The sequence below is a fragment of the Oncorhynchus mykiss genome, chromosome 21 (assembly GCF_057628025.1).
Source record: "Oncorhynchus mykiss isolate SJ-2025 chromosome 21, ASM5762802v1, whole genome shotgun sequence".
NCBI classification, from domain to species: domain Eukaryota; kingdom Metazoa; phylum Chordata; class Actinopteri; order Salmoniformes; family Salmonidae; genus Oncorhynchus; species Oncorhynchus mykiss.
This window is the reverse complement of record NC_143042.1, coordinates 43,953,295-44,023,460: the sequence shown is the minus strand read 5'-3', so window position 1 is coordinate 44,023,460 and position 70,166 is coordinate 43,953,295. Positions and strand designations below refer to the sequence as shown.

Here is a 70,166-nt window from a genome sequence, read left to right as displayed (position 1 = left end):
GAAAAAGTCAAGGGGTGTGATACTTTCCGAAGGCACTGTACATGGAGAACAGCAGGGGACTCAGCACTGAGCCCTGAGGGACATAGTGAGGATACAGATCCTCACAAAAGGTCCTTGTTAGACGCCAAAGTAGGTTGGTGATTCTGTAAGCAACGGTTGATGTAGTGTTAACAAAGATTTTTTTTAAATACATTTATGGTTCAAGACAGTTGTTGGTAGAACTCCTACTGGTGATGTGCAATGCATTGACAGATACTTCAAGTGTAAACAAAAAACATGTACTTTGCATTAATGCAACATTAACATTCCCCTTTTACTATATATGATGCATCCTATATGATGAAGAAAGTATGAACTATACAAATCATACAAATCAACACAATACCAACCAGGAAATTAAAATTAAAGACAATATTGTTATAAAAAATAAAGTATTCAGTGTCCACTACCATTTACGAACAATCAAGGAAACTACAAATATGACAGACAATTGACAGCAGCTGTACTCACAATTAACATGAAAACAATTAGATACTAACATAAACAGTGTTCTGAGACTCCATTAACCTAATGAGTCCCACCGTAATGCTGGGGCGTTTTGGACTTCTAGACCCTTTTAAACATAGTGTGTTTGAGCTACAGACTTCTGGGTTTCACCATTGGATGAATCTATTTCTTCTGCATCCGTAGATCCCATTAGTCTGTGTGATTAACAGGGGCTGACTAGAGCTGTGTTGTGAGACAAGGGCGGATCCCGAAGGGGCTCGGACCGGTTCTTTTTGCAAAAATGAGTCCAAATGGTTTGAGCTATAAAAACGATTGAAAGCTGCCTATGAAAAGCCGAAACTCTTACGAACACGCACGTGTAAAATATTTTGCTCTGTGTTGCCCACATGCTACACAAGTCGTTAGAAGCTAAAGGGTTCTTCTACATAGAAGATCATAGGAAATACCAGGACATAGAGTCTATACTACTGTAACAAGCTCATAGTTGCTATCAAACTCCAAAGAGTTGTCACTGACGAGTTGGATATTCATTTCCCAACGAGCAAACTATTTCTGCACTTAACAGCGTTCATATGAATTTATTTTGATCAGCTTTTGCTTTGGCTTTGACTTTTTTTTGTTGGTTTTCGACAATTGTCAATAAAACTCATGAATGCAACTATTGATGTCAAATTGTTTTGTGTTCTACTTGTAGCCCTGATAACATAAGGCCTGCAACATGCAGATACATTTAAATCACATTTTTGCTGGGTTCTCGGGACAGATAGGGTTAATTAAGTCACACTAGGATCAGAAAACTCATAGTATCATACATTCAAATTATCAAAAGTAAATCGACTCAACAGTCATTAAAGCATGTACATAAAAACAAAATAAAACTTGAGTAGAAAAATAAAGTGGAATGTGTACAAAGAAATACACAGAGGTACAGTATATCAGTGCATATTTAGAAGTAGGAGGAGGATTTATGAACAATGTTACAACCAAGTGTACAACAGCAAATAAACATAAATACAACTATTTGCTATACCCTGAAATTAATGTTGATACAGTTCATTGTGACATTATGACATTTTTAGTCTTAGTCTGTGGTCATTGGTAAGGTTAAATCATTTGGCTTTAGGCAGTGTGGAGGTTTGAAAAAGCAACAAGCAAAAATGTTTTTAAAATGAACAAAGACTCTGTGTTGTTTGTCTAATTGATGGGAGATAAAGACACGGTTACCACTGTTGATGCAAAATAAGTCATGGTTGGTTGTTAAAGCCCTGTAGCTCGATACGTAATTAGCTATCTATCAACCGATTTTGTAAGGTACAGTATGTGAATAGTGCACACATTTGCACTTTTCTATTTATTTGTACTATATAATAAATCAAATATACACCATTTAGCAGACACCTAATCCAAAGCGACTATGTGTGCATACATTTTACTTATGGGTGTCCCGGGAATTGTACCCACTATCCTGGCATTGCAAGTGCCATGCTCTACCAACTGAACTACAGAAACAAACAGTGCAACTGAGTTGCGACGGCTAAGAAATTCAACTACTAACTTTGACAGTAAGATATTTGGGTAACGCTTTACTTGAACCCTGTCATAAGGCCTGCATAATACTGTCATAAGGCCTGCGTAACAGTCATAAGGCCTGCGTAACACGGTCATAAGGCTGACATTATAGATATTATTAGGCGTCATGCTAGTTTATGGCAAAATGATGCATGACAGACAGTCATGTTGCAAGCAAAGGTCTCCTTCATTGCCGGTCTCTACCATATATCTGTGGCATGGGCACAACGTTGGGTTTTAGAAGTGGGGGGGACATTATTATTATTATATATATATTTTTTTAATCAAGTCTGATAAACACTCCAAACAACCAACCCGACCGCTCGGAGGCATCGCACGGTCCTAAACCCACCGTTCCCTCATTTTGTATCACATTCCAATTATAAAATGGGGGGGGGGGGCAAAAATGCAACTTCAGAATGTGTCGGAGGGGTGTATGTTTTTTTTTTTTTATCTTGAAAACAACAGGCCACAGCCCACCAGACAACAGCAGAAACACTGTTGATTTATGACACATGAATGGACCATGAGTCCCAAGAAGGCAACACAAATTATAAATATTTTTTAATTGGCTGTCTATTAGCATTTAGTGTCGTTTGAAGGTCTACATGGACCTACAATCAACTTGTAGTTCTTATTGATTTCCCTTCTGTCAAAGTTCCCTTTAAAAATAAATTTCCCCTTAAAGTGGTTCCCTCAATGTGACAACAGAGCACAATGGAGCCCCTAGTAAGGGAGGGCATTAGGTTGCACTTGGTCAAATGTCTCTCGACTGTCGAGGAGTTTGTGACTCAGTTCAAGCACTTTCAATGTGATTCCTATTAGAAAAGACGAAAAGATATCCACTGGCCAACCAATACTACTAATCAGCTTAGATGGCACAAAACAGGGAGGTGAAGGCAGGTGGGGGGCGCTGAGTGTGCATAGTGTATTCTCTGTCGGAGATGGCAGCCTGCCGTCTGGACTGAAGTGGGACAGAGCTCCACTTATCTACACGTGACTGCGGAAGTGGTGGGGAAAGGTCAGTGGTTGCCTGCTCCTCAACGGGATGAACCACAGGATTTTCCAGGTAGTGCCAAACACCTCGGCCAGAGTCCGCTGCCAGGATTTCTTTGACCCACCACCAGACCGGACTCTGTGAAAGAGAAAATAATGTGCACAAGCGTGCGCACAGATCTCAAGTCTGAATGGGCCCAAAATGGAAAAACAGAGGTACCAACACTGAATCTTGTGGAACACCAAATTCAACTTAATGGTACTGCAATGACTTGTCAACTAGCTGGACAAATTGTGTCCAATCAGATAAGTAAAATCGGAACCTGAAGAGGCTGTCCACAGAGCCCGGCAAATTATTTTCTTGTCCCTTGTATCAAAGGCAGCACAAAGGAACAAACCCATGCTACTTACATTTCATTTGAGAAGTGAGACATTTTCTCAATGGTGGTGGTGTCCTGTTAGGCGGTAACACAAGAGGAACATAGTTTAAACATGGATAGATTTCACATCCTTGAGTAGGGTGGCTAAGAGCGTTGGGCCAGTGACCAAAAGGTTGCTGATTCAAATCCCAGAGCCGACTAGGTGAAAAATCTGCCAATGTGCCCTCGAACAAGGAACTTAACACTAATTGCTCCTGTAAGTCGCTCTGGATAAGAGTGTCCGCTAAATTACTGAAATGTAGTTTGCATGATCACAGACTGTCCTGGAATATATATTTGCATGTGTACTGATTAGCCAGGTAAATCTCCTCAAATGGACTCCTTGCACACAAAGCGCGACACCAAACAGATAACACCCCACATGCTAATTAGGAGACATTAATGCACCCGCCCACCCGTGCTGTGAGGCCCAGGTTTCCAAATTAAGTTGTTTTCTGAAAAGGACATTTCTACGTGTTTAATCAACAACAAAATAGCCTAACTAGCACATGACTATCCATAGTTATTGTCAATTGTTAACATGCTGTTATCATCTTAACATATTCCTGAAAGGTTGTTTTTCTCTGTGAACAACAAACAACTGATCAACATCCTGCAATTCCCTTCCTTACCCTAGGATTTGTTGTCTGAAAATAACCTGTGGCTTCTGGTGGCATGCACCCATACATTGAGACCTGGACGTGTAGGGATTTGGCCAATCACCAAATCTGTTACTAAGCTTGTTCATGGGTCTGTGCAACAAGACAAGTACGAAACTAACTAGGCCTTCCAGGCCCCAATCGCTTAATGTCATCAAGTAGAAAAAGTCTGTGTGGCTACGAGAAGGACCCACGTTTACCCAGAGGGACAGTAATAGAAATAAAGACTTAGCAGTCCAGATAAGACGGTTTTACGCAGCTGGGCTCACATGTAAGCTGTTAAGTCTATTACACCTTGGTGCTGGTGCATTACATCCTGTCAATCCATTCACAGAGGTTAAAGGTGAGGGCTCATCTGGTAAGGAGTCATGACAGTCAAGGACACTGTAAAGTTCACAAACACATCCTAATATTCCCACTACTCCAGTAACAATAGCTAAGAATCTGGATTGAGTAGCATACCCAGGGAATGGAATTGAGGCAGATTGGCATACATCGGAATTAGAAAAGAACTAGGTTGCATGAAATGGGCAGTGTAAACAGTGCATAACATGCTACTTTGATACATAACAAATACATTGATATTTACTTGACTACAATTTTCTGACCACAATCTCTAACAAGAGACAGTAGGAAGAGTAGCTGCTGCTTCTGCAAAAGCTAATGGAGATCCAAATAAACAGGAGAGAGATTTCACTCACTGTCAGGATGCCAGCCATCTGAGTATAGAAGAGGTTGCTCATGCCTCCGATCATCACCAGACCCATGATCGCAGACACTCGTATCAGGGCGAGCTCATGACGTGCCATGAATGCCTCCTGTGAGAGTACAACCAGAAGAAGCCAAAGTCAACTACACAGCACCATGTACATACTCCCGTATTCCTTTCACACATTCAGCGTACCGCCTATCTACACCTCCTACTCTGCATGTAAAGACATGGGCTTACAAACCTTGGAGTCTCATCTCTGCAGATTCTTTGCTCAGAAGCTAGCACAATCCCAGGAAAACAGCACATGGTTGTCTGAGACGAGGTCATTTCTGTTGCATATCTACCCGATCCAGTCAAACAGGACCTTCCCTACTCTCACTGACACATATTACTACAGCCCTATGCCTGCCCTACCTTGTGAGACTGCTCCATGCTGCTTAACTGTGAAAAAGGTTTTATGAAATCTGAAATACCAGTAACTTAAAAAATATCTGTTTTATTTATTTGCCTACGTAGGCCTGTGTATGCGGCAATTCAGCTTTTAGCTGCAAATGTGTACATGTACAGCTCTATTAAAATGTTCATCATCAAGGCATAGAAGGGAGAGTGGTTTTAGGGGTCTGGCAGGCAGTTATCTGTAAGAGCTTGATTACACACTTTCCAAGGAAATATGGAAAATCTTGAATTGAATTAGAAAGTCATCCAAATCGTTGATGACGAAATTCTTCCTTGTGATTGCTATTACAAAAAAAATGTACCATGAAACCAAGCTGTCCAGTAATGTTCATTCTAGTTTAGCGTTAAAGCGCTCACTTTTCATTCTTGACTTTACCTGGTCCAATGAGGTCAAGGGCTGGAAGTAATAGAACTGGCAGAAGTCTAGAGCCAGGGTGAACAAACTGAGGACCTGTGTGTAAAAACAGAGTTGCAAGAAGAGCCAGTGGTTGTCCTCCCCTACACAATTATTGATCCTGTCAGGAGACGAGGGAGAAAAATACATTTTACAGGACTGCTCAAATGCCTAGGTTACAAGCTAGGCAAATATCAAGCACGTTTTCCCAAGAAGATAAACAGATATGTAGGCCTAAACCATTCAATGAACTGTCTATCAATTTTAAAAATATGTGGCAATCCTGGCGGTGCTGCTGGAGAAGAGGTGCAGCGCTAACTACTGTGCAGTTGTCCCCCTCTCTTGGCCGGTTCAGTGAAAGACACCCTGACGATATCCCCGTCAGCTCTTTAAATGCAACAGAAAATTCTAAATGTCCCCCCCAGAACGAGCTGAATATCCTATGGGAGTGATATAAGTTTCTGAAGCCTTACCATGGACAGTGGTGGTCCATTCTACGTACACAATGGCCACAACGACTGCAGTGGTGGGACCTTTTTGGTCTCCTCGTGTTGCACTTGGTACACATTTCCCACTGCTCTCGCTCTGAAACAAAGTAACCATGTCAAAATCTATACTTTTGCCATGACCCAGGCAACAAACCTGATATCAGTGGACCTTTTCCCGAGTATACAAAACAGTAAGGACGCCTTCCTAATATTGAGTTTACACCCCCCGTTCCCAGATGTCCTTTGGGTGGTGGGCCATTCTTGATACACACAGGAAACCCAGCAGCTTTGCAGTCCTAAACATAAAGTTATTGCACCTACTACCATACCCCATTCAAAGACACAATAATTTGCCTTGCCAATTCACCCTTTCAATGGCACACACACAATCCATGTCTCAATTGCCTCAAGCCTTTAAAATCCTTCTTTAACCTGTCTCCTCCCCTTCATCTACACTGATTGAGGAGGACATCAATGAGGGATCATCGCTTTCACCTGGCCAGTCTGTGGCATGGACAGAGAAGGTGTTCTTAATGTTTTGTACACTCAGTTTATATTATATATCAGTATTTGTGACAGAGGCTGTGGAATGTCAAATTACCTGAGTGAGGGATTTGGGGGTCGGGTGGGAGTCGGCCAGGATCGGCTGTAGAAGCTCTAAAAAGTGCAGCCATACAGAGGGCTGATGCAAAGTAGTAACCTAGGAGGAGAGGTACAGGATGACTACAGCAGACAAAGTCATTGATGAAGCAGACCTAACTAAACACCTGTTCTGTGGGATTAATACTCACTGACAACCAAGGCCCAAGGGATATTCCCCTCATAGAAATGGGGCAGTAGCACCAACTTGGGGACGAAGAAGGAGTTGTAGAGCCAGATGGCGAAAACCATACTGATGCAGAACCAGCCCATGGGGTCCATCACAAAGTGCAGCCGAAGCTTCATGGCTCCTGTCACTTTGGGACACAGATGGGCAATGTGTCATAACCTCCCTGGAAAAAAAGATAGCCAAATTAGAGTTTATGATCAGAGTTAATCAATAGGTTAGGTTGCACCTGTTAAGGCTGTTCTCAATAACCATTGAGTTTACAGTCAATTATATCTCACTTTCTCATACACTTCTTCTGACTTTTATCTGAGGTGTGTACAGGAGTTATTATGATAGGGTACACCCCCCCACAACACGTCTCATTAGATACACACACCCACAACTACACAAGTTAAACATTCTGATTGTACCTTACATACTGACACTTTAGTAACTAGCTACATATTTTCTAAAAGTAGATAATGTCAAGCAGACAGGTAGATACTAGAATGTAGAAACATTAAACATGTTGGCCTATCTACTGTAGCTAGCTAGCTAGCAAGGTATTCTGACAGGTAGCTAACGCGTTAGCTAGCTAACTAGCTGGGCTTGGTCTTCCTATAAATTTAACTTGATTTGTAAATAACTAACGTCAGACCTGGTGATAACTAGTTAGCATAGCATAAACCGCTCAAAATGTAGATATCACATTACTTTAGTTACTCCACCTACCTATCAAGCTGGGGATGTGTATTGCTAAACTTCAGAGGGATACCCACTTAAAATCGCTCTTTATCCACGAGCACAACAGTTCAGTTATTTAGTGGCTACTTCCGTGGAGGTGCAGCAACACTGTGATGAATGACATGCCGTCAAAAATAGGAGTTCTGCTGCCACCTATTGGATTTGCGTTCGAACTTTTTTGGAGATGTATTTTTTGCCAGCCCAAAAACATTATTATGGCAGTGCTATTTCTATTCGTAAAAATTATGTTCAAACGTCAAAAGCAGAAAAAATATATAATTTCATAAGCTAAATGTAATTGACCCATCATGCAATCTGAGGTCAAGGTTCGTTTTGCATTGCTACTTCCGCCTTACTTGCCGGCCGCTTCTTGTTGTCAAGAAACGTCACTTATCAGCTCAGAAATTACATTGTGATATTGGGGATAAAATGGCAACACCTAACTCATATAAACTAAGCTGCTCTATACCTGGTCATGAAATGGATGTGAGAGGTCTTTCAGCTGCTTTTTTCCCTGACGGAGCCTTTGTGTCTGTTTCCCGAGACCGAACTGGACGAGTCTGGGTACCAAACTCAAGGTACCGCGAGCTAGCTTAGCTCAACAGACAATAATGTGGTTCTCACCATTTTAATGTCGTAAATATAATCAGTTAGGAACCCTAGCCACACACATCGATGCCCCTCTCAATTTAACATAAGCATTATGTAAAGGCAAACCAACAAGTCGCTGCTATTGCATCGACGCTAGCTAGCAAAATTAGCGTTGTCATTCTCTTAGCAAGTATTATGCAGTGTTTTTTCCACATCGGATAGTCCCCCATTCATAACACGCCAACTGTAGGTGACACAAGGTTTCTTAAACTTGAAGGACGAGATTTATCGCTAGACCTTATGGCTATTGTTAGCTAGCTAGTTAGCTAACGTTATTAACGTTTCCTTTATAGCTAGCAACGCTTTTTTCTATAGCTAGTTAATCATTAGAAATAGCCAGAGCCTGTTCAGAATTTGACACCGCCCTGTTCTGCATTGGAAATGTAATACCATTTAATTTCATATAACATGTTTTGTCTCTCTTCAGCCCAGACAGGGGGTTCACAGAAATGCATTGCATGACAGGTCATCAAAATTTTGTATCCTGTGTATGCATCATCGCTCCAAGTGACACATATCCTCGGGGACTCATAGCCACTGGTGGAAATGACCACAACATATGTGTTTTCACACTGGACCAACCACAACCATTATTCACCCTGAAGGGACACAAAAACACAGGTAGAGTTGATAAACAGTTAATGCATTATTGTGCAACACCTAATTGAACGTGATTACTTTACTTCAAATACCAACTTGGTCTGATGACACTTTTGTTGTGAATAGCTAGACATGATCCATGATATGTATGTCCACAGTGTGCACTCTGTCCTCTGGAAAGTTTGGAACCCTACTGAGTGGCTCATGGGACACCACAGCAAAAGTCTGGCTCAACGAGAAGTGCATGATGACCTTACAGGTAAAGTGTATGAGACATGTTCAGTAGAGCTCAATTTAGCAAAAACATTTTGCGACATAATATGAAAATCTGTGTTCTTAATGAATAAGTTTCGCAACATTTTCTCTGTACTGAACACAACCCAGGTGAGTGAATATGGCTAGATGTGCTCTTTTGTATTCCAGGGGCACACAGCAGCAGTGTGGGCAGTGGTCATATTACCTGAACAAGGCCTCATGCTGTCAGGATCAGCTGACAAGACCATCAAGCTGTGGAAGGCTGGGCATTGTGAGAAGACATTTACAGGTGAGATATTAATGCACCCACAAACCACCGTTCCCTCCATAAATATGGTGGCAGTACTGAGGCCAGACATCACTGAATGCATTCGTCTGTCCCAGGTCACGAGGACTGTGTCAGAGGGCTAGCGGTGGTCAGCGACCTGGAGTTCTTTTCCTGCAGCAATGACACCAGTATCAGGAGATGGCTGGTGACTGGGGAATGTGTGCAGGTATACTACAGCCATACCAACTACATCTACAGCCTGGCCGTCTTCCCCAATGGACAAGGTACAGTATGGACGACTGATCCCAGACAATCTACCTGTGCCCTGTTTTTAGAACCACTATGCCCTAGGAAAGTGTGACAGTCTGTTTGTAGAACCACTATGCCCGAGGAAAGTGTGACAGTCTGTTTGTAGAACCACTATGCCTGAGGAAAGTGTGAAAGTCTGCTTGTGCTTCAAATCACATTTTATTTGTCACATGCGGTGAATACAACCTTACAGTGAAATGCTTACTTACAAGCCCGTACCCAACAATGCAGTTTTAAGAAAAATAAGTGTATAGTAAAAAAATAGATAAGTTAAGTTGACAATTGTTAGGGCCTTCCTCTGACACCTCCGGGTATAGAGGTCTGGGAAGGCAGGAAGCTTGGCCCCAGTGATGTACTGGGCCATACGCACTACCCTCTGTAGTGCCTTGCTGTCATAGGTTGAGCAGTTGACGTACAAGGCAGTGATGAAGCCAATCAGAATGCTCTCTCTCGGGGCAGCTTTAGAACTTTTTTGAGGATCTGAGGACCCATTCCAAATCTTTTCAGTCTCCTGAGGGGGAATAGGCTTTGTCGTGCCCTCTTCACGACTGTCTTGGTGTGTTTGGACCATGATAGTTTGTTGGTGATGTGGACAACAAGGAACTTGAAGCTCTCAACCTGCTCCACTACAGCCTGTTGATGAGAATGGGGGCATGCTCGGTCCTTCTTTTCCTGTAGTCCACAATCATCTCCATTGTCTTGATCACGTTGATGGAGAGGTTGTTATCCTGGCACCACATGGCCAGGTCTCTGACCTCCTCCCTATAGACTGTCTCATCGTTGTCGGTGATCAGGCCTACCACTGTTGTGTCGTCGGCAAACTTGATGATGGTGTTGGAGTCATGCCTGGCCATGTAGTCATGGGTGAGCAAGGAGTACAGGAGGGCACTGAGCACGCACCCTTGAGGGGCCCCCGTATTGAGGATCAGCATGGCAGATGTTTTTTTTTTCCTTAAGGGGTGTGTTGTTACCTACCCTTACCACCTAGGGACGGCCCTTCAGAAAGTCCAGGATCCAGTTTCAGAGGGAGGTGTTGAGTCCCAGGGTCCTTAGCTTAGTGATGAGCTTTGAGGGCACTATTGTGTTGAACACTGAGCTGTAGTCAATGAACAGCATTTTCACGTATGTGTTCTTTTTGTCCAGGTGGGAAAGGGCAGTGTGGAGTGCAATAAAGATGGCATCATCTGTGGATCTGTTGTGGCGGTTTGGGATAATGGTGTTGTTTGGGATAATGGTGTTGTTGTGAGCCCTGACCAGCTTTTCAAAGCACTTCATGGCTGCAGACATGAGTGCTATGGTTTGGTAGTCATTCAGGCAGGTTATCTTAGTGTTCTTGGGCACAGGGACTATGGTGGTCTGCTTGAAACATGTTGGCATTACAGACTCAGTCAGGGACAGGTTGAAAATGTCAGTGAAGACACTTGCCAGTTGTTCAGCAGATGCTCGGAGTACACATCCTGGTAATCTGTCTGGTCCTGCAGCCTGGTGAATGTTGACCTGTTTTTAAAGGTCTTACTCACATCGGCTACGGAGAGCGTGATCACACAGTTGTCCGGAACAGCTGATGCTCTCATGCATGATTCAGTGTTGCTTGCCTCGAAGCGAGCATAGAAGTAATTTAGCTCGTCTGGTAGGCTCGTGTCACTGGGCAGCTCGCGGCTGGCTTCCCTTTGTAGTCTGATAGTTTGCAAGCCCTGCCACATCCGACGAGCATCTGAGCCGGTGTAGTACAATTCAATCTTAGTCTGTATTGATGCTTTGCCTGTTTGATGGTTCGTCTGAGGGCATAGTGGGATTTCTTATAAGCGTCCGGGTTAGAGTTCTGCTCCTTGAAAGCGGCAGCTCTACCCGTTAGCTCAGTATGGATGTTGCCTGAAATCCATCGCTTCTGATTGGGGTATGTACTTAAGGTCCCTGTGGGGACGACGTCATCGATGCACCTATTGATGAAGCCAGTGACTTATGTGGTGTACTGCCATCGGAAGAATCCCGGAACATATTCAGTCTGTGCCAGCAAAACAGTCCTGTAGCTTAGCATCTGTGCCATCTGACCACTTCTTTATTGACCGAGTCACTGGTCCGCCCTGTTTTAGTTTTTGCTTGTAAGCAGGAATCAGGAAGATAGAATTATGGTCAAATTTGCCAAATGGAGGGCTAGGGTGAGCTTTGTATGCATCTCTGTGTATGGAGTGAAGGTGGTCTAGAGTTTTTTTTTTCCTTCTGGTTGCACATTTTAATATGCTGGTAAAAATTTGGTCAAATGGATTTAAGTTTCCCTGCATTAAAGTCCCCGGCCACTAGGAGCGCCGCCTCTGGATGAGCGTTTTCCTGTTTGCTTATGGCCTTATACAGCTCATTGAGTGCAGATTTAGTGCCAGCACTCTTTTGGTAAATGGTGTGGTCTACAGCTTATCATGAGATACTCTACCTCAGACGAGCAAAACCTTGAGACTTCCTTCATTTTAGATTTCGTGCACCAGCTGTTGTTTACAAATACACACAGACCGCCACCCCTTGTCTTACCAGAGGCAGCTGTTCTATCTTGCCGATTTAGCATAATTTAGCTGTATTTTATCCATGTTATCGTTCAGCCACGACTTGGTGAGACATAAGATATTACAGTTTTTAATGTCCCGTTGGCAGGATATTGTACGTTGGCTAATAGGACTGATGGTAGAGGCAGATTACCCACTTGCCGTCAGATCCTTACAAGGCACCCCAACCTATGTTCCCGATATCTCTGTCTCTTTGTCATGTGAATGACAGGAATGTCATAAGACACGGTGGCAGAAACATTATGTACAAAATAAGTTACAAATAATGCGAAAAAACACGCACAATTGGTTGAGCGCCCGTAAAACGGCAGCCATCTCCCACGGCACCATTATGTTTTCATAGTAGAAAAGATAACTCCTGCACACACAATATTGCCTCTGCACATTTACTTTGTTGAAGTTTCCGTCAGACATTTTTCAAGACAATCTGTTGGTGCTCTCCTCCCCTCTCAGATTTTGTGAGCACAGGAGAGGACCGGACCTTGAGGATATGGAAGCAGGGCGAGTGCCAACAGACCATCCGTCTCCCAGCCCAGTCAGTGTGGTGCTGCTGTATCCTGCCCAACGGGGATATAGCTGTGGGAGCCAGGTAAACCCCACTGTCCAACCATTTCTATCTCACTGTCAAAGGACATGAGACATAGCAGTATAATACATGAAAACAACTGCATCACCTCTATCAGAGATAGATATACAGTAACAGTCAAAAGTTTGGACACACCTACTCATTCCAGGGTTTTTGTTTATTTTTTACTATTTTCTACTTTGTAGAACAGTAGTGAAGACATCAAAACTATGAAATAACACATGTGGAATCATGTAGCAACCAAAAAAGTGTTAAACAAATATTTATATTTGAGTTTCTGACAGCTTTGCACACGCTTGACAGCTTTGCACACGCTTGGCAATCTCTCAACCAGCTTCATGAGGTAGTCACCTGGAATGCATTTCAAATAACTGGTGTGCCTTGTTAAAAGTAAATTTGTGGAATTTGTTTCCTTAATGCGGTTGAGCCAATCAGTTGTGTTGTGACATGGTAGTGGTGGTATACAGAAGATTGCCCTATTTGCTAAAAGACCAAGTCTATATTATGGCAAGAACTGCTCATATAAGCAAAGAGAAATGACAGTCCATCATTACTTTAAGACATGAAGGTCAGTCAATATGGAAAATTCAAGTGCAGTCGCAAAAACCATCAAGCACTATGATGAAACTGGCTCATGAGGACCGCCACAGGAAAGGAAGACCCAGAGTTACCTCTGCGGCAGAGGATAAGTTAATTAGAGTTACCAGCTTCAGAAATTGCAGCAGGGTATAACTACTTCACAGAATTAAAGTAACAGACACATCTCAACATCAACTGTTCAGAGGAGGCTGTGTGAATCAGGCCTTCATGGTAGAATTGCTGCAAAGAAACCACTACTAAAGGACACCAATAATAAGAAGAGACTTGCTTGGGCCAAGAAACAAGAGCAATGGACATTAGACCAGTGGAAATCTGTCCTTTGGTACAATTTTTTTGTCTTTGTGAGACGCAGTGTAGGTGAACGAATTATCACAGCATGTGTAGTTCCCACTGTGAAGCATGGAAGAGGACGTGTGGAGGTGCTTGGCTGGTGACACTGATTTATTTAGAATTCAGGGCACACTTAGCCAGCATGGCTACCACAGCATTCTGCAGCAATACGCCATCCCATCTGGTTTGCGCTTAGTGGGACTATAATTTGTTTTTCAACAGGACAATGACCCAACACATCTCCAGGCTGTGTAAGGGCTATTTGACCAAGAAGGAGAGTGATGGAGTGCTGCATCAGATTACCTGGCCTCCGCAATCACCCGACCTCAACCCAACCCGTTACAGCCTTATTCTAAAATTGATTAAATAAAACATGTTCCTCATCAATCTACACACAATGCCCCATAATGACATGGCAAAAACAGGTTTATAGAAATACCTTATTTACATAAGTATTCAGACCCTTTGCTATGAGACTCAGAATTGAGCTCTGGTGCATCCTGTTTCCATTGATCATCCTTGAGATGTTTCGATATCTTGATTGGAGTCCACCTGTGGTAAATTCAATTGATTCGACATGATTTGGAAAGGCCTGTCTACACACCTGTCTATATAAGGTCCCACAGTTGACAATGCATGTCAGAGCAAAAACCGAGACATGAGGTCGAAGGAATTGTCCGTAGAGCTCTGAGACAGGATTGTGTAGAGGCACAGCTCTGGGAAAGGGTACCAAAATATTTCTGCAGCATTTAAGGTCACCACAGTGGCCTCATCCTTCTTAAATGGAAGAAGTTTGGAACCACCAAGACTCTTCCTAGAGCTGGCCGCCCAGCCAAACTGAGAAATCGGGGGAGAAGTGCCTTGGTCAGGGAGGTGATAAAGAACCCGATGGTCACTCTGACAGAGCTCCAGAGTTCCTCTGTGGAGATGGGAGAACCTTCCAGAAGGACAATCATCTCTGCAGTACTCCACCAATCAGGCCTTTATGGTAGAGTGGCCAGACGGAAGCTACTCCTCAGCGAAAGGCACATGACAGCCCGCTTGGAGTTTGCCAAAAGGCACCTAAAGGACTCTCAGACCATGAGAAACAAGATTATTTTGTCTGATGAAACCAAGATTGAACTCTTTTGCCTGGCATCATCCCTACGGTGAAGCATGGTGATGGCAGCATCATGCTGTGTGGATGTTTTCCAGTGGCAGGGACTGGAAGAGACTCGTCAGAATCGAACTAAAGATGAACTGAGCAAAGTACAGAGATCCTTGATGAAAACCTGCTCCGGGTTCACATCCCAGCAGGACAACAATCCTAAGCACACAGCCAAGATGTCGCATGATGTCAATGTCTCAATGTCCTTGAGTGGCCCAGCCAGAACAAGGACTTGAACCCAATCTAAAATCTCTGAAGAGACCTGAAAATAGCTGTGCAGCAACGCACCACAACCAACCTGACAGAGCTTGAGAGGATCTGCAGAAGAGAAGAATGGTAGAAACTCCCCAAATACAGGTGTGCCAAGCTTGTAGCGTCATACCCAAGAAGACTCGAGGCTGTAATCGCTGCCGAAGGTGTTTCAACAAAGTACTGAGTAAAGGATCTGAATACTTATGTCAATGTGATATTTCTGTTTTTTTATATATATATAAATTACCCAACATTTCTAAAAACTTGTTTTTGCTTTGTCATTATGGGGTATTGTTTGTAGATTGATGGGGGGGGACTGTTGAATCCATTTTAGAATAAGGCTGTAACGTTACAAAATGTGGAAAAAGTCAAGGGGTCTGAATACTTTCTGAACTCACTGTATATTATTATTAATTAGTTAGTGAGTAGTTCAAAGTAAATTAAGAGAAACAGTTAAATGGAAAGAGTGAGGAGAGAGCAATGTTGCTGCGGTTACCTTGCTTTTGTGTCACCGATTTGTGTTATTCGCCTCACAGTGACGGCCTCATCAGAGTGTTCACTGAGGTGGAAGACCGCATGGCCAGCCCTCAGGACCTCCAAGCTTTCGAGGATGAGCTCTCCAAGACCACCATCGACCCCAAGACTGGGGACCTGGGGGACATCAAGATGGAGGATCTTCCAGGCAGGGATCACCTTGATGAGCCTGGTAATTATATTATGTACATTTTCCATTATATTAATTTATTAATTAATAATGAATTTCATTACACTATATATGTATTGATATCTATATATTCAATTAACAGAAAACTATTAGGACATTACATGCCCAACATCACTGTTTGGCTGTTATTGTTTTTTTGCATCTACAGCCCCTGATCACTGACATCTTTCATGAATGATAAACGTATTTTTACCAATCACCAATCTTTAGTAGAACTGAAACTATAAACCACAGAAGCACATGAAAAGTGGAGTAATTCAGAAACCCCCCTTGTTGTATTGGAGTGTGTAAAGTATGCACACTCATTAAGATGTGTGTCTGTCTCCCAGGGAATCGGGAAGGACAGACGCGGCTGATCAAAGAGGGCCAGAAGGTGGAGGCGTACCAGTGGAGCGTGGCCGACAGCCGCTGGATGAAGATAGGAGATGTGGTGGGAGGGTCCAACCAGCAGACCTCCAAGAAAGTCAACTATGAGGGGAAGGTGCGGTCACGAAATTCTGTCAGCCGGGGATTGTCAAGCAAATAACTGTCGGTCTCACGGTAATTGATCGTTAATTAACATGAACACATATCCTGGCTTCCCCACTGATGCAGACCTTTGGAACATCTACATTTTAAAAAAGTGTAATAAATCCATTTAATATAGCTTACACCTTTACAATAAATTCATTCTTTATTTTAGACAGGCCTAAAGAAGTATGATATGAAGAAATTGTAGTCTTTCAGAAGAACAGAATAGCATACTGTGAGTTGTTCTTATGTCAGGTGATGATTCAAGATTCATGATCTGACCATGCCAAATGGCTGTGGGCTACGCAAGTTCATTTAGGAGACAATATTTGCATTCAATTCCATGGCATTTGTTTATATTATTTTATAGTATGAAGAATACAATTGAACCAAGTTGAATAAAATAGAAAGGATATTTTCTCCAAACGATTTGAGGGAGTGCAAACATGCAGCTATTCTGTGTTGAGTGGTTAACAAAGAAATAGGTACTCCTATATGCTTCATTTAGAGTTGTTCTACAAACGTTGGGCAGGATGCGACACTGATGATTTGAAAAAAGTTGTTTGAGAGGTATGGGTTCTTTGTTTTTTGTGCAGGCTGTACACACCATCAGTCTCTCATTCAGAATTTGACAAGCACTTGATAATGACTCAAATTTCACGGCGGCATCCCCTTTTGTGTGGCCGTAAAGCACCCTAAAAAAATCTGGAGTGCTGTGTTGTGCCCTTCTCCCTGAGTGCTGCGCGCTCCGAAGCACCTCGCACTCATATGGCTCTCCATCACATGATCAGGTCTTTCTCACAGGCTACAAGTGAAGACAGACACATCGGGGACGCAACTGCGCACGTCCTTATCCAATTCCGAGGTGCATATTGAAGATATTGGAAGAACTGTCCACTTTTACGTTTCGTCAGCCAACAAGATGAGTAGGGTTAGGCCTAACAAACAGCAAAAGCACTAGCCTATGTAAATGTACTGTCCCCCATAGTACAGTCGTGGCCAAAAGTTTTGAGAATGACATAAATATAAATTTTCACAGTCTGCTGCCTCAGTTTGTATGATGGCAATTTGCATATACTCCAGAATGTTATGAAGAGTGATCAGATGAATTGCAATTAATTGCCTTCTTTACCATGCAAATGAACTGAATCCCCCAAAAAACATTTCCACTGCATTTCAGCCCTGCCACAAAAGGAACAACTGACATCATGATTCTCTCGTTAACACAGGTGTGAGTGTTGACAAGGACAAGGCTGGAGATCACTCTGTCATGCTGATTGAGTTCGAATAACAGACTGGAAGCTTCAAAAGGAGGGTGGTGCTTGGAATCATTGTTCTTCCTCTGTCAACCATGGTTACCTGCAAGGAAACATGTGCCGTCATCATTGCTTTGCACAAAAAGGGCTTCACAGGCAAGGATATTGCTGCCAGTAAGATTGTACCTAAATTAACAATTTTATCAGATCATCAAAAACTTCAAGGAGAGTGGTTCAATTGTTGTGAAGAAGGCTTCAGGGCGCCTAAGAAAGTCCAGCAAGCGCCAGGACCGTCTCCTAAAGTTGATTCAGCTGCGGGATCAGGGCACCACCAGTAAAGAGCTTGCTCAGGAATGGCAGCAGGCAGGTGTGAGTGCATCTCCACGCACAGTGAGACGAAGACTTTTGGAGGATGGCCTGGTGTCACGAAGGGCAGCAAAGAAGCCACTTCTCTCCAGGAAAAACAACAGGTACAGGGATTGGACTGCTGAGGATTGGGGTAAAGTCATTTTCTCTAATGAATCCCCTTTCCGATTGTTTGGGGCATCTGGAAAAAAGCTTGTCTGGGGAAGATAAGGTGAGCAGCCATGAATAAAGAATGGTACCAACACATCCGCCGAGAGCAAATTCCCAACCATCCAGGAACAGTTTGGTGACAAACAATGCATTTTCCAGCATGATTGGAGCACCTTGCCATAAGGCAAAAGTGATAACTAAGTGGCTCGGGGAAAAAAACATCAATATTTTGGGTCCATGGTCAGGAAACTCCCCAGACCTTAATCCCATTGAGAACTTGTGGTCAATCCTCAAGAGGCAGGTGGGGTGGACAAACAAAAACCCACACATTCTGACAAACTTCAAGCATTGATTATGCAAGAATTGTCTGTCAGGATGTGGCCCAGAAGTTAATTGACAGCATGCCAGGGCGGATTGCAGAGGTCTTGAAAAAGAAGGGTCAACACTGCAAATATTGCATCAACTATGCATCAACTTCATGTAATTGTCAATAAAAGCCTTTGACACTTGTGAATTGCTTGTAATTATACTTCAGTATTCCATAGTAACATCTGACAAAAACACTGAAGCAGTAAACTTTGGAAAATAATATTTGTGTCATTCTCAAAACTTTTGGCCACGACTGTACATAAGTTGACATTCTATTCTGTGCAATAAATAAATATTCAGAACATAGTCTGAGACAGTTGTGAGATGTGATGGATCCCAAATTAATACAAGCACTAGCATCCCCAAAAATGTTTACGCAATGCGTCAAACGCAACAGATCAGAACGTTTAGCTTTAAATTTTGATAAACTATTAGGCTATTTGTTCACATTATAAGTACAGCAATGCGCATATGGCAGTAGGCTAAAAGTGTGAATGTTACATTCGCGAGAGAACACCATTATCAAAAGTTACCACAAATGTGATTATGCATGTAATGCTTTTATTATAAAGGTGCATTTTTATGGTGAAATTATTATTCGCCAAAAAAAAGGCATTGTTTCATGCCTTAAACTGGGCGTCATAAGTGATAATATATAATTCACAAGTGATAGGCTAATATTGTCACCCATCAGAGTATTCTTGATTTAATCTTGTCATTACATATACTAAATCAAATATTTGTTTTGATTTAGAATGTACCTTGATCATGCACCTGTCTCGAAACGGGCAGCAGGAAAAAATACGTCACCTATGCACTTAAATAGCGAATGGAGGACGCTTTTCCCATGGTTCATTTTCATGCCAGCCAGGTAGGCTATACTCCTGTTGTTAAGAGAAGCAATGTACTTAATATTAGGAAAGTTGAGAAATAAATATAGTAGGCCTAGTCTATAGAAAGCTGATGGGATCCTCCTCTTTTTAAGAGGCCATCACTCTGTTTTCTCACTCAATTGCGTGGCCTATGGAAATGTTGCATTACATGAGCATCTCATGAAGTGTTTGATAAGATTTTCAATTCCATTTGCATTGATGTCAGCGTTATTAGAGGGACAATAGAGTGCTGAGTACCAGGCAGTTAGCAAGTTTGATAGGCTACTAATGACCATCAGCAGCATTAGAGCTTGGAGAAGCCTAATTACTGTGACTAAACGGTCACTTGGAATTTGACTTCCTTCATGACTTGTGAACGCCATAATGGCGGTAATAAGGTCGCCGCAACAGCCATAGGTGCACTCCAACGTTAGGTCAATGATGATAACAATAGATAGACAGGTCGAGAGAAACTTTGCCTCAGAGGAAAATTGTGTGCTGACTACAAGACAACTCTGGTGAACAGAGTACAGACGCAAGGCAAATTATTCACAAGTGCATTTGATCTTCACTGAGGCGAGCTGTCAGACAGTGAATCACTCAATCCATCTTCCGAATGGTTTTCCAGGAGTACGACTTTGTCTTCACCATCGACATCAACGAGGGTGGCCCGTCCATGAAGCTGCCCTACAACGTGACGGACGACCCCTGGCTGACGGCTCACAACTTCCTGCAGAAGAACGAGCTCAGCCCCATGTTCCTGGACCAGGTGGCCAACTTCATCATCGAGAACACCAAAGGACACACCTTGGGAGCCGCCCCACCCAGCGCTGCCGACCCATTCACTGGTAAAGCCACTGGATCAACAAGCGCCATAGGCTACACTTAGGGCAATGTTTTCTTCTAAAGAAAACGTGCAGTGAACCAAGTTCACATAATGTTTAAAATAGACCAGCCTAGCCCAGTAGTATCAATCCATTCACTGGTGAAGCCATTGAGCCATCTTCACTCTATAGGCCACGCCTGGGGCAGCATATTTGTCTTTGATGGGCAATTCCACTGTAACAGAGTGACTCAGAATTTTCACTTTAAAATGTATGTCAAACAAAAACCAGTGATTGCAAAGTTAAACAAACCACAAAAGTCTTTGCACAAGGATGACTTTCTATAAAGGTTCACTGAAAATGTCACAAACGCATTGACTTGAAGAACAGTGCAGACGCAAAGTCCGGTAACAGAATGACGGCACCAGCAGCACAAACCGTCATTCCGTCAACTGCACTCTTCTTCAAGTAAATGTGTTTTTGTAAAATGTTCTTTGGAAATGGTTAAGTCATCCTTGTGCAAAGAGTTGTATGGTTTGTGTAAATTTGCAATCATTGTTTTTTTTTGTTTGACATACATTTTAATGTGAAAAATCTCAGCATCACTCTGTTACAGTGGAATTGCCTCTAACAAACATTGTGCAACGTTACTGTAAACAATTGGAAAAGATGGGATCACAGCAAGTAAATACAAAATGTGTTTGGAATACCAGACTTACTGTATATTTACCCTGCTTTTGTCATGTTCACCATCAGGCTCAGGGCGATACATCCCTGTAGCTGCCGACAATAGAGCAGGTTTTGGGGCTGACCCCTTCACAGGTAAATAAAAACAAATGTCCTTTCTTGTAGAGTTCAGTTTGTTGAGAACATGCTGTTCTAATGTATTATATGGCATTTTCATTATATGGCTATGCTAATACATTATTACGGCGCTTTCCCCAGGCACTGGGCGATACATCCCAGGATCGGGGACTCCCACAGGGGCGCCGGTGGGCGCGGCAGACCCCTTCACAGGTAAGTCACTATAGCAATGCCTCGGGTTCAATCAAAGGTTGCATTGACACACGGTCCTGTTTTTTTTATCTTCACTCATAATAAAAGACAACCCAATAACACTGCTAAAGCAGATGAAATCTAGTCTCTAGTATTTTGTTTGTTTGAGGTGTAACATTTGCCTGTCTTCTTTTCTTCCCAGGTGGGGGTGCCTACTCCTCAGCTGCCTCGAGGCAGACATCCACCAACATCTACTTCCCCAAAACGGACGGGGTGACCTTCGAGCAGGCCAACGCAACACAGATAATGGGTAAGTAAACACTGACCAAAACATGATCCCTTCGTATTTTATTCCATATTTTCCTACCAGCAGAAATAATCTCTATTTATTCAGCGTACAAAACTGCACTGTGGCTGAACTGAAACAATGTGCATAGCTATATGAAAACCTCACTACAGAAAATACATCCCGGATATTAGTGTCCTAACATACTCAATTGCCTCTCTCTATGTTAATGTTGCCCTTCCACCACCAGCCAAGCTGAGGGAGCTGAACGGTGGGGCCCCTGGTGAATACAGGCTGTCTGAGGAGGTGCTGGGGAGCCTGGAGAAGCTGCTGGTATCTGTATGTGACCCCTGTGCCTCAGAGCAGCCCACCACCGAGCAGATCAGCCTTCTCTGGAAGACCTCTCACTGGCCAGAAGGTAGGCTAACAATCATTATGGGTTTTGTATTTATTAAGGATCCCCATTTAGTTACTGCCAAGGCAGCAGCTACTCTTCAAATCAAAGTTTATTTGTCACGTGTGCCGAATACAAGTGTAGACCTTACAGTGAAATGCTTACTTACAAGCTCCTACCAATAGTGGAAAAAAGGTATTAGGTGAACAATGGGTAAGTAAAGAAATAAAACAACAGTAAAAAACAGGCTATAAACAGTAGCGAGGCTACATACAGACACCGGTTAGTCAGGCTGATTGAGGTAGTATGTACATGTAGATATGGTTAAAGTGACTATGCATATATGATGAACAGAGAGTAGCAATAGCGTAAAAGAGGGGTTGGTGGGTGGTGGGACACAATGCAGATAGCCCGGTTAGCCAATGTGCGGGAGCACTGGTTGGTCGACCCAATTGGGGTAGTTTGTACATGAATGTATAGTTAAAGTGACTATGCATATATGAAAAACAGAGAGTAGCATGAGTGTAAAAGAGGGGTTGGGGGGGGCACACAATGCAAATAGTCCAGGTAGCCATTTGATTACCTGTTCAGGAGTCTTATGGCTTGGGGGTAAAAACAGGGAAGCCTTTTTGTCCTAGACTTGGCACTCCGGTACCACTTGCCATGCGGTAGTAGAGAGAACAGTCTATGACTGGGGTGGCTGGGGTCTTTGACAATTTTTAGGGCCTTCCTCTGACACCGCCTGGTGTAGAGGTCCTGGATGGCAGGCAGCTTAGCCCCAGTGATGTACTGGGCCGTACGCACTACCCTCTGTAGTGCCTTGCGGTCGGAGGCCTAGCAATTGCCGTACCAGGCAGTGACGCAACCAGTCAGGATGCTCTCGATGTTGCAGCTGTAGAACCTTTTGAGGGTCTGAGGACCCATGCCAAGTATTTTTTGTTTCCTGGGGGGGAATAGGCTTTGTCGTGCCCTCTTCACGACTGTCTTGGTGTGTTTGGACCATTCTAGTTTGTTGTTGATGTGGACACCAAGGAACTTGAAGCTCTCAACCTGCTCCACTACAGCCCCGTCTATGAGAATGGGGGCGTGCTCGGTCCTCCTTTTCCTGTAGTCCACAATCATCTCCTTAGTCTTGGTTACGTTGAGGGATAGGTTGTTATTCTGGCACCACCCGGCCAGGTCTCTGACCACCTCCCTATAGGCTGTCTCGTTGTCGGTGATCAGGCCTACCACTGTTGTGTCGTCTGCAAACTTAATGATGGTGTAGGAGTCGTGCCTGGCAATGTAATGTAATGCCTGGGGTCCAGCAACATTAAGGCAGTTATATACAATTTAAAATATTACATGATATTACATTTCATAACCCTTTTCACAACACGTTGTGTTCTCTCAGGCCACTACTCTACTATCACATATCTACAATACAAAATCCACATGTGTGTAGAGTGCCTGTTCTACCTACAAGTACATATTACCTCAATTACCTCGACTAACTGGTGCCCCCACACATTGACTCTGTACCGGTGCCCCCTGTATATGGCCTTGCTATTGTTATTTTACTGCTGCTGTTTAATTATTTGTTACTTTTATTTTACATTTTTTACTTTTCAATTTTTTACTTAACACATTTTTCTTATTTTCTTAACTTCTTAAGGCATTGTTGGTTAAGTAAGCATTTCACTGTATTCGGCGCATGTGACAAATAACATTCGATTTGTTTTATCGTTTGTGTGTGTGTGTGTGTGTCTCTTCACAGTCCCCGCTGTTCCATAAGGTGTATTTTTATCTGTTATTTAAATCTGATTCTACTGTTTGCATCAGTTACCTGATGTGGGATAGAGTTCCATGTAGTCATGGCTCTATGTAGTACTGTGCACCTCCCATAGTCTGTTCTGGACTTGGGATTTGTAAAGAGACCTTTGGTGGCATGTCTTGTGTGGTATGCATGGGTGTCTGAGCTGTTTGCTAGTAGTTTAAACCGGCACCTCGGTGCATTCATGTCAAGAAGTGATGAAGTCAATCTCTCCTTCACTTTGAGCCATGAGAGAGTTCCATTCATGTTATTAATGTTAGCTCTCCGTGTACATTTAAGGGCCTGCCGTGCTGCCCTGTTCTGAGCCAATTGTAATTTTCAGAGGTGCCTCTTTGTGACACCTGACCACACAACTGAACAGTAGTCCAGGTGTGACAAACCTATGTTCTGAAAGACCAGCGCTTTATTATAGACAGACTACTCCCCATCTTAGCTACTGTTGTATCAACATGTTTTGACCATGACAGTTTACAATCCAGGGTTACTTCAAGCAGTTTAGTCACCTCAACTTGCTCAATTTCCACATAATTTATTATAAGATTTAGTTGAGGTTCAGGGTTTAGTGAATGATTGTGCCCCAAATACAATGCGTTTAGTTGTTGTAAGATTTAGGAATAACTTATTCCTTGTCACCCATTCTGAAACTAACTGCAGATCTTTGTTAACTGATGCAGTGACATCACTCTCTGTAGGAGCTGACGTGTATCGTGTTGAGTCATCCGCATACATAGACACTCTGGCTTTAGTCAGTCAGTGACATATCATTAGTAAAGATTGAAAAAATTTAGGGGCCTAGACAGCTGCCCTGGGAAATTCCTGATTCTATCTGGATTATGTTGTAGAAGCTTCCATTAAAGAACACATTCTGTGTTCTGTTAGACAGGTAACTCTTTGTCCACAATAAAGCAGGGGGTGTAAAGCCGTAACACATACGTTTTCCCATCAGCAGACTATGATCGATAAGGTCAAAAGCCACACTGAAGTCTAACAAAACAGCTCCCACAAACCTTTATCATCAATTTCTCTCAGCCAATCATCAGTCATTTGTGTAAGTGCTGTGCTTGTTGAATGTCCTTCCCTATAAGCGTGCTGAAAGTCTGTTGTCAATTTGTTTACAGTAAAATAGCATTGTATCTGGTCAAACACTATTTTTTTCAAACGTTTCCAAAGGGTTGGTAACAGGCTGATCAGCTATTTGAGCCTATAAAGGGGGCTCTACTATTGTTAGGGTAGCGGAATTACTTTTGCTTCTCCAAGCCTAAGGGCACAAATTGTTTTACTATAGCCTTGGGCAGGACTAAGGTTTATCTCACTAGACTGGAGTTCTGATAAGCATTTTATTGTTTGACTTCAGTTTCAGTGTTTTCAAAAATAAAAAGCCCCATCAGCCTTTTCAAGCATGTGAAACTATTGCACATTCCAGTATTTAAACATATGGTGATGTCCCTTGTGAGCCTACTATCACTTCATTGACCTGTAATCATCTCTTCTCTCTCCTGTCCTCCAGACATAGTCTTCCCCGTCCTGGACATCCTGAGGCTGGCGGTGCGCCACCCACAGGTCAACGAGAGCCTGTGCGGCGGCGACGCAGACGATGGCGTTGCGCTCTGCAACCACCTACTGAGCCTGATGAAGCCGCAGGCCCGGCCAGCCAATCAAATGCTGGCGCTGCGGACGCTCTGCAACTGCTTTAGTGGCTGGCGTGGCCGAGCCCTCCTATTGGCCCAACGGGAGGCTGTCCTGTCGCACGCTGCCGACCTGTGCTCCGTGTGCAACAAAAACATTCACATCGCCCTGGCCACTCTCGTCCTCAACTACGCCGGCTCTCTCCACGGCCAGCCTGACCTGGAAGCCAAGGCCCAGTGTCTGTCGGTGGCCAGTGCAGCGCTGGAGTCAGTGCAGGACAAGGAGGCGGTGTTTAGGCTCCTAGTGGCCCTGGGGACCACAGTGGCCTCCGACCAGACGGCCCAGGATCTGGCCAAGTCCCTGGGGGTCACGTCACAGATCGCCAAGTACACCTCTGTTACCGACCCGGCCAAGGTTGGCGAGTGCTGCCAGCTGGTTTTAAAAGAACTGCAGTGATCTGATCTCATTTTCTGTGTTTTAATCCACACCAGTATCCCCTTTCCCCTTACATTATTACTAGTCTCTGTTCAAGTGTTTTATTGATTTCTGACTGGTGGACTGTTGGATTGCATGTGCTGCAATAAAAAGATGTACAAATGGAATATTTCATTCAGCCTTTATTAATGATGGAGTTGGTGAGAAAGTAGGATTTAAATAGAAATGGCTGCGTTTACACATGCAGCCCAATCCTGATCTTTTGACCAATCAGATCAGCTCTGAAAAATATCTAATGTGAAAAGATCTGACTTGATTGGTCAATAGACCAATTAGTGGAAAACATCCGAATTGGGCTGGAATCAGGCTAGTTTATCACCCATCTGCTACATTACCTGAGTTAGACACGGTTGAATCATTAGATGAATACTAAAAGGTCAGTGATCTTAAAGGAATAGTTCACTGAAATTACAAAATTACATTTGGTTTTCTTACCCTGTCCGTAGACTGCTTACGGGGAAAGGAAAGCAATATGGAATTTGGGTGAACTATCCCTTTAAGTTTAGAAAGTCATGTAACATCAAGCAAAAGCACGTTTTCACCTGGCATCGTGATCCGAGACTCAGAAATGCATCAATCGCAGATCAGATCACAGGTGAAAGCATGCAATGAATGTCCACTCTGCAACAATGAAGTAAGTGGCATGTTGTCCCCAGTGCCACCCTCTTGGTGAACTATTTACGCAGCACCTCAGTTCCTCATGGTAAATACTGTAACTGTAAACAGTGGAATCTCAACTATGACGCTGCATGGGATAGCAGCTGTCTTATGGGCTCCTAACCAATTCTGGTATGTTTTTTTTGAGCTGGTCTTAACTTTTTTTTTGTGCATAATGTTTCCTCCATTTCCTATGACTGGAAACCGCTTCTGGACATCAGAACAGCGATCACTACCCTCTATTTGGACGAAAATGTCTACTAAAATGAGTTGGCAGCTCTGGACATTCTGCTTACTCTGGACCATGCCCTAATCCCCGGGAATCGAAAGAGGAAGTGGCGGAGAAAGAGGCAGGTGAGCCGGCCCCATGACAAGACTTCGTTGGTGAGTAAATAGACTGCCATTGCCCACTGTCCTACTAGCAAACGTGCAGTCACTGGAGAACAAACCATGACTATCCTATCAACGGGATGTTTTTCAGAGTTGTGGCTGAACGAGGACATGGATATAAAGTACCAGTCAAAAGTTTGGACACTTACTCATTCAAGGGTTTTTCTTTATTTTTACTATTTTCTACATTGTATAATAATAGTGAAGACATCCAGACTATGAAATAACACATATGTACTAACCAGAGTGGTAAACAAATCAAAATATATTTTATATTTTTCAAAGTAGCCACTCTTTGCCTTTGACAGTTTTGCACACTCTTGGAATTCTCTCAACCAGCTTCACCTGGAATCATTTTCCAACAGTCTTGAAGTTCCCACATATACTGATCCTTTGTTGGCTGCTTTTCCTTCACTCTGCGGTCCAACTCATCCCAAACCATCTCAATTGGGTTGAGGTCGGGTGAATTGTGGAGGCAAGGTCATCTGGTGCAGCACTCTCCTTTGTCAAATAGCCCTTACACAGCCTGGAGGTGTGTTGGGTCATTGTCCTGTTGAAAATCAAATGATAGTTCCACTAAGCGCTAACCAGATGGGATGGAGTATTGCTGCAGAATGCTGTGGTCACCATGCTGGTGTGCCTTGATTTCTAAATAAATCACAGACAGAACCCCCACACCATGCTTCACGGTGGGAACAACACATGCAGACATCATCCGTTCACCTACACTGCGTCTCACAAAGACACAACGTTGTCCATTGCTAATGTTTCTTGGCACAAACAAGTCTCTTCTGGTGTTCATTAGTATAAGGTTCTTTGCAGCAATTCCACCATTAAGGCCTGATTCAGGAAGTCTCCTTTGAACAGTTGATGTTGAGATATGTCTGTTACTTGAACTCTGTGAAGCATTTATTTGGGCTGCAATTTCTGAGGATGGTAACTCTAATGAACCTATCCTCTGCCACAGAGGTAACTGGGTCTTCCTTTCTTGTGGTGGTCCTCATGAGACCGTTTCATCATAGCGTTTGATGGTTTTTGTAAAGTAATTAAAGTAATTCTTAAAGTAATTATGGACTGTCGCTTATTTTGCTTATTTGAGCTGTTGGTCTTTTACCAAATTGGGCTATCTTCTGTATACCACCCCTACCTTGTCACTAAACAACTGATTGGCTCAAACGTATTAAGAAGGAAAGAAATTCTACAAATGAACTTTTAACAAAGCACACCTGTTAATTGAAATGCATTCCATGTGACTACCTCATGAAGCTGGTTGAGAGAATGCCAAGAGTGTGTAAAGCTGTCATCGAGGCAAAGGGTGGCTACTTTGAAGAATCTCCAATACATTTTGATTTGTTTAACAATTGTTTGGTTAGTACATGATTCCATATGTTATTTCATAGTTTTGATGTCTTCACTATTATTCTACAATGTAGAGAATAGTAAAAATAAAGAAAAACCCTTGAATGAGTTGTTGTGTCCAAACATTTGACTGATACTGTACATCTCACTGGTTTTTCTATGCATCGTCAAGACCGGACAGCAGATTCGGACGAAGGGAGGTGGGGTGTGTCTCTTTGTTAACAATAGCTGTGCACAATCTATAATGTTAAGGAAGTCTTGAGTTTTTGCTCGCCTGTGTTACCTTACCTAATGATAAGATGCAGACGATACAATTTACCAAAAGTTTTCATCTATATTTTTCATATCTGTCTATTTACCACCACAAACCAATTCTGGCACTAAGACCACACTCAACAAGCTGTATAGGGCCATAAGCATACAAGAAAAGGCTAATTAAGGCAGCGTTTCTCGTGGGCAGTGATTTTAACTGAAATCCGTTTTACCAAATATTTACCAGCATGTCACCTGTGCAACTAGAGGTAACAAAACACTAGCTCACCTTTACTCTACAAACAGAAATACATACAAGGCTCTCCCTGGCCCTCCCTTTGTCAAATCAGATCATAACTCTGTATCCTCCTGCTTCCTTCTTATAAGCAAAAACTCAAACTGGAGGTACCAGTGAAGCTCTCAATACGCAAGTGGTCCGATGAAGCGGATGCTAAACTACAGGACTGTTTTACTAGCACAGATTGGAATATGTTCCAGGATTCATCCAATAACATTGATTTTACCACATCAGTCACAGGCTTCATTAATAAGTGCATCGACAATGTCTTCCACACAATTACCGCACGTACCCCAACCAGAAGCCATGAATTACAGGCAACATGCACACTGAGCTAGAGGCTAGAGCTGCCGCTTTCAGGGAGCGGGACACTAATCCGGCCACTTATACGAAATCCCGCTATGACCTCCGAAGAGCCATCAAACAAGCAAAGCATCAAAACAGGACTAGGATCTAATCTTACTATGCCGGCTCTGATGCTCGACAGATGTGGCAGGGCTTGCGAACGATCACAGATTACAAAGGGAAGACCAGCCGCGAGCTGCCCAGCGATACAAGCCTACCAGACGAGCTAAATGCCTTCTATGCTCGCTTCGAGGCAAGCAACACTGAACCATGCATTGGACCACCAGCTTTTCCGGACGCCACGCTGACCATCCACATTTTGTTGCGTTACAGCCTTATTCTAAAATTGATTAAAAAAAAAAATTCCCCTCAATCTACACACAATACCCCATAATGACAAAGCAAAAATATTTTTTTAGAATTTTTTGCTAAAATACAGATATTACATTTACATAATTATTCAGACCCTTTACTCAGTGCTTTGTTGAGGCACCTTTGGCAGCGATTACAGCCTAGAGTCTTCTTGGGTATGACATGACAAGCTTGGCACACCTGTATTTGGGGAGTTTCTCACGTTCTTCTATGCAGTCTCTGCATTGCTATTTTCAGGTCTCTCCAGATATGTTTATCGGGTTCAAATCCGGGCTCTGGCTCGGCCACTAAAGGACATTCAGAGACTTGTCCCGAAGCCACTCCTGCGTTGTCTTGACTGTGTGTTTAGGGTCGTTGTTCTGTTGAAGGTGAACCTTCGCCCCAGTCTGAAGTCCTGAGCGCTCTGGAGCAGGTTGTCATCAAGGATCTCTCCGTACTTTGCTCAGTTCAACTTTCACTTGTTCCTCACTAGTCTGCCTGTCCCTGCCGCTGAAAAACAGCCCCACAGCATGATGCTGCCACCACCATGCTTTACCGTAGGGATGGTGCCAGGTTTCCTCCAAACGTGATGCTTGGCATTCAGGCCAAAGAGTTCAATCTTGGTTTCATCAGACCAGAGAATCTTGTTTCTGAGAGTCCTTTAGGTTCCTTTTGGCAAACTCCAAGCGTACTGTCATGTGCCTTTTACTAAGGAGTGGCTTCCGTCTGGCCACTCTACCAGAAAGACCTGATTGCTGCAGAGATGGTTGTCCTTTTGAAAGGTTCTCCCATCTCCACAGAGGAGCTCTGGAGCTCATGCCACTTACACAATCCTGTCTCCGAGCTCTACGGATAATTCCTTCGACCTCATGGCTTGGTGTTTGTGCGCTGACATGCACTGTCAACTGTGGGACCTTATATAGACAGGCGTTTGCCTTTACAAATCATGTCCAATCATTTACTACAGGTGGACTCCAATCAAGTTGTAGAAACAGGATGCACCTGAGCTCAATTTCGAGTCTCATAGGAAAGGGTCTGTATATTTATTTGTGTTTTTATTTGTAATACATTTGCAAAAATGTCTGAACCTTTTTTTGCTTTGTCATTATGGGGTATATTGATGCTTTCCAAATGCACTGTACAGGGAGAAGGTCAGAGACCTGGTAGTGTGGTGCCAGGACAGCAACCTCTCCTTCAACGTCAGCAAGACAAAGGAGCTGATCGTGGACTACATGAAACAGAGGGGGATGTAGTGGAGAGCTTCATGTTTCTCTGTGTCTACATCACTAAGGAATTAGCATGGTACACCCACACCCACACAGCTGTGAAGAGGGCACGACAACACCTTTTCCCCCTCAGGAGACTGAAAAGATTTGGCATGGGTCCCCAGATCCTTAAAAAGTTCTACAGCTGCACCATCGAGAGCACCCTGATCGGTTGCATCACCGCCTGGTATGGTAACTGCTTGGCATCTGACAGTAAGGCACTACAGAGTCTAGTGCATACAGCCCAGTACATCACTTGGGCCAAGCTTCCTGACATCCAGGACCTATATAATAGGTGGTGTCAGAGGAAGGGACAAAAAATTGTCAAAGACTCCAGTTACCCAAGTCATAGACTCTTCTCTCTACGACTGCAAGGCAAGCAGTACCGGAGCGCCAAGTCTAGGACCAAAAGGATCCTTCACAGCTTCTACCCTCAAGCCATGAGACTGCTAAACAATTAATCAAATGGCCACCCAGACTATTTACATTATCTATGCATAGTCACTTTACAAATTATCTCCACTAACCTGTACCCCCGCACTATTTTCTTAACTCTATTTCTTGAACTGCATTGTTGGTTAAGGGCTTGTAAGTAAGCATTTCACGGTAAGGTCTACCTGTTGTATTCAGCGCACGTGACAAATAACATTTTTAGATTTTGATTTACATCATCATTTGGTACAGCAATTGGAATGCACCCGACCGCAAGGCACGACAGAGTACGGCCCAGTACACAACTGGGGCCGAGCTCCCTGCAATCCCTGCCACACAGGATTTATTTGTGTTCCACCTGCTAGACGGGAATAACCGCTCCCCCTCAAAGCAAATCCACATATCTCTCCAGGACATGGATAAAGGTTTGTGGACAGACAGACTACCAAATGGCACTTGTTATGACATGAGTTCATTGTCAGTGCTATAGCCACAATTTTTCTGGAATCGTTTCCGTCTTCGTGAAGCCGGTGAAAACCAGCCGCGCCGAGCGTGTGGTTCTGACAACAGACGTCCTGCTGGTGACAGATGGTACAGACAAACCCAAGGAGCTGCTGTACATGGTCACGGTCCCACCCCGGCAACAGCCACATGGAGTACATCAAACACCCCGTGGTGGCCATCAGCACCTTCAGCCAGATGGACATCGCTGCCAACCTGGTGGGCTACGTCCACAACAACAGAGCCACTGCACCGCTGGAGACACCACAGTAATGGCAACACCACTTCCAATCTATACAATTACTCTCTTTGGGGTCAATTCTAAGTTGATTTATGCACACATAAATATCCTGTGCAATCACTTTTTGTATTATATTTACAGTGTTCATTCAGTGCCAAAAAATGGATATATCTGCTTTTCAAAATATACAACCAAAAAAATTATCAAATGCATTGAACAATGCAAGCTAGGTGCAATAATACCCTAGGTTCACACCCACAACCTTACCTAATATACAGGTATATTTAGTATCTATTGTTTATGAATGATAAGGTCTATTGCCTTACCCAGGTCTTTAACGGGTTTGTAGTCAGCAGCGGCAAGGCCACCCGTAACGGCACCCTGGAGATCTCTGTGGAGACCACCGGCCGCATCCTGCCCTTGCTGGCGTGTAACGGCGGCCTAAGTGTCCCCCAGGATTCCTCCATGGCAGTGACCCCCGACGCCCTTGCCCTGTCTGACTCCGACACCCCACCCAGTGACCTCCTGTTCTTCCTGGCACAGTCTGCTCCGGGGCGGCGTCCCGTTCACTGCCGGGAGTAACTTCACCCAGTGGGACCTGCTGGAGGTGACCTACAGGCATGGGGGTGGCCCCTCACAGATGGGCCGCTTTGCATTCACGATCTCAGACACTACCAACAGGGGCATCTTGCTGGAGGGGTGGGTTCAGACGGAGCCTGAGTACTTCACCATTCAGGTAGGACATACTCATCTACATACACACCTCTGCCCAGATATTTAGCTAGAGGGGTCGATTCATACAGGTATAAATCAGCACAGCAACTTCTTCGTTAGTAATGGAATCTAAATAATAAGTAGGTTTCGATGGTACCTATTGAACATGTTCCAGATGGATCCGTTGGGCAGCTCGGACCCTGAGGTAGTGCAGCCGCTGTCTCTGTGGAAAGCTGAAGTTCTGACGGTCTCTATGACGGTCGCTATGGGATCTACCTCTCGTCCCGGGAGCTGAGAGCGCAGGACGCCTGCACCGAGGATGAAGGACTCACCTTCCACAGACCACCATACTTCGGTTACCTGGACAGCACTATCACAGGTGTGCCCCCATATCCAGGGGCTTGAGGCCCCCTTCCCTCAGTTTAATATTTGATTTGACTTCACTCATAATTCATCTAAATGCATTGAATTTGGCCATCAGTGCCACTTCAAAGAAAGACAGTTACCATAGCCTGTAAACAGGTTAATTGTGTTTGCTGTTCAGTAAACTTTGCACTGTGCATTTGCAGGCAGCTTTGCCCAGGAACAAAGGAAGGGACCACAGCAAGAGGACTATTGTGTAGTTCAGCAATGGAAGCTCTGTCAGATAGCCTGGAGTTCAGAGTGTCTGATCCTCTAGGGAACACTGGACCCTCCCACATGTAAGATGCTGCTCCGTGCACCACACAAATGCTATTAATATTGTCAGTTAGGGGAGGAGAACCAATGGTCACATACATACCAAATGCCAATTTCTATGACAGTATATGAAGATTTGGTGTTGGTAAATGGTCCTCGACGATTGTATTAGTCTCTTTATGTGACATATGTACTGTGTTCTTGTAATGAAAGAAGATACCATCACACTGGACCAACTTGGAAAGACAATGCACAATCCTTGGTTGGTGTAAAACTATTTTTTGTCCCTCATGGCTCCCTGCTACAGACTAGAATTGAAGTGGTCTCGCGTGGGGCTGGCTGTGTCTGAGAACCAGGGCGCTGACTCACTGGACATCCTACGGAAAGGCAACTTGGCTGAGTCCTCATACATCACCCTCAAGGTTTCTGATCTGTCCCTTTTTAAAACAGTCTATGATTCTTATACCAAGTCCTGTCATCTAGGGAATCGAGTGATAGATGGCACATTAAATTAATTATAGTGAGATGAATGTCACTTTTGGAATCTCTTTTTCTTAATATCTTAGGTGAGAGAAGTCACAGCGATAGCTGGAGATGATTCCATTCTGAGTCCTTCCAGCCTAATCCAGTTTGATCCTGGTGTGTATGGCTTTGTAGTGGGATGTTGAACTACCATCAGATTAGATTGGAAACTAAAACCTCTGCTCTTTATGAAGGCGTGTCCAAAAGGAGCTGGCAGATGGAGACTACCCAAGACCAACTGGAGGAGGCGTAGGAGACATTTGAATTGACTGGTGTCCCCTGAGGAGGCCGTGCTGGGCAGCACCTCCAGGGCTCAGGAAAAGGTGAGCCTTTTGGGCAGTCATGCTGGAGTAACAATGTGTTTGTCTAAATTTGTCATCACATTTTCTTTTAATACATAATATGTATTTACATCAAGAAACATGATCTACCATGATAGATTCACTCCAACTACTCCCTTGAGCCTGCTTGTTGTGTTTGTATCCTACAGAAGTATTGACATTTCTTTTTTTTATTTAACTAGGCAAGTCAGTTAAGAAGAAATTCTTATTTACAATGACGGCCTACCCCAGCCAAACCCTCCCCTAACCCGGATGACGCTGGGCCAATTGGGCGCTGCCCTATGGGATTTCCAATCACAGCTGATTGTGATACAGACTGGGATCGAACCAGGGTCTGTAGTGACGCCTCTAGCATGGCGATGCAGTGCCTTAGATCGCTGCACCACTCGGGAGCCCAGAGGTCATGCCGGCTCCTATGCTGCAACGTGGTCTCCTGGAAGCCCTGGGCTTCCACTAATGAGGTAGTCAACCTGAGATGGATAGTGCCTGAAACAGAATAGCAAATAATGTACCCCCATTAGTGGAGGATGGAACAATATGAAACATATGGAAACCATATGACTACATTCCATTTACTGTACTCAATTTCAGCCGTTACAATGAGCCTGTCCTCCTATAGCCACTCCCACCAGCCTCCATTGACCCCTATAATTTACCCAATTATGTTGTGAATATCATACGTAGACTATTTCAGGGTTGAGTATGGGTTACCCGGAAATCATATCTCAACATTCTGGGCCAGTTTCCTGGACTAAGCTTGATATGTGTCAGGGAAACCGACCCTGTATGTCAGTTGTTTCATGTTTCAGTAACCTCATTGGTTGGCCATTCCTCCTCACCAACACAGATGGTCAGTGCGCAGACGTGTTATAAGGGCTGGACTTATCACAACGGTTACTGCCACTTCCATAGTCCGTAGCACCGAGCGCAAGGCGACATGGAGCGCTGTCGTCAGGGAATGCAGGGAGAGGTGAGAACAGGAGGGGAACATGTAACCTATTTTGATAGAATGTGCATTTCTGTTGTAGGAAACTAAAGTGTCTTATTTTTCCTGTGGTTCAGGTCACCAAGCCAATCTGGTGGGCATTTTCTCCAAGGCTGATATGGACTGGCTGTTGGACTTAAGTGGACGGAAACCATTCTGGATAGGTCAAATAAGTATCCTGTTCTATCTCCATTGGCTGAAAAGTGACTCAACATGCATGAGTGTGCGTGCGTCTACATTACCTCACTCACTGTCCTCTCCATATCTTAGGACTGACCAACAGTGAGAGTAGGGGACGCTGAGGGTGGGTGAGTGGAGAGCCCGTCACCTACACCAACTGGAGGGAGAGCCCGCCCAGAGGCAAGAGCAGGTGTGTTCTGGTGTTGAGGGCCAATCGGCAGATCAGAGACTGTAAAACGGGCAGGGGACATCGCTACGTGTCTTACGTCAAGACGTGAGCCAAGAGGGATCTCTGTTGGATTGATGATATGAAACAGAACTATGTTTCTTTCCACTGCCGTTGCAACAGGAATGGAGCTGACCGTCAAGACAAGCTACATTCATACAGCTAATCAAACGATTACCTAAAGGTACCAAAATAACAGTTAATATGGTACTACAGCAATAGATTAATGAAGAGTTAAAGTAGTAGTGCGTTGCAAACTCAAGTCAGCAAACATGTCACAGATGCACCGCTGAAGCTCTATCATATACACTATGTGGCCAGTTTATTAGGTACACCCATCTAGTACTGGGTTCGACCCCCGTAGACATGAAGGGATGCACCTGGTCAGCAATGATGTTCAGATACGCTGTGGTACGCAACAGCCTGTACTGTTGCCACCAGGCAGGATGGGTCCATGGACTCACGCTGCTTACGCCAAATCCTGACTCTGCCATCAGCATGATGCAACAGGAACTGGGATTTGTCAGACCAGGCAATGTTTAACCACTCCTCAATAGTCCACTGGAGCCGCTTCTTCTTGTTTTTAGCTGACAGGAGTGGAAGTCGGTGTGTACGTCTGCTGCAATATCCCATCCATGACAAGGTCCGACGAGTTGTGCGTTCCGAGATGCCGTTCTGCGACGTTATTTGTCTGTTTGTGGCCTGCTTTCACGATTCTTGCCTTCCTCCTTTAATCTCATCAACCAGCTGTTTTTGACAACAGGACTACCACTGACTGGATGTTTTTATTTATCCCACCATTCTCGGTAAACCTTGGACCCTGTCGTATGTGAAAAGCCCAGGAAGACGTCCGTTTCTGAGATACTGGAACAGGCGCATCTAGCACTGACGATCATACCACGCTCAAAGCTGCTAAGGTCACTGGTTTTTCCCCCATTCTAACTTTCAATAGAACAGTAACTGAATGCCTCTATGCCGGTTTGCCTGCTTCAGGCCTGCCAACCCTGTCCAACTTTTTAGAGTACCAGACACACGTGCCGAATTGGGATTTTCTTCCCCAGCATGATTGTGTGCATGCTGTTTGTGATTCTGGTCGCTAATCAACACTAAAAGCAAAATCATTTTGAAAACATAGAATCAAAAACAAATGATCGCATCGACACAGGCCCGCAAACTGGCTACACAATGCTTAAGTAGGCTACCGCAAAGGGAATCTAAACTCTGTTCGCTAGAGTCCGGTGTTTTAGCCTATGTAAAGGTGCCTATTGTATTTCTTTGCAGCGCATACGTCATTTCAGATTTTCGAAATTGATAACATCTACAGAAGCATTGCCTCTATAGCTAATTCCGGACACTAATTTATTCTGTTTATTTATTTATTATTATACTTTTGTGATATGGATCATAGTTACAGTCTATCAGGTTGCGTGGAAAATACAAATAATGGGACGCAGAATTAAATGTATATCAAACTCGCACAAATGCGACCAGTTTTCGTATTTGTATTTCATTTCTTTCTCTAGCAAATGCGAGTGAACTGCTGGCACTTTATAGCCCACTGATTGTCCATCCTATGTTTGAAACAATTAGTGTTTCCACAAGACAAGGAGTCGAAAAGGGATTTGTCAATGTGTTTACGTACAGCTGACAGTCGGCAAACTCAGCATCCCAACAAACAGGAGGGGCAGACACGTCGAATAATTACGTTTTAATCTCCATGTCCGTTGACACAAACTCCGTACATGTGTGTGTTGCAGCTCGAAAATAGGGTTGTTAGATTCACTCTGGATTTTTTAAAATATATATACAAATCGGGCCCTATTAATTTCTGCGTACGTGGATAACTGCTTGGTTGGTACACAAAATGCGTGCATGTTGGCAGGTCTGCTGCGTTATTTAGCAAGATAGGCCACGTGACTCAGGTGTACCTAATGTCAACCTGCTCATAAACACTATTCCAGCTCCAGTAGTTTAAAGGGATAGTACTCTCAAATTACATGAGTTTCTTTACCCTTCAATGTTCAGTAGCTTTAGAGATGTATAGTACCGTTATACTAATTATTATTGCTGTAACCGCTGCACTGGTCATCTGTGTAGAACTAATAGTATTGTGAGTAATGGATACCTCGTGTACATTCTAAGTGTTATTTGACCTCAGTGTACGTCCATGATGGTAGCAAGGCATAACTGGGTTTGAGGAATACAGAACTTCCGTATAAAAAGACAAGTTATATTTTATGAGTAACAAAACAATATGGTGCTAACTTTAATACAGCTTTGTGTGGGTTAGGGTTACTAAAATTACATTGATATTTGCACCATTTTAGCCAGTTATTGTACAGATTGTATTTTCAAATTCCAGTTAAATGTAATTCTGTGTGCAATTCTTAAAGTGTTATATTCCAAATCCAGTGGTCTTCATTGCATTTCTTTAAATACATTTTTCAAGAATAGGCTACAGTATGCTAGTAATGCACAATTGAAAACAGTGCTGCATTTGAGTTATGTAGAAGTTAAAGTTTATTAGAGGCAAAAGAACCGCACACCTGTTTAGGCGAGGTGCTGGCTAGCGGAGAATATACTTTGATGAAGACAGCTTGTCTGTCGAAACGTGGTTATTCACTTCTTGCATCTGAGGTTCTAATGTGCAGCTCTCCTTTTTTTCGAAAACATTCCTGTCTAAAGTCAAATGAATGTGTATTAAATTTGACAAATGTAGTCTTACTCTGCAATATGGTGGATATGTCCAGTTATTTGCGGAAAGAAAAACAGGAAGGACGAAGACTACCACTAGCCCCGGTGTGGCCTTGTAGCAGACTCCTTCTGCTAACCTTGGGGGGAAAAATATACATTTTATCCATACCACAAACAAGTACCTTCTGAAAAGAATCTCAAAGTAGGACTTCATTCTTATTGATAGAAACTATTTGGTCCATTAAACCCCAAGTGCTTAGAGAAAATATGAATTCTCGCTTCAGCTAAGAAACTTCATGCAGTTTGGAATTCATGATTATATTAATTTGATTTACTAGCCTCCCTGTCACACCGGCAACTGGGAATTAAGTCCAGCCACACTCACCAATAGGGTTGCACAATTCTGGTTGGTGGATTCTAACAGAGATTTCTGGAAACGTACTAAAATGTTGCAACCACCCACTGTGACAAAATCATAAGTCCTATTGCCAACATCAACAGGTTAAGAAAGAAAAGTGGATTTGTGAAACAAACAAGACTGAAATTAGTGATCTAGTAAAAACAGAGGCTGGATTTAAGAGACGAGGCATACGCACAATATACTGTTCCTCTCATAAAAGGCGAGGGTTAATGTCAACTTCACCATTTAAGGCAATTCAACTTAGGTACTCTAATTGCATTCTAATAAACTATGCTGGTCTCTTTTTCATAATACAAAGACAACACCCTCGTTGTCAGGAGTCGAAGCCAACCTATTACAGTGTCTGGGTTTAACACCTTATTCCCTATACAGTGCACACATTTTGGTCACAAGTAGTGAACTATGAAGGGAATAGGGCTCCATTTCAGAAGCAGCCTATGTCTGCTTCACCACAGCAGCAGTTTATAATAAGACATGAAATCAACAAATACAACCCTGGTCGGAACAGATGACCATGACTGGCAGCTTTGAACCAACGATGGTAACAACTGGACATGACAGCCGACTAGGTTTGTGTGCATGGCTAGCTAATGTTAGCATGGACGGTGGGAGGGATGAGGGTGGGTGAACCACTGGTTTGGCAACAAAGAGGTAGGGTGGTTACATCATACGAGACCTGTGTTAAAATATTTGTTTTCAAACACTTTAGCTGGGCTTGATTAAAAAAGCAAAGACTATTTGAACCCAGGTGTACATCATACCAGTGTTAAATGTGTTGTGGGGTACTTTGACTCATTCCATCATTCCGACCTGCAACGGATCAAGTATGGAACCAATTAATGCACTAAAAACACATAAGATTATGTAAACCAAATGTTAAAATCGAACAGAAACAGAGAGGGAGACTCAACACGTTCTGTATCGCCATCTACACAGAAGATTTTCGTGTTCAGCGTGACTTGGTCCCAACGGCGTGCTCTCTAGTTCTCAGACATCTTGCGGATCATGTAGTTCAGGATGCCTCCGTTGTGGAAGTACGTCAGCTCCACGTCCGTGTCAAACCTCATCCTCACCTGGAATGTTTTGCCCGTGTCGAGCTGTGACGGAAGGGAAAAAGAGAGCGGTAGGATATTAGGATTAACTGCTGTTGATGCCGTATGTTCCAGGAGTAAGCTACCCAGCTAAGTATACGTTTATTTAACACTACAAAATAATAGTAAAATATGAGCACATTACTATATACAAAGTATTGCCACAGAATCACAGTACAGAAAGTGAACAGAAACTACTAAGTTCCATTTGTTAGCTGTGTCATGAAAGGATCTAGAAACTCCTGCAAAATTTACCATATGAATGATTGGTAACCTTTCCTCAGTCCAGTATTTCCCATCCCATTTTATCATCAGCAGGCAGACCAACCTTAATGTCAACAATCATCCTGGGTGTGAGTGGCTCAGGGATGACCACGGTGTAGCGCTCACGTCCTGTCAGCCCCAGGCTGTCTGCTGTGTCCCCAGCCAGGTACTCCAGAGGAATCACCCCCATGCCCACCAGGTTACTGCGGTGGATTCGCTCATAGCTCTCTGCCAGCACCGCCTTGATTCCCTGGGAGAGGGGCACAGAAGAGGGGTATCATGGGTGTATCCCTGCAGCCCACCCTCCGAGAAACTCTTAATTATACATGACTGCCATGGAATCATCCAAGTGGGGGCTTCATTTTGGTAGTAGTGAAGGAGTAGCTAGCTACCTACTTACTACAGTGTCCATGGACTGCAATGGCTTAGCGAAAACTTCATCTGACTAAGTTATACTATGGAGAAGCCAGAAACAGTGAAACACCTTGATGAGACTGCGCTTCCTGCCTGCCTCTGGACTTTCTCTCCCAGCTTGACCACCTCCCTCAGATGACCACTCAAGCCATGAACTTTCTAATGACTGTCCATCTCATGTTTTGCTAAATGACTTGTGCTTTGAAGCTCTTTGAAAAGCGCTATACAAGTTGAATAAATTATTATTCAAGAGTCTTGCATCATCTAATTGTGTCTTTCTCATGGTGCCACCTGGTGTTTATGGCTTCTGTGTACATTGTCCCTACTTTGAATTGTATGTTTGTTCAATAATGTGAAATAACAAATCCACACAGCTCACCAGAATCTTATCTTGGCTAATGGAAAGTATCATACAGGCAATGGCATTCAAATCCATTTTTTCCATACATTCTTCTAATCTACAACATCATACATTATCAAAAGGTAATGTAAAAAAAGATAACATCAAAACACAGTTATGATAAGAGGAGAGACAGACCAGGAGGAAGGGACCTTTAGCGGCCCAGTCTCTCGAGCTGCCCGATCCATACTCCTTCCCAGCCAGGATCATGAGGGGGAGGCCAGCCTGCTGGTAGCGCTCAGCAGCATCAAACACATCCAGCTGTAGAGAAACAGACAACCCAAGAATACACTGAATATTTACACATTGATTCAAGTGGACAACCAGAGTACATATAACAGCCATACAACAAGGAAACTGCAATATGCGGTCAAAATACAAGAACAAACTCTAAACATACATGTATTGTAAGTTATTACATAAGCAATTATTTTTTTTTAACTCATCTGATAATGTAATAACATTATACATAATCTGGTGACTAAAATTATCTGGGGAATTATTACATTATAAGCGATTATTACAGGGCCTTACCGTTTCATCAGAAGGTAAGTGCAGGGTGCGCGGAGCCTGCTTGTTCAGGAACTTGTTGAAGAGACGGATGTTGGCGAACGTGCCCCGGGCCATCACAGCATCGTTACCACGCCGTGATCCGTACGAGTTGAAGTCACGTGGGTTTAAACTGCCAGGGCAAAGGATAAGAGAAAGATTAAACCTTTGACCCTTCATATAACTTCACTCTATCATAAACATGCTAAAAAACCCAGCGTTAAATTTCACACCATCATGCGGACCAGAAACGTATACTCTGCTGGTTGGGATATTTTCATTCCGCATGATCCATTCCAGCACGGTTCCAGCCATTACCAGGCAAGTGCAGTACAGCTCAGCTCAGTAGTATGAAAAAGTAATGTGAAATAGTGACTGCTTCCCATCTCTCACCCTCTGCTGGTCAGGTACCGTGCTGCAGGACTGGTTCGGGCGATGTTCCCAGCAGGAGAGATGTGGTCTGTGGTCACAGAGTCACCGAAGTTCAGCAGCACGTAGGCGTTAGTTATGGACTTGGGGGTCTGTAGTTCCTTGGTCTGAATGAATCACCGAAAGGTTAAGGGGATAGTTCCGCGGAATTGCATGAATGACAATGACTTCATAATATTAGCAGTTGGTAAAAGTGTCTAGTTGTGTATTGCAGTCTCTTCTTGTCCATAGGCTACCTGGAAACAAATATATAAATATGTACTTTCTCTGAACTATCCCTTTAACGTAATCTGAAATCCGAGGGGAAAGAACTCCGACATTACGACAGCATTAGGTTAGTGTGTTGTACCAGTCCATCGAAGAAGGGTGGGGACTTGATGTAGGTGGACTTGGGGTCCCAGGTGTACAGCTTGTCTGAGGGGGCGTTGAGGGCGTTCCAGCGTTCATTCACTTTCTGACAGGGCGGAACAAGGTAGAACAGTCCCATATCAAAACTACAAAGACAACAGCTTTTTACACTAATGTACTAACCAAAACCTTGAAAAAGTAACCTATTGACACATTTGTACACTTTATGGCCTTCTAGAGGCTGAAATGTTGAGGCATTAATTAACCCCCCCACTAATGAACTTGTCTACACAATGAAACCATGGGGAAAAAATCATATAAAATTAATATCCAAAGAGTTGAGTTTACCTCAATCTTCTCATAAACCTCTTTGAACATAGCAGGAATGACAAACTGTCTCTCCACAGCCTGGATCTCCTCCCGTGTGGGCCAGATGTCCCTGAGGAAAACCTCCTTCCCTTTGTTGTTCAGAGCTACACCATGAAACCAGAGGCGGCGAAAGAAAAACAACAGAAACCAGTATCAGCACCGACAGCCCAATCTGTTTACACGTCTTGAGAGCTCCAGGAACAGTGTATGTATGAACCAGTGAAGGCTGGTGTCGCCTTAAAATTGGAGGATTTGGCTCATTGTAATGGGTGGAATTGAATGAATGGAACCACTCGATTAATTTAATTCCACCCATTACAGCCTCCACTGGTGTGAATGCTATATAGAAAAACTACAGAACCATTGACAATTCACACCGTTGGTTCGAGGACACTCACCAATGGGCTCTGTATCAAAGTCAATCCTCACGGTTCCGGCGATAGCGTAGGCAATGACCAGCGGGGGAGAGGCTAGGTAATTGGCTCGTGTGTTGGGGTGGACACGCCCCTCAAAGTTCCTGTTACCTGATAGGATCCCAGCGGCTACTAGATCTCCCTGAAGGTAGAGGAACGTGTGAGGAGCTGTAGCCATTGACCATGCAGGGTTGTGTTCATTAGGCACCCAAAAGAAAACTGACTGAAACGGGGGGATTAAAAATGGACCACCCTCCCAAAAAATGGTGTTTTCCATTGCATGCACTAATGAATACAGCCCAGGTGTGGGTGTAAAATGTTCAAAGTTAGTAGTTACCTGAGTAATGGCCTCCACCACAGGCTCTGGGAGGGGCCCACTGTTACCTATACATGTCATGCAGCCATAACCCACCACTTCAAACCTGACGGGGGGAAAATAACATATACCGACAAAAAGGAAATTATAAACTGGGTGGGTCGAGCCCTGAATGCTGATTGGCTGAAAGCCATGGTATATCATGGGTATGATATTAGAAAAAAAAGTATCATGTTGGTAAGCAGTTTATAATAGCAATAAGGCACATCAGCAGTTTGTGGTATATGGCCAATATACCACAGAGTTGCGCATAAGAACAGCCCTTAGCCGTGGTCTACTGGCCATATACCACACCTCCTCGGGCCTTATTGCTTAAATACATCACACACTGTCATCCTGAAATGAAGGAGGATAAAGAAGCTAGGAAATACTTTTGAGCTGAACCCCTCATTCTCCAGACAATTAGTCTTCAGGAAGGAGTGCCTTACCCAAGCTGGAAGAGGTAGTCCATGACGCCACTCTCCTTTAGGTAGTAGGTGACCACTCCGCTGCCGGGCGACAGGCTGGTCTTGATGTAGGGCTTCATGCTCAGACCAGCCTCGATGGCCTTCTTCGCCAGGAGACCTAAAAAGCAACGCAGAGCCAATTCAACCTCATTGACTAAGCAACTTCCCAGATATGAATCCAATTACAGCTGCTGATAGCTGGGGTGTGTTCATTGGGGCAAGTAACGGAAAACTTTGGAAACGTTTTTGCAGCAGAAAACAAAAGAATAACATTTATTTTTGGAGTCCAGGTAGTTCCTCTGTTTCCGTCAATTTCGTCTGCTTGGTGTCTAACGAACACAACCCAGACAGCGCAGGGTATGAGGTATGGAGCGAGGGATACGTACCAGCCCCCAGCATAACAGAGGGGTTGCTGGTGTTGGTACAGCTGGTGATGGCAGCAATGACCACTGAGCCGTGGGAGAGGCTGTACTCCTTGTCATTGTATTGGAATGGAACCTTCACGTGGTGAAGCTCCGGAGTCACCTGGAAACCCTTGAAGCCTTGCTGCAATGGCACAAGTCCACAGAGTTAGAAAAGCTAGTGGGCTCACCTATAGAACCTATAGGTTTTCTAACTCTGTGCACACCTCATACACACATGCAAATATAAAAAGGGAAGGACTTGAGATAACAGGATGCTATTAGCATGTAGATACCAAAAAAGTCAGTGTTAAGCAGGTGTCGTCATTACCTTAGCTGCCAGGCATGCCTCAAAGTCAGTCTTCATGTCCGACACAGCCACCCTGTCCTGAGGCCTCTTGGGACCACTGCAGCACGGAACCACGGTGCTCAGGTCCAGCTCATGCACCTGCATAGGATGGAGAGCGGAGGCGGCACAGAGGGAAAATCACAATGAGACCGAAAGCAAAAGGAGGAGATTAAAAGGGAGACTTGCCAATCATTTCACAGATACATTCCAGTCATACACTTGTCAAATAATTTTCAAAACAGAATGACTTCCAAAAGTCCCCATAGCTAGTCTAGCATGCCTGACAATCTTTAATCAAATACATCCAGAAACTACAAGTCCTAATTTCTAAATGACTAAAGTTGTTTGAAAAGGATCCACTGTGGAACAGAGCACCTGGGTGAAGTCAGGGTCCTGGGAGGAGTTGCTGTAGTCTCTGAACATGGCTACTGCTTTCAGATACCTGGTGATGTAATCCAGCTTCTCAGCATCTCTCCCTGGGCAGAGTGAGCAGGGGAAAGAGGAATGAGGAAAGAAAATGAAGAATCCAGACATGAAGTAAATTAGACTTTGCCAGTTACATCTACAGTTCCCTCAGGTTTTTAATACTACTATTATCAGCCCCGTTTTACATTTAAAATGTATTCAGAAAGGTTTTTGCCATTACAAAAGGAGAAAAATGACTCCGCTAAGTAGGTTGTGTAACATTCAAAGACTGTTTGAAAGTTTGCAATTTTTAAAAAAGAGGCCAATGTAATATCTGTATTGCTTTCCATCGGAATCAGAAACATTGTAAATATAGTGCTGCTCATGTGCATTGGTGTGGATATCTCACCTGTCTGCTCCAGGTACTGAAGACTGATGTGGTCTACAGGGAAAAAAGCTGCAGTAGCGCCGTACTCTGGGCACATGTTGGCGATGGTGGCTCGATCGGCTATGGATAGCTGTGCCACACCTGGCCCGAAGAACTCCACAAACTTCCCCACGACGCCGACCTGGCGCAGGTGCTGTGGGTACAGAGGGGGAGAATGGGACACTCAGACAAACAGTGTTTCTATGTGACATACACTGGTGAAATGAAATTGCTGCCACTGTTTATCTACAACTAATCTATTCAATGCAACTTTATTTATCCCCTTATCAAATCAACACAATTCTCCAAACCAATAGCATTGATAGGGCTACTTTGCTGAATCATTTCATGCCTTGAGCTACATTGATTAGACAGATTTGTCCAAAAGAGATGTCCATTTATAAAACAGTGGCAGTCGTGGAACCGCGTAACCAGTTACCTTAGTGACGGTGAGGACGATGTCGGTTGAGGTGATGAACTTGTTGGGGGTGCCCTGTAGCCTGTAGCCGATGACTTCGGGGAGCACCATGCTGATTGGCTGGCCCAGCATGACGGCCTCCGCCTCGATCCCGCCCACACCTACAACAAACATGTACGACAGGATTTATTCCAGCTCTGGGCACATTCCAGTAGCATGGCTAGATAGCTCATATTTTCTCAACTACATTTTGGGGTTTGGTTTACTGGTAGCTAAGTACTGCCCACTTGGGAAAAAAAAAAAAAACTCCAGTAATTTGTAAATGCAGTAATTTTGTAATTTGGGTGAACTATCCCTTTTAACACCATTAGTAAAGATTTGAGTCAATCCCATTTATCTTTTTAACAGTGTACATAATCCAATCTAGTAATTACCCCAGCCCAGCACGCCCAGGCCGTCAATCATGGTGGTGTGGGAGTCGGTGCCCACCAGACTGTCAGGGTAGTAGTAGCCGTCCTGGTCAAACACCACCCTGGCCAGGTACTCCAGGTTGACCTGGTGCACTATCCCCGAACCGGGGGGAATGATACGCATGTTCTGGAATGCTTTGGAGCCCCACTGTGGAACGGGAGCGGGGATCAAGATCAATAGTTTAGGGAGGCTTGTGGGTTTTATACATGATATTGTTATTGCTATGATTGAAAGAGGGCCATGTGTGTTGTAAAGTGTGTGGCCTTTATGAAAGGCTTATGAGTTAAACTACAGGTTTGAATGGTGGACAAAGGGTTTGGATACCTTTAAGAACTCAAATCGCTCTCTGTTTCTGTCAAACTCCAAGTCCTGGTTTTTCTGGAGGCTGTCAGACCTGGAAAGAGAAAAATATAAAATTGACTCAATTTGAATTTCTTAAAAACACAATCAGTAATCAGTTCTCATAAAAGTAAAACATCTAGGAAAGGAGTTGAGGAGTATTTCAGCAATCAAGATATGCAACTTTCAGAATACAGAAATCTGGCCCGCTGGATGAGTTTGGCATCATATGATGCAAAATGCATAATTGGGGCCTGATTTCTGTATTTTGAAAGTTACAGTACATATCTTGAAAACTTGATTGCTGACATGCTAAACATTTTGGAACTATATCAACAATTGACTACTGAAACAAATACCAAAATAAAACTCTAGCCAAAAGCTTTCTTTTAAGTTCCAGGTGAAAATTACACAAACGTCATAATGTACATCTCCTAATATGTTTACTTGAAAGTAGAATGAGCAGAAAATGACAAATCTGTAAGAAACAGTGTATCAGCGTTGGGAATTGGGAATATTTTGCTTTATAGGCTTACACCTCTCGGGACAAAATAGCAGTTCATATTTGCAACAATGTCAGGTTGGAGACTCACCTACATTGTGACCATGCTGTCATTATTTCAGCGTTATGCAACATTATGATGACTGGTGGTCAACAGAAGTGTCGAAATCTACAGGCTCCACTAAGTCTCTTAAGAGCAAAGTCCAACAAACAAGCTCACCCTACAGAACATTCCACTCTGTGCTTACACATCAGCCTGTGTTTGCTTCATAAATATGTAATAAAAGGTGTAATAATTCCTCCAGCAATTAGCCTGTGTAGCAGTATTTCACTGAAATGACCAGTATTCATAAACTTCTAATTCACAACAATTCCTCCTGAATGGAAATTCACTTAATGTTCAGCCCTACTTTAATTGACCCCCCCTCCCCACACACACACACACAAATCTGACCCCCCACACTTACTTCCTGTTGAAGTCCACCTGGATGGAATGATCAATGACAAGGTCCGCTGGACATACTGGGTTGATCTTCTCTGGATCTCCACCCAGCTTCTTCACAGCGTCGCGCATCGCAGCAAAGTCCACTACTGCAGGCACTCCACTGCAAGGGGAAAGATACAGGCCACAAGTTATAATATAAATCCATTCACTATTCAAAGCAACCCCTTTAAAAAGGGAAAGAAAAGCCACCTCAATTTGGATACCTGCCCATCAGCTTTTCCCAGTTTACAATACAGATAGTACCATGGCATATTTTACCATTAAAGATTTCTCATGAGCACACCTGCAGAATTGATACACCATGTGGTCTAACTCACGTGAAATCCTGCAGGATGACCCTGGCAGGTCTGAATGGCACCTCTACGCTTTGAGTCTGGGTCTGCTTCCAGTTCAGGATGCTCTCCACGTCTGACCGCTTCACCAGGAACCCATCACAGTTCCTCACAGCCGACTCAAGCAGCACACGGATGGAGAATGGCAGGCGGTCTTGAAGGAGGTGGGAAGCATTTCATATTAACCATCAGGTTAGAAGTTCAAAAATAGTGACAGTGCAATTAACTGAAATGTAATTCATGAATCAGAATAAATCTAGTTTGAGCATTTACTCAAATTAACTAAATGTCAGTACATTTCCAGAATTTAGCCTAATACACCAACCATGCTCACCACCAATTGCCAAAGGGGTTATGGTACTTTGAGATCCTACCATATCTGGGGTCTCCAAGCTTTGAGAGGTTGTAGAACTTGTGGTCGGGGATGTTTGGGTCCAGAGCCTCAACTATGTGTGCAAAAGGATTACTCATAGCTGTAGACTTTCTCCCTCTCTCACACATACACCTGGGGTTACCTGGAGGAAACAATTCAAGGTTCAGTGTCAAAAACTAAAGCAGTAGCAACTTCTTATGGATTGACATTAAGGGTTGCCCTATTGCCCAGGACAAGTGACCTGAGCAGTCACAAAAGTTGAGCCTGCTCCCGTGGTTGCCCCATTGCTCAGGTACTTTGTAATTTAAAAAAACATTTTCTCTTTAAAAAAACAACAACTTATAACAACCAAATGGTTCCTCTCCTGTGTGTAGGTGAAAATTGCTACTTACTGCTTTTTATCTTTTTACGGGAGAACCTGTTAGGTCAAGGAAGTTTCAGCACGGACAGACAGGGAAGTACAATTCCAGCTAAATGCTGGGTATAACAGACCTGTGAATTAGCCTAGTACGGTGTTCCAAAACACAATATTTCTGGAATACTACTATCCTCTGCTGCGTATTAAATTAGGCTAATCACTCAACAAGTGGAAAAAACTTGAGCATTGTTCAAACTGTGGTTTGAACTAATTCACTACCAATCCCTATCTAACATCCTTTTTATACTCAGGAAAATGCAACCAAATAGCCTACAAATCGTGCTTGACAGGAATAGGCTAGAAGTATTAGCATAAGCCTATTGCCTAAAAATGAAGATTCTCTGCCAAGGTTGAACAGACAGTGAAATCCGCAAACAACATCAGCCTCTATGAATGTGTAATCAGATGTCAAACAGAGTATTTGTGATGTAAGGGTACCCAAGGTTAATACGTGTCCCCATATTTATCTGTGTCAAAGGGGATACCTCTGATAAGAAAGTGCATCTTTGTAGCACCCTTGTGACTTTGACGACAAATGGAATTGAAGGGAACGTTAAAAAAAATAACAGTCAACTCATGATGACCTAAGATTGCCTGGTGCCGCAATGTACTCTCGCAACTTTCCAAGTACTGCCCTGTTACAGTATCCATTAGCAAATAACCAGATTTTGAAATATAACTCTACATTCTCCATTGTGCAGAACTCCCGGGGCATACATTTTCTCAAGTAAGCGTATGTTAAAATGTTCGTGTGAATGTTAAAGTTGTTAACTAAATGGTTAGCCCAAGATATATCCTAGTAGTGTCTGGAGCAGGTCATTTTTATTTTATTAGAATGGAAAATAGAATGAGATTCTATTATGGGTTGGATTTTACATGGGGGGGGGTTAGGCCTGTTATTTGTTACACGATATCTAAGACAGTCATACTAGCCTGAGAAGTTGATAAAGCTAGCTTTGAGGCAATCAGGAAATAGTATCCGACTAAACTCAACTTCAAGATAGTAGCTTAACCCATTGGGACCAAGATTGGGTCCTGAACTGACAGTCTCCCACACCAGACACTGCTAACAACAACAGGCTTTGTGCGGTTCTAGTGTTAAACATGATAATAGAGAGAGCGAGATGAGACATTTAGGGATTTCTAACAGCGGCTAACTAGAACTATACCTACGCCTGGCTAAATTAGTTAGTTACTGTAGCTAGCAGTTACTGTAGCTAGCTAGTTGACTTAGCTAGCTGGCTAGCGTATCCTGCTAGCTTTGAATAGCAATCAACGTCACCGGTTACTAACCAGTTATGCTGAGTCACAGCACTTGCCCTTAATAACTTTAAATACAGTAAATTTACTTTGAAAGCATGGTGAAGATTACAAATAATTGCAAAAAACAGTCACACATACCACTTCTTCTCTTTACAGTTGAAGCGAAGCTAATGTTTCTTTTTTATTTTTTTGTTCTGGTCGCTAGCTTGTCGGACGCGATGACGTATATAAGCCCTGAATTGCTAACGCTATGTATTGTCCATTGAGAGGCTTTGAAGGCACGGGTCGGTCATATGACACTCCCTATTAGGAGCAGTCCGCCATAGGAACTAATGAATGACATTCTACAGTATTTCAATTAAATGTTTCAAGGACAAAATTACATGTATTTAAGTATTTTTGTTGTTGTTGTAGTGGGGACAGAAACATTAGTACTCTCTAAAAAATACTTTAAGGGAAATGTTTTATATATTTGTAATATTTGTATGTTTAGCTTGCATAATATCATTTAAAATTATGCATTAAAGTGTCTGTAATAGAATAAACGTGTCAAAAACTAATGTAGACATTAATATATGCATTTCTATATTTTCCTAAATATTTTTTACAACAGTGGGGGAGTTGGCTTCAACACAGCTCCCCCCAACAGTCATCTCGTGTACATATATGAATCATTGTTCCAAAGCTCCAAGACCTAAGTCCACTGATAAGTCCTAGCAGTGAGGGAGTGAGTGACTGACAATTTTTTTCTTCTTCTGAATGGTTAATAATATGGTTGATAACATCTTCTTCAAATAATGTTGATAGGCAGGTGTTTTTTCTGACCGATCACTGCTTAGAATCCAATACATGTGAATGTGTCAACAAGCCTAAACCCTACTGATTCTTCATTAATGTGCTCCCCTCCTCTCTACCTACATTTCCCTCACAGTCCCGTCAGTTTCCCTTGAGTGCCATTAGTTTGGCTGTTTAGCCTACCTTAGTTATCCACCACCCATCAAAGCCCTGCCATTCCCAACCAATCAGAGCACATGGAAAGGCGCATCTGGACACTGCACCCACCCACTCAGGTCAGTGTTATCGTTGTCCGAAGAAAGAAGACACATTTCTGAGGACTATTTGTATTGTGGACAGTAACAAGAATACCTGAAAGTGGTGGGTGCATCAAATCCATTTGGAGTAACACAAGTACTCTTCCACCAAGGTTAACTCCCAGTCAAGATTCATGTTATATGACGAAAAGTGTGTGTGTGTGTGTTGATGAAGAGGAAAAGGAAATAAATCCCTAAAAAGAGAAGCATCAGCATGGTTCTGACTAGACATCCTGTGGAGGGTCAGAACCCAAATCACAGTCAGCATAATTGTATTAGTGGGTGAGGGCATTCACAGCCAACCACTCAGACAACCATTTTTATAATGTGCATTAAAAGATTATAGGTCACCTTTATAGCTATTGTCTGACAGAATTTGTTACCTACACAATACACAATAGATTGTATCATATCACATGGTAGGTCTAACAACCATTTAAAAACACAACAGAACAGTGCTGTGTATCACTTCATCTTGAATAACACAAGAAAAATATTTAAACTAACTTTTTCAAATAGATAATTGGACACTCTGTATGAGGAAACAATCCATTTCTCAACCATGCTTGTCATGTTATTTCCATGTTGTCACTCTCACTCTCTGAGTTAGGACTTTTCAATGGTCATTTTGAAAGATCAGTCAGTACACTGGTAATTTGATATCTCATAGGCCTAAATAATCTCTTTTCTTGCCAAAGGGACATATGTAACAGACAAGTAATGACAAAATGACGTTTGAGTGTGACATGGAATTATTTACTTTTGCAAAACATCTTCATTCACCATTTAAATGGAATATCTTCCCTTCATTTCTTTCATGATAAGGGAAATTCCCCATGTCCATAGAAAATCATAACAAAAAGTATCCCATTTTCATTTGAACACATAACATGTTGACAATATATTTACAACTGGTGCTAGCTTGCTTGAACTAATCATTTATCGCGAGAATGAATGATTTGCTCATCTTGATACGTCTTCAGATCAGTTATATAGGTAGCAGTATTAAGGAGGGTTCAACGATGGAGCTCCTTCCTCCTTTTGCTGCCTTCCCTGGTCCTCTGCATCCTATAGGTCTTCTTAGCCTGCGCTCTCTCTTTCCCCAGAACCTCAGTGTCATCCAGGATCGTCAGGCTTGGGATCTGACTGATCACATACTGCCTGTGTGGGAAGACAAATATGGCATATAGGCTAATATTTGACAGCACTGAAAATTATTTGACAGTGTGTCACGCTGTACATTAGCTTACGACTGATTCAGGTTTTTTGGGGCCTCCCGAGTGGCGCAGCGGTCTAAGGCACTGCATCTCAGTACTAGAGGCGTCACTACAGACCCTGGTTTGATCCTGGGCGGTATCGCAACCGGCCGTGATCGGGCTCTGCACAATTGGCCCAGTGTTGTCCGGGTTAGGAGAGGGTTTGGCTGGGGTAGGCCGTCATTGTAAATAAGAATTTGTTCTTAACTTACTTGCCTAGTTAAATAAAGGTTAAAAAATGTTTAAATGAAGCTGTCATGGATCGGGGACAAAATATATCACAGCCAGATGTCTATCATACAACATCTAATTCCTTCAGGCACCAACTCTGTAACTTATTTAGAGTTACGGAATCATATCCTGCTCCTATTACCGTGTCACAATACATCATTGTCATCTCATTTTTTTTTTTAAATACACAGGTGCAGCTTTAGTGTATCAGCTGTGTTCACTCAAGCTCACCTGTAGTCTATGTACTGGGGCAGACTCCCTCCATTGAAGTAGCTGGGTGCTGCCTCGTTGTTCATCATGCTGAGAATCCTAAATGAAGTAGAAATATCCAGGTCAGAGGTCAGACAACGACACTTAAAATGGTCTTTGTGGTCTGGTGTCATGTTTTTTCTACATTGTATTACCATACCATTACCATGCTCCACAATGTTGCACCATACTGAACCCCAAAGAAGTTGGCTTTAACAGAAACAAAATGACACCCAAGCAAAAACACACACACACACACACACACACACACACACACACACGCACACAGACCTCATTAAAAGCCATTCTTACTTGATGTTGGGAAACTTGCGGCGGATCTCCTCCACGAAGATGGGCAGGTTGCTGATCTTGTTCTTGTTGATCCACACGGTGGTGACGCTTGGCATGTAGGGGAACTTGACGTGGGACGAATAGATGTTGCAGTCCAGGATCAGAGTGCTGAGCTGCTCCAGTTCACCCAGGAGAGCTGGGCTCCGTTGGCAGCGGAGTGAAGGAGAGATTGTTTGTGTGAATGTGCAGCATGTACATATCATGTCAGGATTGGGTTCAATTCCATTTAAATTCCAGTCAATTCAGAAAATTAAACAAATTCAAATTCTCCTTATTGAAAAGCATTTGACGAGAACTGGAATTGGAATTTCAGTATACTTCCTAAATTGACTGGAATTTACATGGAACTGACCCCAACCCTGTTGCATGTCTCGTATTTCTTTGTGTCAGAGAGAGATGTGTTTGTGTTGCTTGTATGTATGTGTCTTCAACAGTGTGGTTTTCCATCTCTGGTGAGTGTATGTACATGACTACAAGTGTGTTTGTGTGCTTGTGTGTGTGTGTGTGTGTGACGACTGCGTGTAATATGTGTGTATGTGTGCATATACTGTCTGTGTACAGGGCCCATAACAGAAGGATACTCCTCCAGCAGGTTGTAGCTGAGGTCCAACACTTCCAGGGTGTGTTGCTGGGCTAGTATGACTTCGTAGGGGATCTCTAGCAAGCCCTGGTAGGCAAAGGAGAGACTCCGAAGCCCCAGCACTGGGCCTGGCTGACCGGGCTGGCTATACTGGCCTGGTGCAGCAGGCAGCCCCTCTGTCTCCATGGCTAAGAAGCCGAGCTACAGCCTCCGAACACCTCACTCCTCGGTGCCAACTAGCCAGATTACCAGGGTATTCAGATACATGGCGCCGTAATCCCTGAAATCCACCCTCAAATCAAAACAAGGGCATAATGGTTTAGTTATTGAGAGTACTTACTACCAAAAAACATTTTCTAGGAGTTAAACATAAGCAAGAAGCCAAAATGCTCATTCCGGACCCAAATGTTTTCTGAATAGTACAGGTCATATAACTGACTGACAAAAGAGTTATTACTCAGGCAAACCTGGGTTAATATACTATTTGAAATCTTTCAAATACTTTCAGCTTTGCTTCAGCCTGCCAGGAGTGCCATCTGGTTGGGGTTTGCACTTTTGGGAGATTTCTATTGGTTCCATTGCAACAGGCAAGCTCAATCAAGTACAGCTAAAGTATTTGAAATGATTTCAATTAGTACTTAGTCCCTGATCAGCGGGATTGAATGTAAAGCAGCAGCTGCAGTAGCCCTTCAGGACCATCATTGAATACCTCAACAATTTCCCCTAATTTGTCACCTTTGAGACGTGTTGGTACATCGTGAACTTTGGATTGTTGACATGAGTGAAGAACAGCATCGGTCAAAAAAACTACACTAACAGAATCCAAACGTGTTCTGGCTAGAGGAATACAATACAGTACTTCACCATCACCGAGGTGATTCAGTTTTCATTCAGTTCACCTAATGACCTTCATTTGTAGCATACAGTAGGTCCACAGCAGTGCCTGTTCTCATGTGTTATTATAGTCATTTCATCCTTAGATCCAGGCTGAGGTATTGGAGGTCAAAAAACACTATGAATGATCCACTGTGTTAGTTAGAAAACCAGACCAAATGCCTGTGCATGTAATTTACTCAGCGGCAGGTAGCCTAGTAATTAAGAGCCTTGTGCCAGTAAACAACAAGTTGCTGGTTTGAATACCCAAGCCAACTAGGTGAAAAAAAATCTGTCAATGTGCCCTTGAGCAAGGCACGTAACCCTAATTTCTCCTGTAAATCGCTCTGGATAAGAGTGTCTGGTAATTTATTGTGCATTTAATGTCAACTGAAGGTAATCAAGGCAGATCCGCCTGGTTCTACAAACATCTATAAATCTTGCCATCGAAAACATCATATAAAAGAACTATGCTTGTATGGTCAACAACTCTTAAAAAAAACAATCTACATCGCTCAAGGATAATACGAAGACCGCAGAGCCGTCTCTTAAACTTGTCAGATACCTAGGACCATTAATATTAAACAGGTCAACTTAAACAGACAAACAACTTAAACAGCATTTAAAAACAAAACATACAGCACATTATAAACATATCTATATACAAATAATCATTTTTTTGACTTAACTCACCAATATGTGTAGTGAGGTGGTTTTCAGGCAGGTCTACCAGCTGAGATGCAGTCTGCTCACTGCACATAAAAGGCACTCATTCATGGGACAGCTCTGGATCACAAGATCGAGATAATCACATTGGCCATTAACCCCCTCCTCTCCACAGGTTCTCCCAAAGGCTAAGACCCAGGCCACGTTGCTGATAGAAATAGTAATGAATAGAGCTGACATGATTCCTTGTTCCACCTGTCAGAGGCATTTTAATCTACATAATTTATTTCTGATATTTCCACAATGTACAGTTATTCCCAAACAAAGTAAAAATCCTTCATATAGCTAGCTATTCCTCAAGGGACAAAGCACTCCATTGACAAAGGGTTTAGTAAATGTTGAACAGTTTTATTACACAAAATAAAATGTAAAAAGTCATGAGAAATTCTTCCATCTTTGTTTCCAAACACACATTATATTAACCTATCTGTTATAATAGGAAAATAAAAGGCACTTTCTGAAAAGTAACATATTTTCACCACATTGGCACTGGCATGCGTTTGGCCACTGCCATAACGCCTATGATGGCTGTTGTCAGGGAGAGTACTTCATATCCCATACTAAACATGATAATACTGCTTTTAGTCTCTTTTCAGAATGGCCTACCTTGCAAAATACTTTTGCAGCACAAATTCTTGCATAAACTCTTCTGCAATTTATCACAATAACCAGACAACACTGAGATGAAATACTTTAGAACACTATAGATACTGCACACTTCCCTTGAAATAAGAAATGTAACATTTAACAGTAATAATTATGGCTAAAATAACACTGAAAATGTAATGGTTATGTTACCTATATATGCACGCGCACACACACACGTTAATAAGATAGGCCAGGGTCTCCCAAACTTGGTGCTGGGGCCCACACTGGGTGCATGTTTTGTTTTTTTGCTTTAGTTCTACACAGCTGATTCAAATACTTGATGATGAGTTGGTTATTTGAATCAGAGGGCAAAAAAACTAAACATGCAACAAGGGTGGGGGGGGCAGGGGGTGGGGGGGGGCAGGACTGAGTTTGGGAAACCCTGATATAGGCAATACGTTTACTATACACTGACTATACAAACATTAGGAACACCTTTCTAATATTGAGTTTCACCCTCCCTTTCGCCCTGAGAACAGCCTCAATTCGCTGGGACATGGACTCTACATGGTGTTGAAAGCGTTCCACAGGGATGCTGGTCCATGTTGACTCCAATGATTCCCACAGTTGTGTCAAGTTGACTGGATGTCCTTTGGGCGGTGGACCATTGTTGATACACATGGAAAACTGTTGAGGGTGAAAAACACAGCATCGTTGCAGTTCTTGAAACAAACAAGTGCACCTGGCACCTACTACCATACCCTGTTCAAAGGCACTTAAATCTTTTGACTTGCCAATTCACCCTCTGAATTGCACACATATACAATCCATACCTCAATTATCTCAAGGCTTAAAAATCCTTCTTTAACCTCTCTCCACCCCTTCATCTACACTGATTGAAGTGGATTTAACAAGTGACATCAATAAGGGATCATAGCTTTCATCTGGTCAGTCTGTCATGGAAAGGGCAGGTGTTCTTAATGTTCTGTACACTCAGCGTATAAGTCAAATGAGTAAGTATAACAATGCCATGGATACAACTATAAAATCACTGATTCCAGAGACATTGAGCAATTCAGTCAATAGGGATCAATACAATCCTGTCTTCATTTTTTGACAAACTGTGGTATGCATGAAAATGGATTATCTGGAGCTAGCAGCACTGATACTGATGCTAGCTGACTTATGTGACAAAACTGGATACGGAGGGAGAGAGAGACTGCAACTATTAGGGTAAGGTTACCGTTATCTATGTAGTTCTTCCCGCTAAGATTATCATTGAGTTTTAAATAGCTAGGAAATGATCAGGACACTTGATCCCAAGATATTCCTATCGTTGAGCACTGTTAAAAAATGAAAAAATAGCGATCTCTCTAAAGATCCATTATCAGAATTATTAGAAAGCTTATTTTAAAGAAATGTGGCAGTGAAAGATTTCCACAAGCCTGTGAGTTTTGCAGATCTTGTTTAAAAAAATAAATGATTCTAAGTATGCTAGTTCATTGGTAAGACTTACAGTACACTGGTTATGTCACTTTGACAGAGTGCTTCTTCTGGACACACAGAAGAGTGACGTAGGGCACCCCAATGAAGGCCCACTTTTCACTGGGCCAGAACTTGACCACGGGGCCCTGCTCTGGGGCCTCAGAGGCTGCGTCGAAGTAGGCAAAGCACACGCACCCAAGGTAGGAAGCCAGACAGATGAGTATGTGCCTACAGAAACAGAGAGGGGTTCATCAGGGGTCAATCACACAAGTGGGGGCAGATTAAATCAAGTGGCAGGCAGAAAATGTTTAAGACCCCTGGCATGACACTTCCATGTAATAGTACTAAAATTGGACATACCATGCACAGTGCAAATAGGGGAAGTTGACAGAGGACCACATATCACAGAAGATCCTGTCACTGATCCAGCAGAGCAATGCCAGTGTCCACCACATCCCAGTGAGCAGACCCAGCTTAAACACACGCAGGTTCTCACACCTACAGACAACAGACGCACATTTACAGAGCGTTTCAGAATTGAAATGTTGATTGCAGGCTTGTCCAAACTATGGCCAGATATTTGTTTTTTTAACTGACCCACTGCACAATTTATGACATAAAATTGAATGAAGTGACAATGCTGAATTTGCCCTGACCTCTTGATCTCGGTTATGAGCAAGGCGGTGCAGGGGATGCCCAGGCTCATTAGAGAGATGGCGTTGATGGCAGGTTTGACGAACGCCAGTCCTGTGGTTATTCCTGACAGGATCCCAATGACCACTTTGAACCTTATCCTGGGGGAGAGAAGAAGTTGAGCTGTCACTCAACATACATAAATAGATCAGAATGGGAATAATCAAACACCCTTTATTTGTTAACTCACTTCACTTGAATGTATGCCGTTTTGCAAGCATAACTGTGTGTATCAGTGGCGGTCTGTACCGTTTAAAGATTACCTTAACTGAAGTTAAGGTGATTTTGATAACCAAATGTGATAAAGAAGCATGTTCCTAACCTTAAAACTGCTGAAAAGTCATATTTATGTAAAAAAAAGAAAATTGCCTCATCTGACTACTGTGTGCCGCCATCTTGATAACGTGCCATCAATGACATCACTTGAATGGTTCGTCTGACAGGCAGCCCAGAATACAATGCATGTTAATAGCCTCATTGAGATTGTTTTCATTTGAACAATTATAAAAAATATATGAAAAGATGTGCCTTTTTAGAAGGTTATCCTGTTCGAGACTAGCCAGGTAACATGGCATGACCAATAAATGTACAAAAAATACGTACTGTGCAAGGTGAGCTAGCTATCCAGATAGTTGAGCTTGCTGTGGTTTTGGACTATCATTGATTAATATTTTGCTAGCTAGCTGAACAGCTTGCTACAGAGCATGATTTTACTATGGGCATTGGCAGCATCATGGCAAGTCTCACAACTAGCTGCAATTTATTTAATAGGAGTGGACACTTAACAAGCCTAGATGTCTGTAGCTAATGCTTTCAGAACAGACACCTAGCTAGCTTGCATTGACTGAATACTCGTTTTTATAACCCAGCGTCTCCTAGGTTTGGCACATCTGAAGCCCCTCACTGCAAACCGTATTGAAGATCGTTTAATGCATAGTGCACACAATCTGCCTGCCATAGTGACTTTATTATTGTGGGCATTACCATGCAGTTAGCTTATTAACCTTGTTTGCTGTCAGCTAGCTGGCTAACTTTGGCCAACACAGTACGATACGATGCCCATGTCAATACTACTGTAATGTTTAACACAGCTAAGTTAGACCTTGATCAAGTGGGCAAGTGGGTTGTTGACTGGACTATACGGGCTTATTCGAAGCTAGCTACCGGCTTTGTTATTGAGGACATCATGCATTTAGCTAGCTTGCTAATGTTGCGGTAACAGTAGATCTGACCAAAAAAGGATTTAAAAAAATTGACAGCTGCACCATACAGGTTTCAAAATAGTTGGGAGAATTTCGATGTACCAATTCCATGGCACATGGTTTATGAACTGGTACTTAATGAATATGATGTCAGATCAGTTGGCGTCTGAGACATTATTACTGATGATAGGATGACATAAACTGTATCTTGGAAAGTCTACACATTCTAGTTATCAGATGCACATGGAATTGTTGTGCAATTTAAATGTTTAAATATGAAACTATTTGTGAAAAGATTACATTTAATTTTAGCTTCTAAATGAGAGAATTGCTTTTCATAAGTGAACTAGGCTCAACTCAGTGGCCCGCCCATGTGATCAGACATTGATTGTAAACTATGAAACATGCCCCTCTCTCCTACCACTATATAAGCCCCTGTACAAAAATGTAACTTTGTGTTCCGAGGACAGGAGGACGACGGTCCTTACGTTAAATGGGCTAAGATAATAACCTAACAAAATTAGCATCGTGTTCAACATGAAGGTGACGATCGACATGCCAAAAATATGAATTTCGACTATACCAACCAGAATATAGCATGAGCTTAAGTATGGCAACTTGGTATGAACTTTGAACTCTTATTCACTCCAGAAGTGATACCTCCTAGCCGTTGAGTTAGCATCAGCCGCTGTAAACGTGGGCTAGGAAAGGACGGACGGCGTATCCAGTCTAACACACAACGACGATACTACAACGTTTCCAGTTTACCACCAGTGACATTCTTCAGAGGACAAGAGATCCCTGCTGGGCAACCCGGCCTTCCATCTACAACCAACCAATTGAAGCGCAGCTCAGAGTAAACATTCCTTGCATTTTACTTTTCCAAATGGGCGGTTATTTAGAATGCATAAGATTCTGTATTTACGATAGCATAGCTTCTCCCTTTGTTACTCAGTCTTCCCGCGCTTTCATTCAAGCGCAACCCTCTCTCTTTGTGTAACCAGCCGCCATAACGGTTCTGTCCACCAGGGACGTTTTCTTGTGTGACAATTAGTATTCAATGTATGATACATTCTGTGTGATAATTTAGGTATTTAATAAATAAATAATTAAACCAAAGCCAGGGTTCGTGAAGATAGAAGAAAGAAGACTTTCAGATGAGACTGAATAAGGTGAGGATTAAATATTGACTGCTATTGATATAAAAGACTACCAGGTCTTTAAGAGTTTATTCGGAAGATAACAGCTCTATAAACATTATTTCGTGGTGCCCTGACTTTCTAGTTAATTACATTTACATGATTAGTTTAATCAGGTAATATTAATTACAGTAGAAATTATTTTATAGAATAGCATATCACTTAATCTGGCATAGCAAAGACACGACACCACCAATAAGTACAGATAGTAGTAAAAATCCCCTCGTAGCATAGCTTCAGCGTGTAAATCAGCTAGAAAGATGTGTCGCATCGAGTAATTGTCTCTGGCCCCCTCCCAGTTAGGGGAAGTGATGAGCTCTACTGCAGAGTCTCACAACTCAATCGCTGGTTGAAAACTGTTTCTGGGCCCTCCCAAAAGATAGAATATGTAGATAATTGGCCCTCTTTCTGGGAATCACCCACAAACAGGACCAAGCCTGGCCTGCTGAGGAGTGACAGACTCCATCCTAGCTGGAGGGGTGCTCTCATCTTATCTATGAACATAGAGGAGTTAGAGCCCTGTCTATCTCCAAAATGAGAAGGGTGCAGGCCAGGCAGCAGGCTGTTAGCCAGCCTGCCAGCTTAGTGGAGTCTGCCACTAGCATAGTCAGTGTAGTCAGCTCAGCTATCCCCATTGAGACCGTGTCTGTGCTTCGATCTAGGTTGGGCCAAACTAAACATGGCGGTGTTCGCCTTAGCAATCTCACTGGAATAAAGACCTCCTCCATTCCTGTCATTAGTGAAAGAGATTGTGATCTCTCACATCTCAAAATAGGGCTACTTAATGTTAGATCCCTCACTTCCAAGGCAGTTATAGTCAATGAACTAATCACTGATCATAATCTTGATGTGATTGGCCTGACCGAAACATGGCTTAAGCCTGATGAGTTTAATGTGTTAAATGAGGCCTCTCCTCCTGGTTACACTAGTGACCATGGCCCAGATTCACAAAACCTTCTTCAAAATACATTTCTTCTTAACAGCAATTTTTTCCTTAACTATAGATTTATGAAGAAAGCTATTTAGTTTGTTTCTCCTTTAGCAAAAGTTAAGAAGAAATTAGATTCTTGAAAAAAAACATTTTTAGATTTGTTCTTAATTCCAAGATAGCTAAATCCTCATCTTAAACTCAGGCAGTGAGAGAATAAACGCATTAATGCAATTGAACATGTTTAATTCACTCACAAAGTTAATCTGAAAGTTTCAGTATTGATTATTTTAAACCTAAGAACATGTTTTAGAACAGTAATCTCAGTAGGAAATAGCTAACATGATTGTCGGTTGCCTAGCAACAAACATTTTAAGACGATTCTAACTAGATATTTGACAAGTTTGTAGGAAAATCATGAAATCTTGAGATACTGTGGAGGAATTGCACTTACCAACTATCTTATCAACTTATTTTCTTTTTTCTAAGACTCTTAAGTTTTTGGGTAAGAAGTGTTTTGTGAATCTGGGTCCATATTCCCCACGCATCCCGCAAAGGCGGAAGTATTGCTAACATTTACGGTAACAAATTTCTATTTACACTTTTTTTTTTTACTATGTCTTCGTCTTTTGAGCTTCTAGTCATGAAATCTATGCAGCCTACTCACTTTTTATAGCTACTGTTTATAGGTCTCCTGTGCCGTATACAACGTTCCTCATGGAGTTCCCTGAATTCCTATCGGACCTTGTAGTCATGGCAGATAATATTCAAGTTTTCAGTGACTTTAATATTCACATGGAAAAGTCCACAGACCCACTCCAAAAGGCTTTTAGAGCCATTATCGACTTTTGTCCAACATGTCTCCGGACCTATTCACTGCCACAGTCATACTCTGGACCTAGTTTTGTCCCGTGGAATAAATATTGTGGATCTTAATGTTTTTCCTCATAATCCTGAACTATCGGACCACCATTTTATTACGTTTGCAATCGCAACAAATAATCTGCTCAGACCCCAACCTAGGATCATCAAAAACCGCGCTATAAATTCTCGAACAACCCAAAGATTCCTAGATGGCCTTCCAGACTCCCTCCACCTACCCAAGGACGTCGGAGTACAAAAATCGGTTAACCACCTAACTGAGGAACTAAATTTAACCTTGCGTAATACCCGAGATGCAGTCGCAACCCTAAAAACAAAAATAATTTGTCATAAGAAACTAGCTCCCTGGTATACAGAAAATACCCGAGCCATGAAGCAAGCTTCCAGAAAATTGGAACGGAAATGGCGCTCCACCAAACTGGAAGTCTTCCAACTAGCTTGGAAAGACAGTACCGTGCAGTATTGAAGAGCCCGCACTCAATTCATGAACTTCTTTGACGAAAAGATCATGATCATTAGAAAGCAAATTTTGGACTCCTCTTTAAATCTGTGTATTTCTCCAAAGCTCAGTTTTCCTGAGTCTGCACAACACTGCCAGAGCCTATGATCAAGGGAAACACTCAAGTTGCTTAATCCTATATCTCTTGACACATTGATGAAAATACTCTTAGCCTCTAAACCTTCAAGCTGCATACTGGACCCTATTCCAACTAAAGAGCTGCTTCTTGTGCTTGGCCCTCCTATGTTGAATATAATAAACGGCTCCCTATCCACCAGATGTGTACCAAACTCACTGAAAGGGGCAGTAATAAAGCCAAACCTTGACCCAGAAAATATAAAAAACTATCGGCCTAAATCGAATCTCCCATTCCTCTCAAAAAAATTGAAAAAGCTGTTGCGCAGTAACTCACTGAAGACAAACAATGTATACAAAATGCTTCAGTCTGGTTTTAGACTCCACTGAGACTGCACTCGTGAAGGTGGTAAATTACCTTTTAATGGTGTCAGACCAAGGCTCTACATCTGTCCTTGGGCTCCTAGACCTTAGTGCTGCTTTTGATACCATCGATCACCACATTCTTTTGGAGATTGGAAACCCAAATTGGTCTATATGGACAAGTTATGGCCTGGTTTAGATCTTATCTGTCAGAAAGATATCAGTTTGTCTCTGTGGATGGTTTGTCTTCTGACAAATCAACTGTAAATGTCGGTGTTCCTCAAGGTTCCATTTTAGTTCCTCTACTGTTTTCACTATATATTTTACCTCCTGATGATGTCACTCGGAAACATAATGTTAACTTTCACTGCTATGCGGACGATACACAGCTGTACATTTCGATGAAACATGGTGAAGCCACAAAATTGCCCTCCCTGGAAGCCTGTGTTTCAGACATAAGGAAGTGGATGGCGGCAAATGTTTTACTTTTAACCTCGGACAAAACAGAGATGCTAGTTCTAGGTCCCAAGAAACAAAGAGATATTCTGTTGGATCTGACAATTAATCTTGATGGTTGTACAGTCATCTCAAATAAAACTGAAGGACCTCGGCGTTACTCTGGACCCTGATCTTTAAAGGACAGCTTTTTTCCATCTTTGTAACATTGCAAAAATCAGAAACTTTCTGTCCAAAAATTATGCAGAAAAATTCATCCATGCTTTTGTCACTTCTAGATTAGACTACTGTAATACTCCAGTTTTCGGCTACCCGGAAAAAAACACTAAATAAACTTCAGTTTATTTACGGCTGCTAGAATCTTGACTAGAACCAAAAGATTTGATCATATTACTCCAATGCTAGCCTCTTTACACTGGCTTCCTGTTAAGGCTAAGGCTAGGGCTGATTTCAAGGTTTTACTGCTAACCGACAAAGCATTACATGGGCTTGTTCATACCTATCGTTCCGATTTGGTCCTGCCGTACATACCTACACATACGCTACGGTCACAAGACGCAGGCCTCCTTACTGTCACTAGAATTTCTAAGCAAACAGATGGAGGCAGGGCTTTCTCCTATAGAGCTCAATTTTTATGGAATGGTCTGCCTATCCATGTGAGAGACACAGACTCGGTCTCGACCTTTAAGTCTTTACTGAAGGCTCATCTCTTCAGTAGTTGGGATTGGCGCCCCCATCGGGTTTGTGCCGTGGGGGAGATCTTCACGGGCTATACTCGGCCTTGTCTCAGGGTAGTAGGTTGGTGGTTGAAGATATCCCTCTAGTGGTGTGGGGGCTGTGCTTTGGCAAAGTGGGTGGGGTTATATCCTGCCTGTTTGGCCCTGTCCGGGGGTATCGTCGAACAGGGCCACAGTGTCTCCCGACCGCTCGTCTCAGCCACCAGTATTTATGCTGCAATAGTTTGTGTCGGGGGGCTAGGGTCAGTCTGTTATATCTGGAGTATTTCTCCTGTCTAATCTGGTATCCTGTGTGAATTTAAGTATGCTCCCTCTAATTCTCTCTTCCTCTCGGAGGACCTGAGCCCTAGGACCATGCCTCAGGACTACCTGGCCTGATGACTCCTTGCTGTCCCCAGTCCACCTGGTCATGCTGCTGCTCCAGTTTCAACTGTTCTGCCTGTAGCTATGGAACCCTGGTTCACTGGACGTGCTGTCCTGTTGCACCCTCTACAACTACTGTGATTATTATTATCTGACCCTGCTGGTCATCTATGAATGTTTGAACATCTTGGCCATGTTCTGTTATAATCTCCACCCGACACAGCCAGAAGAGGACTGGCCACCCCTCATAGCCTGGTTCCTCTCTAGGTTTCTTCCTAGGTTCTGCCCTTTCTAGGGAGTTTTTCCTAGCCACCGTGCTTCTACATCTGCATTGCTTGCTGTTTGGGGTTTTAGGCTGGGTTTCTGTACAGCACTTTGTTACATTGGCTGATGCAAAACAGGCTTTATAAATAAATTCAATTGATCAATCAATAAAATGTACCAGAGGTGGACTCAAAACAATTTGTAGAAATATCTCAAGGATGATCAATGGAAACAGGATGCACCTGAGCTCAATTTCGAGTCTCATAGCGAAGGGTCTGAATACTTATGTAAATAAGGTACTTCCTCCTCTCACCTTTTTCCTTCATTTGTGAACTTTAGTGCACAACACAATAGCTGTCTGTTGTGAAGAAAAAAAAACAACTCTCCAAGCCAAACCTTCCTACCATGACCGCTAAACAGCCTACATCGTTGTCACAATATTAGCTAACGTCATAGTCAACATAGCTACTAGAACTAACACGTTAGTAAACCCACAATCCAATATGTGTAAAAACACATAGTACAGTGTACAGCAAGCATTTTAGCAGTTACACCAGCAGGCCCCATTGGCAATAAATGAATAAAACCTAAAGCTTACCTTGACTTGGAAGAGTTGCAGTGTTGGATAGCCTTAGCCAGCTAGCTAACATAAATAGCATTCCTCTCTTTTTGAGTATGCTAAATTAGCTGCATTAGCTAGCTTAATAAGTGAAAGGTAAACTAAAAATAATTTAAAACATTCATCAAAATATAGATAGCTCTCTCTTTCTCTCTCCTGCTTCTCCTTATTTTTTTGCAGAAATTAAATGTTCAAAACTGTTCCACTACTGCGTTTCGCTTTAAGTCCACTACTCACCACACGTTATGCAATGCAGTGCTAGCTGTAGCTTATGCTTTCAGTACTAGATTCCTTCTCTGATACCTTGATTGGATGGTTAACATGTCAGTTAATGGGCCGGTAGCAAGTTCAAACCCCCGAGCTGACAAGGTACAAATCTGCCCCTGAACAGGCAGTTAACCCACTGTTCCTAGGCCGTCATTGAAAATAAGAATTTGTTCTTAACTGACTTGCCTAGTTAAATAAAGGTCAAATTAAAAAAATTAAATAATGTAGGAGGACATCCTCCGGAAGTTATCATAATTACTGTGGTAGTCTATGTTAGGGGACCTTCTAGGTTTTGTATTGAAGTCAATGCACCCAGAGGAGGACAGAAAATAGCTGTCCTGTGCTACCCTAGAAGGCTACTACCTTCATCGCTAGTCCCCAGTTGTTTAGTGACATTTACAATTAGCAACTATTTACTATAGTTTTATCTAAAAAGGATCACTTTTTTAATGTTTCACTGTTTATATTTTTATTAAATTCACTGAGTAAGATGGTCCTCCCCTTCCTCCTCTGAGGAGCCTCCACCGGTGTGTATGTCACTTGCCTGTTTCTGCGGAAGCTCTTGGGCAGGTATCTTTTTGGGAACCACATGCCGATGGCACACATGAGCACCCACAGGATGGCTAGCTCGTCCAGCATCTGGCCCAGGAAGCTAAGGGTGGCATGGAAGTAAGTGGATCCAATGCCTGGGAGAAGAGACAATGTTTACATAGAGTACGATGTGAGTAGAATACACAATCTGCCATCTATAGGCTTAGGCTAGATGCTGAGGAGATCGTCTATCTAGACATCCTAGTTGCCTCCCACAATGTTCCGGCTTAGGGTTGGGTTTTTCGAGACTACTGAGGAGAGGCAACTCATGTGTAGGATTTGGGAGTGACACCAAAAGATGCATATCTGCTGAACCAGAATCTGGCTTTACAGGAGCCGTTGATATGGCAATACTCCTTTAAGCCCAGGAAGCAGCCATTCAACTTGCCATTCACCAGGCTTTTCAAGCATTAAAATGCCTAAATAAGTTTGTTACTCACCAAATATGGAGGTGCCTGGAGTCAATGTTTCTGTTGCTTGTAAATTATTTATTTTGACTTTTTTTGGAAGTACATACAGGCCGTGAAGGCAGTAAATGGTAAACAATATAACGATTAAAAAGTTGGTGAATAGCTTGACGATTAAACAACTCCACAATTTACAATGGAGTTGAGCGGCGACTAGTGTGTGGCCAGACTGGAGATCCGACATCAAATAGCATTTGGTTTTTATAAAAACTACTGATTTCAGCACCCAAGGAATAGCCAGCAATTACACACATTACATTGTTATGTATAATTGCGGGCTATTCTTCAGGCGCTGAAATCAGTAGGTTTTTAAAGAAAAACATAATTTTATGTGACATCGGGCCTCCAGTCGACCCACACTAGTTGCCACTCAACTCCATCATAAATCGTGGAGTTGAGTCAGCTAGTGAATGGCATGTTGAATGGCTGCTTCCTGTGCTTAAAAGGAGATTCAAAGTCTCCTGTAAAGCCAAATTCTGGTTCACATCCCTGCTAAGTTCTGGCAGTGTCATTTAAAAGTTAGAGCAGTAGACTTACCAACCACAACCAGCAAAGCCCAGATCAGATATATCCCACTGTTGAAATGTGTAGCATATTGTCGAAACAGACACATCAAAATAGGTGGCAAAATAAAAAACAGTATGTTGCTGATCTGCAATGAAGAACAAAATATAGGGGAGGAAATTGATTGAGCAGATTGAACAGATCTAATGTCACATTAGACATGACATTAGGCCTGAAGCCCCCCAAAAAGTTAAAATGTTTTCAACCAGGAACATCTTTACCGTATTGTAGAACTCTGCAATTCCAGGGTAAATAAGATAATTTCCTTCACACCAATCCACTTCGGAGCTACCTTGACTCCAGAATACAAGATTGCTCATGTTTATAGATAACGTTAGCCAAAACTGCAAAATGACCTCGCTAACTAGCCAGCTATGTCATTTGAGTAGGATAATAAGTTGGATACAAATTTGTAGCTGATAAAAAAAGAATTACTTTTACCGAATTGTCATGTTCGTACCTGATAATGCACGAGGTTGACTTACAAATAACTATTTTAAAGTAGTTAAACCAACTACCTGTAATGTTTTGAAAGTACACTATTTGGACTATTAGAGCTAACGGAGATATAATCGTATATGTCAACAACAGTGTGTACAGCTGTACGTGTACGTCACACAAATTGAACTTCCGGTTTTTCACCTTCAAAATAAAAGCCCTCTCGATACACTGGGAAAGTAGATCGGTACCACTTTTGGTGTTTGAGTCTCTGGCAGAACCCTCTTATTTATTGTCTTCCGCGGCTGTGACCTCCTGACCCAGACAAAAAAAAATGAACAAAATAAAAATGTTAAAAAACTTGCACTTGTATTTCCTACTAGCACTGGAAAAATGTACTTACTACGTTTGTGATTCAGTGTGGTTGTCTAAAATATAGGCTACATGGGCCAGAGCTGTCGGCTTGTGACATGTAAAAAAAATTGTGTATGTAAAAATGCTTAATTTTGGCACTTTAGCAAGTCTACTGAAATTAAACATCTGATTGATTGAATTCTCCATGTTGTCTACAGTAAAAGGCACGTCATTTAATATAACAGGCTTTTCAAATTCAATATTGGTGCACTATTTCTACTTAAAACACCAACGGGACGCAAAAGGCACTAATTTCCTGGAACGACCAGAGGTGTTGGCTAGAGCGCTCAAGTTACCTGCCATACCAAGAGTTGGGTATCAGGAAGAACTGATAGTTGATGTCTGTTCCTCATCAGTAGTGGACACTATAGTGGAGCTATAGCTTGAAAGAGGAGTTGTTTTTTTAACCACAAAGTACTTTTAGAGGTGCTTTAAGAGAAATGTAAGGTTGTAAGGTAGATTTTTGGGGTAAATTGCAGTGAATGTTGTTCTTTCCAAGTTGTAGATTATAGCAGTAATAGTGAGAGAGCGAGGTAAGTGACTAGAATAGCCTTATTAATGCAATTGTATGTCTTTATTGGAAAGAAGACTGACGTGCAATACTTACATTAACACGTGTTTATATTTCAGGAGATGACATTGTTGTGACTGTAACTTGTTTTCCAACTTCTTGATTATCAAGCGAGTTATTAAGTGAATAAATACAAATCCTACATTTTACACAATCACGTCATAATCTTTACTAAAAACATTGTATTTTTTTGTGTATCAGAAAAGTACATGTTATGAGCACTGATGTTCTGGTGTCAACTGTAATGTCACAAACTGCAGTAATACCCGGTTTAATTATTAAACCATGCCACCCTTGGAAGAGAATAAAGTTATTTGGTATGCACCTGACCTAAGCTGTCAAACTGTGATGGCAGTAATAGCTAGCATAAGGTAAAATAATCAGCATTTGTCTGATAAACTCTGCCTTGGATTTACATTTTATTATTCACATTCGTATTATGTTCTAACAATGTATTCAGAAATATCATTGTTTCCCTGTAAGCTTTACAGTTCAGATTTTCTTCCGGAGATATCTCTACATTGATATAATTCATGGCCGATGAGTAGTTATGGCACACACATTTGATTTAAAAGACTCCCTGCAGGCAACACTGCTGAACCCAGCTCCACCCCCACTACCACCACAGCCGACAAATCCCTTAATACAGTACATTCTGCTGTTGCGTCTGCAAATGAAGAAATATGTACGCACCTTCAACAAGAGGGTGTTAACCCCAACCAACCATCATCCAATCTTTGGACTCCTCTGCATTATGCCTTAATGTCCAAAGCATCTGTCAATACAGTGAGGAGACTGATCGTAGCAAAAGCTGAACTAAATGCCCTAGGCCCACTTGGGCTTACACCACTTGACATTGCAGTGGAGGATGATAGAGAGGATATTGTGAGGATACTTATTCATGCTGGTGCTCTTGCGCAAATAAGACCTGTTATACAGCCTAATGATGAGCATATTAAAACAAATCTAGTCAAAATAATTCATCACGTGTCACCAAAAGATAC

The 70,166-nt window shown here is 42.7% G+C and overlaps 5 protein-coding genes across 10 annotated transcripts in view; 1 reads left to right on the top strand and 4 right to left on the bottom strand.

The window, feature by feature from the left end:
- The window catches only part of LOC110500627 (palmitoyltransferase ZDHHC21), an 8,664-nt gene extending 776 nt beyond the window's left edge, over positions 1-7,888 (bottom strand). Inside the window, exons 1-8 of the mRNA XM_021578101.3 lie at positions 7,741-7,888; positions 6,992-7,192; positions 6,802-6,900; positions 6,186-6,297; positions 5,695-5,833; positions 4,852-4,968; positions 3,484-3,527; positions 1-3,211 (exon numbers count right to left, since the gene is read on the bottom strand). The exon at positions 1-3,211 is cut by the window's left edge and continues 776 nt beyond it. Coding sequence (XP_021433776.2) covers positions 3,067-3,211; positions 3,484-3,527; positions 4,852-4,968; positions 5,695-5,833; positions 6,186-6,297; positions 6,802-6,900; positions 6,992-7,145 — 810 coding nt within the window. The 5' untranslated portion in view covers positions 7,146-7,192; positions 7,741-7,888 and the 3' untranslated portion in view covers positions 1-3,066. The remainder of the gene's footprint in view (positions 3,212-3,483; positions 3,528-4,851; positions 4,969-5,694; positions 5,834-6,185; positions 6,298-6,801; positions 6,901-6,991; positions 7,193-7,740) is intronic.
- A 255-nt stretch (positions 7,889-8,143) lies between these two features.
- LOC110500626 (phospholipase A-2-activating protein) lies at positions 8,144-26,093 on the top strand. Its single transcript, XM_021578100.3, has 14 exons — positions 8,144-8,330; positions 8,831-9,024; positions 9,162-9,262; positions 9,427-9,547; positions 9,643-9,810; positions 12,844-12,979; positions 15,842-16,011; positions 16,359-16,510; positions 20,181-20,400; positions 21,133-21,198; positions 21,322-21,393; positions 21,575-21,682; positions 21,909-22,076; positions 25,373-26,093. The coding sequence occupies exons 1-14, from the start codon at positions 8,182-8,184 to the stop codon at positions 25,945-25,947; spliced, it is 2,400 nt and encodes a 799-aa protein (XP_021433775.1). The 5' UTR covers positions 8,144-8,181; the 3' UTR covers positions 25,948-26,093.
- A 12,132-nt stretch (positions 26,094-38,225) lies between these two features.
- LOC110500623 (aconitase 1, soluble) lies at positions 38,226-50,565 on the bottom strand. 2 transcript variants are annotated; one of them, XM_021578092.3, is made up of 21 exons: positions 50,279-50,565; positions 48,461-48,601; positions 48,072-48,240; positions 47,717-47,854; positions 46,733-46,802; positions 46,372-46,555; positions 45,959-46,098; positions 45,502-45,673; positions 45,063-45,163; positions 44,670-44,786; positions 44,324-44,483; positions 43,920-44,055; positions 43,453-43,537; positions 43,101-43,257; positions 42,682-42,806; positions 42,335-42,439; positions 41,950-42,092; positions 41,542-41,689; positions 41,146-41,268; positions 40,258-40,443; positions 38,226-39,935 (listed from the first exon to the last, which is right to left on the bottom strand). In XM_021578092.3, exons 2-21 carry the CDS (start codon positions 48,585-48,587, stop codon positions 39,819-39,821), a joined length of 2,703 nt encoding a protein of 900 aa, XP_021433767.2. In that variant the 5' UTR covers positions 48,588-48,601; positions 50,279-50,565; the 3' UTR covers positions 38,226-39,818. The 2 variants fall into 2 exon arrangements, with proteins under 2 accessions (XP_021433767.2, XP_021433768.2); XM_021578093.3 differs by lacking the exon at positions 50,279-50,565 and adding an exon at positions 48,852-49,365.
- Positions 50,566-51,965: 1,400 nt separating this feature from the next.
- Positions 51,966-55,566, bottom strand: LOC110500625 (leucine-rich melanocyte differentiation-associated protein). 4 transcript variants are annotated; one of them, XM_021578098.3, is made up of 5 exons: positions 55,465-55,566; positions 53,900-54,190; positions 53,280-53,459; positions 52,950-53,027; positions 51,966-52,392 (listed from the first exon to the last, which is right to left on the bottom strand). In XM_021578098.3, exons 2-5 carry the CDS (start codon positions 54,082-54,084, stop codon positions 52,248-52,250), a joined length of 588 nt encoding a protein of 195 aa, XP_021433773.1. In that variant the 5' UTR covers positions 54,085-54,190; positions 55,465-55,566; the 3' UTR covers positions 51,966-52,247. The 4 variants fall into 4 exon arrangements, with proteins under 4 accessions (XP_021433773.1, XP_021433774.1, XP_021433772.1 ...); XM_021578099.3 differs by having other exon boundaries at positions 53,900-54,178; XM_021578097.3 differs by having other exon boundaries at positions 53,280-53,462; positions 53,900-54,178; positions 55,465-55,557.
- A 258-nt stretch (positions 55,567-55,824) lies between these two features.
- acer2 (alkaline ceramidase 2) lies at positions 55,825-68,379 on the bottom strand. 2 transcript variants are annotated; one of them, XM_036958085.2, is made up of 8 exons: positions 68,200-68,351; positions 67,961-68,031; positions 67,713-67,827; positions 66,662-66,803; positions 58,227-58,364; positions 57,931-58,068; positions 57,602-57,798; positions 55,825-56,772 (listed from the first exon to the last, which is right to left on the bottom strand). In XM_036958085.2, the coding sequence occupies exons 3-7, from the start codon at positions 67,786-67,788 to the stop codon at positions 57,612-57,614; spliced, it is 681 nt and encodes a 226-aa protein (XP_036813980.1). In that variant the 5' UTR covers positions 67,789-67,827; positions 67,961-68,031; positions 68,200-68,351; the 3' UTR covers positions 55,825-56,772; positions 57,602-57,611. The 2 variants fall into 2 exon arrangements, with proteins under 2 accessions (XP_036813980.1, XP_021433769.1); XM_021578094.3 differs by having other exon boundaries at positions 67,961-68,379.
- Positions 68,380-70,166: the final 1,787 nt, after the last annotated feature.

What these genes read in the sequence shown, in the direction of transcription:
- LOC110500626 (XM_021578100.3), top strand. Translation starts at nt 8,182, where the DNA reads ATGGCAACACCTAACTCATATAAACTAAGCTGCTCTATACCTGGTCAT. An exon ending in CGCTGCCGACCCATTCACTG is followed by an intron (nt 20,401 to 21,132) that starts GTAAAGCCACTG and finishes GTTCACCATCAG; the next exon opens with GCTCAGGGCGATACATCCCT. An exon ending in TGGGGCTGACCCCTTCACAG is followed by an intron (nt 21,199 to 21,321) that starts GTAAATAAAAAC and finishes CGCTTTCCCCAG; the next exon opens with GCACTGGGCGATACATCCCA.
- LOC110500623 (XM_021578092.3), bottom strand. Translation starts at nt 48,587, where the DNA reads ATGTGTGAGAGAGGGAGAAAGTCTACAGCTATGAGTAATCCTTTTGCA. An exon ending in CTTTGATACAGAGCCCATTG is followed by an intron (nt 42,807 to 43,100) that starts GTGAGTGTCCTC and finishes TTCATGGTGTAG; the next exon opens with CTCTGAACAACAAAGGGAAG. An exon ending in AGGTTTATGAGAAGATTGAG is followed by an intron (nt 42,440 to 42,681) that starts GTAAACTCAACT and finishes CCGCCCTGTCAG; the next exon opens with AAAGTGAATGAACGCTGGAA.
- LOC110500625 (XM_021578097.3), bottom strand. Translation starts at nt 54,084, where the DNA reads ATGGAGACAGAGGGGCTGCCTGCTGCACCAGGCCAGTATAGCCAGCCC. An exon ending in AGCTACAACCTGCTGGAGGA is followed by an intron (nt 53,463 to 53,899) that starts GTATCCTTCTGT and finishes CCGCTGCCAACG; the next exon opens with GAGCCCAGCTCTCCTGGGTG. An exon ending in CGCAAGTTTCCCAACATCAA is followed by an intron (nt 53,028 to 53,279) that starts GTAAGAATGGCT and finishes TACTTCATTTAG; the next exon opens with GATTCTCAGCATGATGAACA.
- acer2 (XM_021578094.3), bottom strand. Translation starts at nt 68,059, where the DNA reads ATGAGCAATCTTGTATTCTGGAGTCAAGGTAGCTCCGAAGTGGATTGG. An exon ending in TTGCAGAGTTCTACAATACG is followed by an intron (nt 67,828 to 67,960) that starts GTAAAGATGTTC and finishes TCTTCATTGCAG; the next exon opens with ATCAGCAACATACTGTTTTT. An exon ending in GGCTTTGCTGGTTGTGGTTG is followed by an intron (nt 66,804 to 67,712) that starts GTAAGTCTACTG and finishes CTCTTCTCCCAG; the next exon opens with GCATTGGATCCACTTACTTC.